Genomic DNA, 72,089 nt, shown 5'->3' on the forward strand with positions numbered 1-72,089 from the left:
GAACTTTGTGGTATGCCCCTTTTTCATTATAGTTCTTGCAATGCATTTCCCTGCACTTTCCTTTGTGATGAAAGCTACACTTGGTGCATTTTGGCAGGTTTCCAACATATGGTCTTGTTGGCACTGAGGTAGTAGGGATGGTGGTGGTATGGAATGTCACTGTTTGTTGTACAAGTTGAGGTATCGTGGATTGGTGAATAATAAAATCCAACCACTGAAAGAGACTTAGAAATGTCTCCTTATCTAACTTGCTATGGTCCAATGACTTAACTAAAGCAGGTTTCAGATAGACTCCAATGAGAGTATAATAAGAGTACTTGAATGATGGAAATGACACAAAAGTTAGCCGGCGGTCAATATCTTGGATATTTACGGCGTAAAGGTTCAGGAAAATGGCCTTGTAAAGGTCTTACATCATATACACAGGAGATAGTTCCTGACAGTATAAAGACCTAACTAAAGTACTTACGGTACAAGATAATTTCATAGAAAGTGCCACATCAGGCATAGACAGAAGAATACGATTCCTCTTTTTGTAAGGGATATAAAGCAAAGCTTCTACTACTGGTGACGGTAATTCCTCTGGTGAATTCTTAGTTCAACCAATTGACGTTCCATGTCAAGTAGGTGTCTCTATTACACCCTCTGGCGTACTTGGAGCTCTATGACTTTGGCTCGGGTTTTCAGCTAGTGTTTGCAGCAGGTTCTCATGGTTTCTTTCTGATCTCTTGTGAGCATCTTCTAGATGAGTGGTGTGGAGGGTATTCATTCTTGCATCGGTGACAACTTCGGCAATCTGATGTTGGGATGTCCTGCCTTGAATCTTATTTTGGGCCACTCTGCGGACCATGATTGGCAAGATTCTACCTGCTGAGCCCCCATTGCTCAGGTCGTAAAAGTTTCGGTCGCCAATAAATGGCATGGGCTGATCTTGTTCTTGGCTTCATGTTTCCAAGCATTCCACCGAATCAGGCGTCGGGCCATGAAGAGCTGGACGAGGGATAGGAATTGGAAAGGGAGTTGCTCGAGGTAGGTTCTCAACCTCTAGTTCGGAATTAGCATCGGCTGAAAGGTTTTCATCATGATGATCATCCAAAGGGATAGGATGATCATTCTCTGGTTCTTCTCCAAACCAACTAGCTATGACTTCATTCGGAAGATACTGGTTGTCAAGGGGATGGAGCCCAACTATGATTTCTATGCGAGAATTTAGGGTAAGTGGATAATTATTAGACGAACTATCTAGATAATTATTTAGAAAACCCTCATTAGTTACATCACTATTTGTGAAGTGCATACCAGCTATGTGTAATCTAAACAGGATAGACCTTCGAATAAGTGACCTTATTTCCAATTTCACACAGAATAGGGGTAAGGCAAAATTATCGCTGATTCTAAGTCTATAACATCCTAATTACATGTAGCCTTAGTGTATCCACTTAGCAACTATCAACTTAGTAATGAGGATCCCGTTTTAATTCTCAAGTATAAAGTACTTATAGTAACACCAAATACTCCTATAGTATTTTAATTTTTATGTTATGTTCTATTGTTCTCATTGTGGTAGGGTTGGTAAGATTTTAGCATTGCTGCGACTACACACTTAAACTTAGGCACATGCTAGTCAACCCTCGGATAATATAGGCGATCAGGCTATATCTTCCCAGTTTTGACCATATGTCTCTAAGCCCACTTGTGTTGCCCAACAATCGTAATTCTTTTGTACTGTCCTAGTGACACTGATTTTAGTATGAATGCAGCACGTATACTTACTTAAATATTTTATTATTTAAAGTATAAACTCTAAATCAGAGTATTTTTAATCCCATTGTATTTATAGTTAGTATATCTTTTATGGGTTGATATACTCAATTCACTATAAACAATGCTCTGATACCAATCTGTCACACCCCCAAACCAGAACGGCGGAAACGTTCGGGGGCGGAGGACGTCATATTCAGTATCATAACAGTTCATAGAAAGGAAAGTACACACCACCATATATTTTAAAGTTTCCAAAATGTTTACATAATCGTATTCGTTACTTGTTCAAAAGATAAATACAAAACATCCTTCAAAAGAAGTAATTAACGTCAGCACGTTAATCCCCAAAAGTTGATTTCCAAATCTGCTTAGCGGTTCCCTGAGAATACAAGTTATTTCAAAGAAAAAGTGTCAACAATTAAGTTGGTGAGTTCATAAGTAGTGTTTTGAGAAAATGTACGCCATTCGAAAGTTCGTGTATGTTTTCCAGAAAACGCACTGTTTCAAATGTAAGGAGTTATGATTTGTTGTGTTGAAAATGAATGTATTAGATCCAGAAAATCTCATATTTTCCCTAATGGTTGAGGTATGATTTGTTGTGTTTTCCAAGAAAAACCCTTATTTTCTTATAAAAGTATGAAATGCATATGAATGTTCGTGTTATAAGTTGCAACTAATTGTACCGAGAAAATCCCTTATTTTCCTATTAGTTGTTTGGTTTGTATACAGGAAAAACCCTTATTTTCCTGACATAACTGGCAGTCTCTAAGACCGAAAATCGCAAGCAACCGACGTGCTCGAAAGGTGTGGCATAGTTTTATATAATAAAGCTATACGAAGATCGCATTTGTTAGATGAAGAATAGTTTTAATAGCTACTCTTTCATAAAAGCATAATACCATAATAATTGTATATCCGATGAGTTTTATAACCATACTAAACATAATATGCCTGTAGCGACGTTCTTCAGGCGTCGTAGCGTTATGACAACTGTCACCCCAAAAGACGGACTGTAGCTAACAGTCAGGGCGCGGGATCATGACTTCCCGTATAGATCTATACACATTTGACACGTTCTCCGAACGGGAGACTCTGGTTATAGACAGGACTTGTAGCGATACCTTTTATCAAAAAGGCAGTGTTTGAAGATGTACACGTCTCATGGATTCTCAACTAAGTCTGTATTAAAGTAGTAGTTTTGTATGCAAAGTTTATCCTTTTTCACAATGTTTGACAAAGCATAAATCATAAGTTTTTAGAATGTATAAAACGGTTTAGCAACGAAGAATACTTTGGAATTTCTAAATACTTTGTATAAATCTAGTGCATGCGAAGTATGACAAGAGTTTTCACATAGTAGTAATAAATCACAAGTGATTCATTTGATAAAAACGAGTAAAGTTAAATTTTTGATGTAGAAGACAAGTTTGTAAACAAAACATATATATGTATATGGTTATATATATGTATAAGTTTTAAAGGATGATTTGGCATGTTTCGTAATTGTTGTTCATATTCTTACGTTTTTATTAGAAACTTTGCATGAAATAATCCTTAAGTTTGATACTAAAGACCTTTTTGTACTTATTACTTTTGTAAAAATGGTCATTAAACATATTTAAATGATTGTGTTTTAACTTCCTTAATGTATAAACATTACTCAAAAATGTTAGAAGGTGTTAATAAATCTATAAACCACTTTTGACAGTTTTACCCTTTACTGTCCCTGTTTTTAGAAAACTCATAGAAAAATCATCGTAAGTCAAAAACTGAATCCGTCACCTCTGAGAGTTTATAAAATAAGTCTACTTTGCTCCTAATTTTTATTATGATTTTTAGTGGTCTCAAACTAGTGTGAAAATGAACATCTTCACAGACTGGTCCGAAATCACTTCTGAAATGACAGGCAGTTTTATAAAAATCGCCATAAATTGTAGAAAAATCGTATGAACGCGTGCGAGTAGTCATTAGAAAGGTATAAACTTGAACTATTTGCATATTGTACAGTTTTGAAAGATATTAAGTTTAAGATGGTCAAAACAGTCCGTGAACAGGACTCAACTTTTCTGTAGAAAGCTGTCATTTAAATTTGAGTTATATTTAGTGTTCTAACTTGTATCCCCCCCTCCCTTAAAACTTGAATAAAACATGAAAATGTAGGGGTATGAACTCACCTTATGTGAATACTTGAAGAATGGAAAGTTGAAGATGAACTTTTGGTTGTTGGTTTGATGCTCCAAAACAGCCACTCTTTTGGCTATGTTGCTGTCACGAAAATTTCACAGCAAAAGTGCAAGAAAAAGGGTAGTTTACTCACTGTTTTGAATCAATAATTTTGAGTATCAAAGCAAGTAACTTCCAGGGGTATTTGGTGGTAAAAATATCAAGCAAAAGGAAGGTGTAGATGGGTGAAATGGTGGCTGAAACACAAAAGGGACAGCAACCCTTTAGTTCATGGTTTTGATGGCTTTGGAAGGAAGTTCTTGTGCTTGAAAATGAGATGAAGGTTGAGAGTAATTACTTGGAGTATTGGCTGGTCAAATGAGGGTAAAATGAAGAGGAAATTTCGTGGTTATGAAGGAGGAAAGGGTGGAAGAGGATAAGGGGACAAAACCTAGACTAGCTTGTGATGGGATGTGAGTTTAAGTGATGTGATCTTGTCTAGCCACTTGCTTGGGTGGTTGTTTAGAGATAGAGTTAGTTAACTAACTAACTACTAGTTATTTAGTTAGTTAGGAGTTCTAGTTAAGGAGAGGGAAGGTCTTAATCTTGAAAATTAGAAGAGGGATTAATAAGCATTCTTAGTAAAATGTCTTAAGTGATTAAGCACTTATTAGTTAAGTTGGCACTTATCTCCACCAATTCTCTTATCTTAATTGATTTAGACATCATAAAACTTACATGAAATCATTTTAATTCATGACTTATAACTAGTCATTCACTAGATAATAATACATATATACAAATACATACATGTATACTTAGTATAAAATAACAATGTAGTTTTTGTGTATTTGAACTTTAATGTTTATGTTTTATTCTTTTTATTCAAAAACACTTAAATACATTTTAATTATACCTTATAATAATTCATTTTATATTTTAATTTATTTAAATATAAAATTTATTGAGCAATGTATAATTTCGTGACATTTAACCGGTTAACCATATCGTTAAACACGTTTTGTCACTTTGGTTCGTATATTTGTCAAATTTAGATCCTTCACATCTATTAAGCAAACGATTTACATAGAACCTAACTTACTTATCAACTAGTGACATGTTGATACAAAAATTAAGTTTGTTGCATTTAAATGATGTTATATGCTAATTTCACAAACCGGTCATGGTTCGATGTCATACATCATAACGAAATTTATCAATAGTTACTTGTTTTATATTTCACAATAACTTATTTAAATAAAAGAGGTTAAATTCCTTCAACCATTCTTAATAAAATACTCATATTGCTTAATAATCAAAAGATAGCATCATACGATCGTTCCTATTTTTACCAATTGTTACATAAAACTACAAAAGATGAAGCAAAAAAGTTGTCAATGGGAGCCACAATTGTTCTAATGTGTATGGTATTCAGATTCATACCTCCATGCAATCTGCAACTCATTTGCCAGTCACGGTCAGTCTTTATATTCATTACAAATTGGCAACAAAAAAAAACAGTTACTTCATATCATTTTCAGTGGTATCACAGTTTCTTCTTGTTAGCTATGCCTAATGTAAATAGGATACATATATCATTACACCCTTCAAGGTTGTTGAAATCTTTCATCAGGTATATATTTCTTTGATTGGCATCATCTAATTAAGAAAGTAACATGCCAAGTAAAATACATAACACTAGATTCAGTAGAAGTTTATGTTGTGCTAGACCCCCATTCCATTAAAGTTCACATATGCAAGGAAGGCCAAAATGGGAAAGGGTATTTTAGGTATTTTCTATCAAAAGTTGTAATTATAGGCTTTTTAGTACCTGGAAGCGCGTGATTATTCTCAAATCTCAATTTGATTGTTCTTTATCATTTTTCTTACCCTAGCATGATTTTCAATGGAATCTTTCCCTGTTACTCCATTTGAGTGTTGTTCTTCATGGTTATAAGTGAGTTATTGGCTCATTTGTTACTTCTTTTTATTGTTATTTTCATAGCATGTTGTCACTTGAATCAAACGTTTCCATTTTCAACTAGGGAAAAAGCTAAAAAACAACCTGCTTTATGAGATCAAAAATAGTAACCCATTAATTGGAAACTTTTAGTTGGAGTTATAAGTACCATGCATTGTGATTAATAATTATAAATCTCTTGTATTTCCTAAAATTTAGTACAACCTACATATATATATGACATTTCAAATGTTTTTGTTTGACATTTATATGCCTCTGGGCGAGTTCACATGGTGCAACCTCGTACGCTGCTACTGAAGTAGATGGGATGCATTGATATTACCCTTCCAACTCCTACCATCTAGTTTAGAGAAGTAACCTCAATCGATCATGGGTTCCATTAACAATGGTGGTGGTGGTGGTGGAGCTGGGAACCACATTATTGATGCTCACGGAGCACTCTGGTAAGTATATTCAGTTTTGTATTTGCAGAGAGAGAACCCGGAGATGTCAAAACTACTTCATAAAGCAGTTCGTGAAAAGCGTGAGAGTACATATTCAGTTTACCAAACAGACCTGTTAATGTAACTATAAATATATTAAATAATAAATGATAATATATATATATATATATATATATATATATATATATATATATATATATATATATGTTTGTAACAATGTAAATATGAAGGACAACATATAGCTGATAGCTGTGATTCCAATTTGTGACCCCAGGTGATTCGGGATCTTTTCGAATTTAAAAGTGAACAATCCATGATTCTAGTTGAAAAGGTGGAATCTGTTGCTTCAATCGTTGAGCGTTTCTGTACAGGTGGCATGTCTCTTGGGGCTATATCCCGTGAAGCCCATGAAGTAATCGCCATTGCAATGAACCGAATATGAAGAATGGAGCTCAACATTTGCTAAAGCAAAGGCCATAATCGAGCCTGAAAGAGAGGATGTATATTGCTACTTCTCTTAAATTAAATTTTTTGACTAATTTACCCTTGAATTCAGGTTGTTGTTTTCACTTTGAGTTTTACTTGACACCAATGACTAATTGTCAATACAGTTCTAGCAATTCGTTAACCCACTTCATATTTCACTTTCCACCCAATATGCATAGATTAATTCTTTTTCTTTTATTTTGTTTATTGCATTTGGCTACTTCTGTAATTTTAAAATTAACCTCACGATATGAATTGTAGGTGTTTGCAACTCCTTAAGTTCAGATGGGATTCCATCCAGATGCATGGGCTTCATTTTATCTTTCTCATCTCCCTGGTTATTTAGGTTGCAATCCAACTCTTAATTCATTATTTTTTATTTTCATCATTTCCAAGAATAAAATATTCTTAACCTTTCGGAATTTTAAATCCTAATTCTGTTTTTCTTGTGTTTTTGTAGGTGAATTCTTGGCTTTGACTGGAGAAAAGCTTAATGGAGCTGAACTTGTTGCATGTGGCATTGCTACACATTATTCACTAAGTGGGGTATGCAGTTTCAACCGATGATTTTTTTACATATGTAGGGAGAACTGAAAAAGAATATATGATGATTTGAAATTTATTTATTGATACTTACTGAAACTTGCATGGATTGAAGAACGCCTTGGTCAACTCATGACAGATGACCCTTCCATCATATCAGGTTCTCTTGCTCAATATGGTGATCTTGTTTATGTAGATAAAACCAGTGTTCTTCACAACCCTTTTGTTTTTTTGTTAAATGTTAATCGTTACTGAAAGGAAAAAAAATCAAAATTTGTTTTCGTTTTGATTTATTTGATGTCTCGTGTCTTGCAGGTTCATGGTGGGAAAGGGGAAAACAAACATAGACAAATTCACTTGGGTGGTTATTCCTTTAAAAAAAATTGCAACCTTTAGTTATCAAAATAAGATTAATATTTTTATAATACAAATTTGATTAAAATCAGTTTTAATTTGATGTGAAATAGGTTGCTTTGGCAAAGCAGAGAGTTGATGAGTACATATATACTAAGATGATGCAGAAAACTTGTGTAAGTTTCTTTATTTGTAATATCTTGTATTCAAAGTAGAATGTCCTAATAAGAATTAATTTTAAAAGTAGAATGAAAATGACAAGTGATTTTGTGTTGTGTTTACAGGGTTGATGATGAAAGCGAATAGCTCTAGAGTTAGAAGAGGAAAAGAAAGCTCAAGCTGAAAGAGATAAGATGCTGCAAATGCAAGTGTTGCATTCTTCATTCTAATTGTTAGTATTAAACACGGAGTAGATTAGATGAATGCAAATTTATATATTGTAAGAAATAGAATTATATGACATTAAATTTTATGCAATAGATTGTATTTTTGTATATGGTGTTTTATTTCTATTATGAGACATTAAATACAAATTTAATTTGAAAATTAGTAAATCTATAAATAATGTTGTTTTAAACATTTAAAATTATGATACACAAAAATGTGTGTCATCTTCATTTATGACATGGCCTTTCTTGACAGGGGCTTTCTTGATACGCATTGCGTGTCATTAACACGCGCGTTGTAAGGTTACGACACGTGAATGCGTGTCGTCTTCCTTTATGACAGGGCCTTCCTTGATACGCATTGCGTGTCGTAAACACGCGTCGTAATTGCACGTCGTAAATGAGCGTCGTGAACGCGCGTCGTCTCTCTTTATGACAGGGCCTTCCTTGACGCGCATTTGCGCATCGTCTGAGCCTTTTACGACGCGCAATGAGCGTCGTAAAAGGTTGTTTTTCTAGTAGTGGAAGGGGTCCGATTTGACTTGGGAAGCGGAGTCAGAGATACGGGAGCAGTACCCCGAATTATTTGCGGAGCACGACTTTGAGGGCGAAATCTAATTCTAGTAAGGGAGAATTATAACATCTCGAACTCAGGTATATCACCTTGGCCCTTCATCTTTCCTTAAGTTGTCACTTTTATCCCTTGTGTAGTTTGTGTGATAATCGAGTACGTTGGGCGTAATAGAGAGTACGTCGCGCGTACTCGTGAGCATATTCATGACGCAGAGGTTGCCTAGTACGCGGGGCATACCATGCCCAGAATGAAACCCTAATTCTAAATGAGCCCCCTATTTAAAGAACGTTATGGCCTCATTGTTGGCCACCATTTCCAGAGACTTGTCCATCCAACACCCTAATCCTCGTTCTTGTAGCTAGAGAGTGCCTTTCAGAGCTTGTTGGTGTGTTCTTGTGCTTTAGGAGTGGAAAGGAAGCTTTGGAGAAGAAGGAGTAAGAGCCCAAGCACTTGGACCGGAGCTTAGCAGTGTGAGAAACTTCATTTGGAGGTATAAAGCTTCAAACTTTCTTCCTTTTATGTTGTGTGTTCTTATATGGGGTGTTTTAGGGTTTTTGTCCCAAAAGTTGATGGCTTTGTGAGTTGATGAGCTCTAAGAACCTAGATATGTCCCTTACTAGTGTATTTCGTGTTATAAGGTCATAAAAATCCAATCTTGGTCATTAAGAACTAGCCATGCATGGCATATGAGCTTAAGGAAGAAAAAGGATGAAGGTTTTGGGTGTTTAAACCCAAACCAGCCATGCAAAGGCAAAAAGTCTTCGACTTTATGGATTAAGAGACTGTAGGGGGTCCAGATTTGTATTTTGAGCTAAGGTCTTAAGTGATTAAAACCATAAGTGAGATAAGAGTAAAAATGGGATGTACGCCGAGCGTAAATCCCAGTACACGGGGCGTAGGGGTCAAGCAGCCCGATATCAGCATAGCGGTCGAGTATGCCCAGCGTAAGGATCTGGTACGCGCAGCGTACTCGCAAGCGTTGTCTTTTGTTGACTTTTAGGGTTTGGTCAACAAGTGGACTTTTGGACTCATGAAAGGGTAAAATCGCCTTTTACCCTTCTGTGAGAACATAGGGAGGGTTGTTTAGCTTAATGAGTGTTGTTATTAAATGAGAATTTCATTTGTGTGCGTTAGGCGGGGCTAGACCGGAGACTTGAGTCCGAGATTATTCTGAGATAGTTCGAGGTGAGTTTTCTCACTATACATTACCTAGGGTGGTATTTATGTTTGACCAGAGGGTCTTATGTGCTTGTTGAGTTATGCATGATTATGTGATATGTATTGTATGATATATTATTGTTGCTTAGACCGGACCGGAGGGTCCAACGAACTATGAGGCCAGAGGGTTCTCAATCAGACTGGATCGGAGGGTCCAACGAGCTAGACCGGACCAGAGGCTCCAACGAGCTACGGGACTAGAGGGTCCTGCTGAGACACATGGGCCGGAGGGTCCTACAGATTTATAGCCTCAAGTGGCTAATATGTGTATGTGGTATTTTGGGGAACTCACTAAGCATTCGTGCTTACCGTGTTATGTGTTATATGTTTCAGGTACCTCGGGAGATAACGGGAAGGCGTCGGTATGATTGTACACACACACAGTCGTGATGGAACATGTTAAAGGATCCTGTATTTGAATAATTGTATTGGAAACTTGTTGGTTGTTTTTTAGAATTTATGATGAGACATATGTTTTATAAGTTTTAAAATTGAAAATTTTGTTTTGAAAAATCATGTCGTTACATACACCTCGAAGCAGTCTTGCAAACAAGAGGCTGTTATCTTCTTATTGTGCTTTTTCATCAACAACCAATTATCATCCAGAAACAAGCTTTAAACATTCAGTAACATCGTACAAAGAGGATGTTGGTTTTGTTTCCAGAAGTCTGCATGCCATAAGTCTTCTCTTATAAGAGATAAAATAAATAATTGTAACTGACAAAGAGGTAGTACCTAAGGTGAGGGTTTGCCACTAGTTATTGAGAGCTTTAGCTTCCATTATTACATAAATGGATAAAATGGACACAAACTCAGACATGTTAGATACTAAGATGGACACATTCAAGTTATACATCTAGAAAGCTTGAATCTTCCAAGTACCATAACAACCATCATGGAATATGATACGAACCTATCCTATTTTGATTCTATTAGAATAACAATCCAAAAGTGTTGAAAGTATAATGTTTTTTCCAAGAATCCCATCACATAGAAAATATTGGTTGACCTCTAGTGCAAAGAGAAGTACAAATCCAAAATTATTGAAACATCTACAAATAGATATTATAAGGATGTAAACATAATACTTGGAAAGTTAAGAATAAGATATTAAGCCAACCATTTTCAAGGAAAACACATGAGCAGTGGGTTAGAAAAGTTATAAAAGAAGATGAATGTAAAGTTACATGTAGCAGCATAGTGTGTCTTCTTTCCTATTGTGAATAATTAGTTATTACTTTGAATGGAGAGATTGTTGATGTTGAGTATACTTAAAATACAGTGCAAAATAATTAATGTTTGTGAATATGGCATTTGGTTGAGTACATGGTGTGCCGCAATAAAAGTGAAAATATGAAAAATGAAAAGCTTAACGAGGATGTAATCAATTAAGAAGCAATAATTTCTACATTATGCAGTTTGATTACATATTTTTTATTCGATTTAGAATTGTCCTAAAAATGACCGTATAGATATAGAAGCGTTAGAAGAAAAAGATAATTACAGGGATGAAGAAGTGATGAAAGAAGAAGAAGAAGAAGAATATACATTTAGAGACACAGAAGTGCTCTAGAAGACGATGATTGTATAAATGGAGGAGGTAAGACATGGTTATAAAACAAGAAGGCAGAAACCGAATATTGGGAGATTTATCTCGTTCATTTTAAACAAGAAACAACCACGTTTTTTATGTTCTACACCTAACTTTGCATACACAACAGCCATATATTCCCTTTTCCATATATATATATATATATATATATATATATATATATATATATATATATATATATATCTTTATTACTTATTATGAAAATTTGGTCAAATGCTGAAAATTAAGAGGTACAAATCATTAGTGCATCATGTACAATGACTTTATGCATTAAAAGAATACTGAATCTTATCCAGTAAACATTTATGAAAAAGTCAAATAAGATGATGATAAGATTTTAAATTGGTCAAAGTTCGACCAAGTGTTCCCCATATCCAATTGAATCGGTAAATACTAAATCTTATCCGGTCAACATTTATGAAAAAGTCAAATAAGATGATGATAAGATTTTGAATGGGTCAAACATTGACCAAGTGTTCCTCATATCCAATTGAATCGGTAAATACTGAATCTTATCCGGTCAACATTAATGAAAAAGTCAAATAAGATGATGATAAAATTTTGAATGGGTCAAAGTTTAACCAAGTGTTCTTCATATCCATTTGAATCGGTCTAATACGATGTACACGTTATAAAGCATTTCATATAAACTAAAAGAGGCACATTGATCTAGCATTCGTCTATCATGAATGCCTAGCCATTGACCGCAAAACCTTGGTTCTCTCTCATGCTCGCTGTCTCCTCCTTTGATTTTTCTTTCTACTAAAATCGAATGCGCCAAAAATGTCTTACGTTTAATCCTAGCCCATGTATAAGAAATCTCTATCTGTTCGTCATTTTGTTTAACAAATTTGTTATGTCATTTTGTTGATCCGCACCCGTCGCTTTGCGCGGGTAAACGGCTAGTACCTTAATAAGCATTTAGCCTCAAATGTTGAATTTTTAAGAGGTACAAGGTCTCAATGCGATTTGTTAAAACATTTTATGCACTAAAATCTTATTTAGTCAACAAGTCACTTTTATCCCTTAAATATCTCTACCTAATCACATTCATGGAACTGAATCCGTCAAAATTGACCCAGTATTAACCAATTGAATCGGTCAACTTCCCTGCTCGACCCTTTTATCGCCCAAGTGTCACTAAAAACCCAAGATAACCTTCGTTTCCCTCATTCCTTTTGTGAAAACCCATTCTTTCTTCCACCATTCAATAAACCTATTACCTGTCACCACCATTGCCACTTATATGGTGGTGTCTAGCTCTGTTACATGGTCTACAAACTTTGTAGGTTCCAAGTACCTTTCTTTTCCCTCTATTTATTCTTCGTCGGTTTATAAAATTAATCATACAGGTGAGTATTTCATTAGGGCTTAAATTTTTACTATTTTTGATGATACACATGCATACATGTTTATAAAATCATTACTTTTACTATCAAAAGGTTAAAATTAGTGAATATGGGAAGTCGAGATAAAGCTCAATAAGAAAGATCGAGATTTGGAACATATAAAGGTATTTGTATCTCTTTATACTATCATGTTATTCAAAATATTATTGATGTTTGGAACACATCATTGGTTGCATAGCTTAGACTGTGGTTTTGATTTTTCAGATATGGGTTCTATAGCTTCGATTGTGGTGTTGATTTTTTTGTGGTGTAATATGGGCAGAACACGAAATCAGGTGCAAGTATGTTTCTTTAATTTACCATTTTCTCTATCTTCGAAATCCGGTTGCTCATATCTTGGTATCCCTGAATTAGCTAAAATTTAAAAGATTCATTCAAATCAAAAGTACCATAAATATGGAAGAAATAAAGGGGATTTGTTGGTTTACCCTTTCATATTTATAGCTCTTTTAAATTCCAATTCAATGTTGAAGATGAAGAGTGTTTTCGTTTGCTAGAAATGAATTCGATTTCATTTATATTTTCTGTTATTGATTTTGATTTCTATGTTTCTATCCATTGCAGGTTAGATCCACCTAACCCTAGAACTGCCACTTCTATGGTATGTTCTCACAAACGAGCAATAATTGAGTTTGATTTTTTGTTTTTATTTTGTTCATTTTCATTTCCTCTCTCACAGACGAGCCCTAATTCTATATGGTTATCACTCTATTCTTCTTCTACTTTAAAAAATCTCACAAATGTTTGACATGTGTTGATTTTATAGTTTGTCTTTTGATTTTAGGTTTGATTGGTCCATCAACAGTTATTGAGACATAAAGACGATGACAAATCATAAGATACTTTTCGGTTCTAAACCCCTCTTTTCATTTTTTCTCTTTAATGCTTCAATTTTCACTCATCGCTACTTATACATACTGATAGTGTTTGTTTTTATGAGAAAGATACAGTACAAGGTGGACATGAGTGTGTATTTGAGTGGTTAGTACAGTTATCGACATCATCATTCACCTTTAGGTATGGTCAGCCTGTTTTAGAAAATGTTTTGTTCAAAATATAGTTTTTAGTTTATTTCAAGGATACTCTGAGTTGTTTCAATGATGTTGTTTTGATACCCCACAAGGCCTGCTTTTGAGGGGGTTAAGCATGATGTTTGAAATTTATATTTGTAGAATGGGGTGTAGAGTATTATTGGAAATGAGTTTTTTATTTTTATTTTTATTTATTTATTTATTTTTGCCATGGGGATCTGGTAATGACGATGTTGAATTGTTATTTTTTTTTCAATTTTATGATATGAATAATATCATTATCAATTTTTTTTGGCAATTCCAATAGAATGTAATTAACTTTAAAAGTAAAATGATCTACATATGTTGTGAAAATGGATTGTTTTAGCAAATGTGCAATCTTAATATTTTATTACCCACTTATGTTCTATGTACTATGTACGTAGTGCTTATAACAATAAGTTGTTGTATGTTCTTGTATTGGTTACTGTGTCCCTTCCTTCATGCATCTATCTTTTGTTTGCAAATTAATTGATTTACTAATTGCACAGATAGCTGGAGTTTTTGATTTGCTTAAGTAGACAAAAAAGAAGTTGAAAGAAGACGATCAACCTGGTATGTTTTCATTCTAAATACGCAGATAACGGGGGTTTTCAAGTTGTTTAAACTTTAATGTTATACGAATACTTCTATGTTAAATATGTCACTATGCTTTGCAATTCTATGATATTAAAAACATTTTGGTAACTATGTAACTAATTTTATAAATGAAACACTTTGTTCGCACCCCCATCATTCTCTTGACACATCCATTTGAGATTAGTCATTAAATCTTGAAATTTTGTTGAATTAAAACTTCCAAGATGCTTGATTTTGATATAATATTGTAAAAGGTCATTATCTTAAAAATCATGAATGAAGTAAGTATTCTTAAATTATAACGATGTGTTCCGGTTGTAACTTAAACCCTGCCCTTTCAAAGTAAATTGACCAAACCATCAACCTTAATTATAGTAGCTAAAAATGAAGTCTTTGGCAGATTTTGCAAAAGGAGATTTTGAAAAGGAGCTACACGCCAACAGCTCTAAGAGTATGTTTTTTCTAGAAGAGCCAAAACCATTTTAATTCCTTAATTTTTTAAAATCAATCACTTCCATTTCCAACACTTTGGACTCTATATAATGACCATGTTATTATCTGAACCTTTTGTATTTGTTATAGGTTAATGAGTATACTTCTCATAAACAACTTCATTGGAAGAGATAGAATCAGCTTAACATGCACTACTTCAGTCCTGATAATAAAGTAAGTTAAAATATGTGTAAATAAACAACTAACATTATCAAATCTTTAGGGGATATTAAATTTTAAAAGATAAAAAGTTCATTTCCTTCTATAATACTGAGTTAGTTTGATCCAATTTTGGAATATGTGAGCAATGAATATTTTTTTACGATATTGCCTTTTTGTCAGTTGATTGTCAATTAATTCCATTTTTTTATTTTCAGGTTAATCTAAAGTTGTCTTAGCTTCCATCCATAGACACTTTAATTAATTTCATTTTAATGTTAGTTTTAGGTATTTTCAAGTTTCATAAGTACGATCTTCATGTCATATACTCATAATAGTAAAATATATTTATTTTTCTTTTTCAATAATAGCATTGTCATCGGTAAGGTACTTCATCCCATCATGCTTTATTTTTGGGTTATATGTTCATTTCACTTAAGGAGTCAAGTGTTGGCATGATGATTGAAGACTGTGGTTTTATGTTGAAAAAAATATCAATGTACTTTGATGAAACATGTAAATGTCCATATTAAATACTTTTGGTTGTGGCTAATAGCAGCATTACAACGAGGTTAAAACATCAAACCAGTTGATTAGATTTGAACCTTATTTGCTGATGATATTTATAGTTAAATAATTAGTAACTTACATGTATGTTGAATAGAGTGGACAGAGAATTAAACAATTTATGGATGTAAAACTCTTATTTTGTTATTCCTAACTATATAAAATTGTGTATTTTTTGGTAGCAATTTTCCAATTCTCCTTTCATTTTATTGATTTAGAAGAAATGTTGGCTTCAGAATTAAATATCTTTGATATGTTTTTTAGAAAAAAATGAAAAACTTGTGCAATGTGCTTGATAAATAATTTAATATATCTTTGGTTCATAAAAAGGATGACCATTTTGATCGTTTAGAAATCTTTTTGTCAAAGAAAACAAGACTAAAATTTAAATATTCTATAATTTAGATAATAAACATAAACCGTCTCTATTAAAAAGTCATAAACTTTTATTTTTGTTTGTTTGAACCAACACTTTTGTGTTGTGTAACATATATCTTAGGTTTTGTAAATTACTTGTTTGAGCGAGAAATGTCAATAAAATATAACATAATATTATGGTGAATTTGTTTGACATGATCTAATTTCATAGCTCACACTTTAATCGTTGAAGATTCGACGGAATAAAAACTAGATTCGTCCAAAAATTATTTGCCAAAAACAAAATGCAATATTTTATCATTGAAACTTAATCGATTATTAGGTTATATTATTTCGCGGGTAACATTATCCATAAGAAATGAGAATGTCGATGAGATTAATGATTATTTGATCAACCGATTCCATTAATAATAGAGAATTCATTATAGTTTTGATGAATCCATAGATGACGATATAAATAAATTTTATCTTGTGGAATTCTTCAGCACACTCACCATTAGTAGTTTACCCCCTCATTCCCTACGACTAAATGTTGGGTATCAATAATATTTTTAGAGAATCTTGATCCATCAATTGGATTGTATACCGACACCCGATTGATATGTAAAAGCTTTCAACACAATGTCATTGATGTCGAAATAGTTGTTGGTTAACATGCTTGAAAGAGGGTATTTTTGCGAAGGATGTCTGAAGATGACATGTTTTCCTTCATGATAATGAGAACAATTTCCAATTCGATTATGTTTCGCGATGACAATCAATAAAGCTCAAGGACATACAATTCCATATGTAGGTATATATCTTTGAGAATCGGTTTCTCGCATGGCCAACTTTATGTGACATTGTTCAAATGGATATAATGTATCAATACAAAAGTATTTGTGAAACCTAATGAAGAATTCAAAGGCAGTGAGAAGACTCACCTCATAGAAAATGCTCACCTGCTACTTCTCTCATTGATAGAACATCGTTGCTACGCACCACCTAATCAGCCAAACCAGATAAACCATTAGCTCTTCCTCCAAACTAGGTGCTTGACCAAATGTCAACTCAAGTCAAAAGTCAATGGTCCAAGTTGACTTTAGTCAACCGCCACATCATGGCCATCTATGGCCACGCCATGGCCGTCCACTAACAGTCCTTCGTGATTTTCCCCACTGTTACGTCGTGGCGACCTATTGTCACGTCATGGGCATTGGGTTTTCAGCAGCTTAATGGGTTAAGTTGCTTTCTTCGCTCCTAAGACCCCCAAAGCTCAGATCTAGTTCGAAACCATATCTATAAGGATAAAGTTTCCAAATTTATCCATTAAGACCACCCAAAAGGTTAATATCTCAAACTCTAGGTTTCAAAGAGGCGAAATAAGACATGAATTTGCCCATTAAGTACTTATTCCGAAACTTTTGTAGCTCATTAACTCTAGATCAGATTATATTATCAAAATCACCACAAAAGTTGGTGTTTTATATACATGCATGTCCAATGCATGTCTTGAAACCATAATGAGTCAAAATAAGGGTTTTCCGTTAAAATCTCATGCATGGATTAAAATCCAACTATAAACCAGATCCACACCAATGATCATGTCAAATATTCCATAGATTCATAAAGTTGCAAACTTTATGAGATCTCATCACTCCAACCTAAAAGGACATGAAAATTTAGTGACAAAACATAAGATGTAGCAACCTATCATGATACAAATCGAGTCTTGCATACTTAAAAAGGTCCAAAAAAGTGCCAATACAAAGGATGAGGACTAGCGTGTGGAATCTTAGCTCACTTCTTCTTCTTTCTTCCTTCTAAAGCTTCAAAGAACACAAAAGGGATCAAAATAAGAGAGGGGGAATTTAGGTTTTCTCGGATCTCAAAGAGGCTAGTGGAGACTGAGGGTGAGCAAACTCTAGCCTCCTCATTCCTTTAAATAGGGATCAAAACCTGGAAAATATGGTTTGTCATTTGCCAACTGCCATGCGGTGGCGGCTTAAATGAAATACACAGACTGTACTACACTCACCACGCCGTGGCACCTCTACACCATGTCGTGGCGAACCTTAAAATGCCAAAATTGAAAATAATATAAAGTACCTTGGGATCCGGGTGTTACATGTCATTACCTTACAAAGAACACACTGACATACTTTCCCAATCAAAATACATTATGCATGTTAATACTACCTCTGTCTCATATTTATTGTCCACTTTTGACTTTTGAATTTTGTATTCTTAAACTTTGATCTTAAATATTTTTATTTTAGATATATAATACATGTTTCAAAATATATGAATGGATTGTGTTTTAAAAGTCGTTTTATTATTATAAGTTTCATCATGTATTACATAACACAAATAAAAATATTTAAGGTCAAAGTTGAAGAATAAAGACTTCAAAAGTCAAAACTGGACAATAATTATGGGACGGATGGAGTAGTATTCAAAGGTCACATGGATGATGGGGGGATGTTTTGTTGGATTAGTGTCTAAGTCCATAACTATTTTGGTATGTACTTGACCCGATGGTGCATGGTCCTTTTGGGTTGCCTTCACCAAAGCAACTTGATTGGAGAAATAAATAGAGAGAGAGGTTATTATGATTTATTAATATGTTATAAGAATAATATATTAAAAGAGAAATCATATTTGTTTAATTAATATTGGTCAATAATTAATTAAGAATTAATTTTGTGATCAAGTGTAATTAATTAAACTAGAGGGGCTGAATTGTAATTATGTGATAGTTACAAAAATAAGGTAAGAATTATCTTATAAGTGTGGTGGACGAATTTAAGGTTGGAAAAGCCTTAGAATTCGAGTATGACAAGGATACAAGGATTATCTTATTGGTTGCTTAATGGATAATCAACTAGATAAGGATAATGACTGAAACCATATCTCTACACCTATATAAACACCCCTAGGGTCATGAATTCGTGTATCCCTTCCCAAGAAGTCCTAGGGACGAATTCTAACCTCCCTCCTCTCTCTTTATACCTTCTCCACTTGCTTATGGTGTTTGTGAGCCATTAGAGGAGTGACACTTGTGACTCTAAGCCTTCCAAAGTCAATTCAAGGAGGAATTGGATTGTTATTGCTATATAACAATCAAGGTATGTTCTTAAACCTAATTATATGTTAATATTGATTTCCATATGCTAGAATTAGGGTTTATAGTCTTGGATTCAAAGTATGTACAATAGAGAAACCTAGATCCAAGCATTAGGGTTTGTATGAGCACATAGGATGTCTTATGACCAAAACCCATCAGTGGTATCAGAGCCATGATTGGTTTCTATTGTATTGATGCTTGATGTTACTGAAAATCGTGTTTTGGCCTCACAGTTCGACCTGACTCGGCGAGTCACTCTTGGACTCGGCGAGTCAGCCCTACTCGGCGAGTTCCAGAGGGTGACTCGGCGAGTCGGTGCGCCAGACAGTGCTTATCTCGGGATTTCTTGCTGTTTTTGCATTGGGATAATTACCTTATCATGTTAGATTAATATTAATCCGATTATATGATATATTTGACTATAATTTTAATCTAATTGAAGATATTTATCAATTAATAGGATAATTGTTTCCTTATAAGATAATTGATTAATTATTTTAAGTAAATTGATAAATTATTTTGCAAGAAATCATCAAATATGGATAATTATGTGATTAAATGTTAATTTGAATTATTTGTTATTTGATCCTTGTTGTTGTGAAAAGTTTCATATTTGGCCCTTTAGGTTTTATAGTTTAAAATTTGAACCCCAAAAGTTTTTTGTTTTGAAATTTAAATAGTTGAAACCCTAATGTTTTGAAAAATGTTTCAAAACTTGCCCTCAAGTTTTGGAATTTAAATTTTGATTAAATGGTTTAATATGTATATTTAAATTCTAAACCCTTATGGTTTGAAATGTTTCAAAAGTTGCCCTCAAGTTTTGGAATTTAAAAGTTGATTAAAAGTTTAATTAGGAATGTTAAATTCTAAAACTCAAGTATAGTTTTGAAAAAGTTCAAATCACACCCTTATGGTTTTATTAACTAATTAAGGTGTTTAATTAAAGAAGTTTAATAAATCCATAAAAGTTTAGGTTTACAATTTAAGTGAATTAAAAGTATAATTGTTAAATTGAACCACCTAATATTTTAAAAGTGTAAAATACACCCTATACTATATATAACATTAAAAGTCTAACATTATATATATATGTATGAGTAAAAGTCAGTCTTACCGTTAGTAGGCCTCATTCACGAAGCTAGTCTATAAGGGGTGTTTAAGGAAATTGCCTATAAAATGGCGATTGAATGGGTATCCACTCTTACCCACCGCACTCTTGACTAGTGGAGGGTCGTTAGCCGAACGGGTAGGATAGGACGAAACCTTCCTTATAAGTATAATGAAGTATAAAAGTAACTAAATGTTTTCATATAATTCCCAATCTTAGTTACTTAGGCAAAAGTGAATTGATGCAATTCCATGAAATTACACTTTGTGCCCTTGCGAAGACGTTAGTGGAGCGTGTGTGGTTAACCGGCACACTAAATGGGTCTAAGCAAAGGTAGCAAAGGGTGACTCAATGTTTTTCATAGTTCGGTGGAGCGTGTGTGGTTTACCGGCACATCGAATAGGCGACTGTAACATGTGAGGGCACCATGTAAGTTTGCATGGTTATTCACGCCCGCTTTGTGATCCTCTGCATCCCAGTCACAAACAAGAGGGGCATATCGAGATTTAAACATGCCATTGAAAGTTCAATGAATCTCAAAGGATCTAGGAGTTTTCATAGATTTAAAACTTAAAAATAATTTTCGTTTTCCATGGTGGAAATTAGTGAATCGTCATTCACTTACCTTCAAATATTCTGCAATTAGGGTTACGGCATCCCTCTCCCGAGTTGTAGAATATTGTGTTGGGTCCTAGCCTTAGTATCTCATTTGGGTGATTTACTAAGGACTCAATCTATCAACTAACTTGAATTCGTTTTCTCCCATATTGTAGATGTCAAAGTTCGACAACTATGGTTTTCCCAAATCCCGTGGAACAAGCTTTCCACATGAAGACGGTATTCCACGATTCAATCGAGGAACAAGAAATCATGCTTCACTTCCTCCTCCTCCTCCAATTATCCTCCCTAACCCACAAGATTGTAAAAATGAAAGGTTCAATATCACTCAAGCCCTTTTGGCAAGTAAACATAAAGAAGGAAAGTCGGTGTGTGCACACGTCCTAGGGATGAAGTCGCGCATTGATAGACTAAGAATGATGGGATCCGTTGTTAGTGAAGAGATGGCTGTTGATTGGGTTCTTTAGTCACTTCCCAACTCATATAGTGAGTTCGTAAGAGAGTACTATATGACGAACCACAACGTGACCCTATAGATCTCACCTATATGCTTATTGCTGCCGAATCAGCAATGGTTTGGTGCAATAGAAAAACAAAGTTGATTGGTGAATCTGCCTTCAAGACCTCTATGGATATAGACAATGGCAATGAAAGACATGCAATGATCGAAAAGTTTGATCATAAAGGCGATGTCTGAAGTAGTTCCATGTGTTGTTCCAAAAGAGTCAACTTGTTTTTATTGCCAAGAGAAGGGGGCATTGGAGACGAAGTTGCCCTAATTACCTAAGAGATCTAAGAAATGGGAGAGTCAAAGGTATGACTGCGCTTTAGGTAAAAATCCACTATCTAACTCCATTAAGTTCCTATTCATTGATTCTTAATACATGATGTAATAAGATTACATTTGAGTGTTTTGTAGGGTCGGTGAAGAGAAAGGAAGCTTGATAAGAGAGCAAGATGAATCTAATCACAAGAGATGGATCTCGATCGCATGGACTTGAAGATTAGATTTTGAGCTTAGATAGTTATGATAGAGTTGTTAGAAATTTTCTTTTGCACATAGTTTTCAATGGATTCTGCATTGTAAGGACAATTTTTTCCGCTGCTTTTATAAATAAAATAAATTTTGTTCGACTTATTTATTTGTTTATTTCCTTACAATGAAATCGTTATGAAAATTGATGTTCGAATATTTCTACAACGAATGGATATGATTCTTAGTTATGCTATTTATGGAAATGTCAAGAATTTACCAAATAGGGAGAGTTTCTCATCGCCCAAAGTTTCAATTGGACAGAAACTTGGAATCATGCAACGTGGATGCACGATGAATGAGAAATTTCGTATTTGGAAATTAGACTGATTCGTTGACAAAGTGTCAAGTGAAGGACTAAGAGATCGAGCACACAAAGTTGCGTATTGATCAAGTCCACCATAAGAGTAACAAAGATATTCGTCATGATTTACTAAAGGTTTAGTAAATATGATTATACTTACAAGATTATGTGTAATTCTGAATTGATTAAAGGGTTTAGATCAATAGCAGAACGAATAAGAAGAATCAAGTAGGCAGAAAGATAAAAGTTTCTTCATTCTAAGAAGATGGGAGAGTAGCTTTTATGCTTTATGATAGGTCTTAATGATTAAGAACCATATCTCAATTGATCCTCTAAGTGAGTCTTAGTACAATTGTATGTCTAAGAAGAGGAATCAAGAATTGAAGAAATGGTTAAATCAATAAGTCAATCATACTTCGTTCCAATAACAAGTCTTAAAGTTAAGATTGTGACAATGAGTGAAAAGTATTAAAGGTTTATAACATTCATCAAATGTAGGAAGTTGTGATGTCTTGAATAAGACAAAGGCCAACTAGTACCAATTTATGAAGTGTTTTGATAAAAGCTACACTAACTCTTGAATATTTGTTTGTCAAGAAATGGTTTTTGACAAGAGAATCTTATATGTCAAGGAGTCAGTGGGAGTCTTAATGGTCTTGAAAGGTTTCAAGAACAAATCAAATAAACCTTATCGATCATCACTAGCACACGAGTTGAGGTTTACAACCTATCGTGTTGACATTATTTTGATTCTGTGCCAATCCAATCGAGTTAATTATGCATATGAGTTCTATGAGTTCTCATTTTGAATGCATAAAAGGCAAAGCACCTTAATTAATGAAAGGTACATTGATAGGAAAGGGTGAGCTGCTTAACTACTTGGAAGACATGGTGGGCAGCTGTGCTACCATAAGGCAAGAAATCAAGATTAAGAAAGGTTCGGTCCATATGAGTTTGAATTTGTCGTAAACTTTGGTTTTAACAAATTCACATGGATAGGAACACATACACCGCTCAAATCTAAGTGTCATAAGATTTCTTCCTTCATGAAAATGATTGTGAGGAAATGCTTTCACTAAGACAGATTTTAAGAAGATAGTGATTGTAAAATTGCATTCTCGAATTCAATTATGGTTACGGCATCCCTTTCCATAATCAGAATTGTGAGGTTTGGCAATTAGTCTTAATTGTTTAGACACACATATGTACTATCGAAGGCAAATGTGTATAAGTTCAAGAAACCTTGATAAAAGATTATCGAAGCACTAAGTATTAGAAACATGAACTTAAGAAATTCAATAAGCATTGTTTTTCTGAAAGTTAAGATGTTTATGAATACATGTCGAAGCTAGTGGGAGCATAAGTGTTATGTTTTATAATAATCATCAAGATAGTGGGAGCATAAAAGTTATGATTGTATGATTATTAAGGAAAGTATTGCAAGGTTAGCAATATTAATTATAGAAAACAAGAGTCGCAATAGTTGAAGAGTTGTTTTGCTATAATTAAGGGAGAGAATATTATGCTTCATTTCAAATCTAAAGGATTAGGTTGAGAAATGTTAATAAATTTAGTCAAGGGTACAAAGTGTGTTCTTAAAATTTCGATTATGATTACGGCATCCCTCTTCACTATTCGAATTTTGAGAACATAGCAAATAAAACATTATGCGTCGTGTCCCATACGCTTCGGGTATAGGATCGATTGCAAATGCTTTAATGTTTGACCATTCTAAAAGTTTTCCAAATGTCGAGCACATTTAGAGGGAAAAAGGACTAGAATCGGTTTTGACTAAAAGAATTAAACAACTATCAAAGGACAATCCAAGTTCGACGAGGATTGGTCGCTTGTGAGTAGTTGGAAGTATAGTATTGGAAAATATGGAAATGTTTCCATATTGGATGGACCATATCGATATCATTACAAATAGATAAGATTCTATTAAGAATGAGTTGTCATATGGAACATATGGAAGTGTGTCCATATTGGGAATTGAATATTGAGAAATCTATGACTAGATTAGAAACTTCTATGCAAAAGGATGTTCAAAGAAAGTACTTTGAGTGAGAGACATCACATCTATGGAATTTTCTTGTAACAATCTCCGATAGAAGACTTTGTAATATCATTGGCAATAGTCTTTGTGACTTTGCTGCAGTGACATTACGAAAGGATAGTTGCATAGAATGTTAGAATCTAGCATATTCTATAAGTAGCAAGAATTTGATATTCTTTAACTTATGAAAAACGGATTTGGAGTTGTGAAATGAGAAGGATTGGAAATGTGTTCAATGTGATCTATTTCACAAAGTAAGAACCATAGGTAAACATTGTGTGCATGCTAGGAGCATGAGACAAGTGTTGGAATTCAAGTAAGAAGTTGATTACCCGAAACGACAAATAATGAGTAATCAATATGGTGATAAATAAAAGGATTTTTATTTATACTCAAAGGTTTGAGGCCATATGGGATTAATATTATTCTTGTGTTTCACATTTGCATGTTTTGACTTCCAGAATAATTGAGTTTATTAAGAATAATCGAATTATTCAAACGGGCCACAGTCGTTCATATGTTGGAAGTAGATATGAATGAAGACTGTCGTGAATTGGTGTGTGGATTGTCTAAAAGAGTATTAGACATAAGCAAATGTTTGCTGCAACGTTCATGAGTGCTTATGAATGTGATTTAAGCATTGGATTAAACCCACGCTCACTTGGATCACTCCATGGATTGTATCACGAGTGATTGGTGAGACGATAACATCTTATATTCTTGAAACCGAGATGTGTGAGTTGTATCTTGCAAATCGGTTACACATTGATAATATGTAAACGCACCAGTAACTTGGTGTTATAAAACATATTGTTGTGTGTGATTCGGTGCGTGAGTACAAGCAAGCATTGTATCAAAGTTTATCCGTTCCTTTTATCCAAAGTAGGATAAAAGCGATATCTTTGGGCCCCTCGATGGTTTAGTGATGACAAACGTAAATGCTCGGTCGGGCTAGGGCTAATTTGATTTGTTCAGTTAGTCTGTCGTCATAAATCAGAAATCGAGAAGTAGTACAAAGAGAATGATTAGAAATCATATCTCATATGATATCTAGAATGGAGGAATATATGATCCCTTATCTAAGGACACGCGTATTTGATATGATCAGAGTTGACAGCGGCTTTGGAAAGCTACGATTGCAGATCGGGATCCGAAGTCATACGCAGAATAGTTTTTAGACTTATCCAAGTGGGAGACTGTTGGATTAGTGTCTAAGTCCATAACTATTTTGGTATGTACTTGACCCGATGGTGCATGGTCCTTTTGGGTTGCCTTCACCAAAGCAACTTGATTGGAGAAATAAATAGAGAGAGAGGTTATTATGATTTATTAATATGTTATAAGAATAATATATTAAAAGAGAAATCATATTTGTTTAATTAATATTGGTCAATAATTAATTAAGAATTAATTTTGTGATCAAGTGTAATTAATTAAACTAGAGGGGCTGAATTGTAATTATGTGATAGTTACAAAAATAAGGTAAGAATTATCTTATAAGTGTGGTGGACGAATTTAAGGTTGGAAAAGCCTTAGAATTCGAGTATGATAAGGATACAAGGATTATCTTATTGGTTGCTTAATGGATAATCAACTAGATAAGGATAATGACTGAAACCCTATCTCTACACCTATATAAACACCCCTAGGGTCATGAATTCGTGTATCCCTTCCCAAGAAGTCCTAGGGACGAATTCTAACCTCCCTCCTCTCTCTTTATACCTTCTCCACTTGCTTATGGTGTTTGTGAGCCATTAGAGGAGTGACACTTGTGACTCTAAGCCTTCCAAGGTCAATTCAAGGAGGAATTGGATTGTTATTGCTATATAACAATCAAGGGATGTTCTTAAACCTAATTATATGTTAATACTGATTTCCATATGCTAGAATTAGGGTTTATAGTCTTGGATTCAAAGTATGTACAATAGAGAAACCTAGATCCAAGCATTAGGGTTTGTATGAGCACATAGGATGTCTTATGACCAAAACCCATCATGTTTAAGTATACATCGTGGGAAAATATTTTCTTCCTAAGTTAAAGTTATTTGTAGGTGATTGAGCCTATAGAGGGTTGTGGCCTATGATTAAGTAGTGGTGAGAAATGGTCTTTGGATTAGATCTGAATAAAATAATAATAATAAATAAAACACACGCACACATTTATTTCTTTGGTTTGCTAAAATTGAAAGAAATATAGGAAGTTTTAAGTAAACAGTTTCAAAATGGAAATAAAGCATACCTAACTTCATTCAGTCCTTCTTCAATTCTTACCAACTATGGATAGCATAAAAACGTAAACACGTTTTGTAACATCCGGGTTCCCAGGTATTATATGTTGTTCTTTTATGTTTGAATATTATGGGGAGACTCGGCGAGTTGGCATCTAAACTCGCCGAGTATGGTCGCGGATTCGTATGCGAGTTCACAGCTGGACTCCGCGAGTTCACGAGTGGACTCGGCAAGTCCACGTTGTTTAATGAAACCCTAATTTCCAGGGTTTGAGACGTATTTAAAGGGTCCTAGGGCCCTCATTTGCGGCCACCAACCCCTAGAGAGAAACCCTAAGAGATCTAGAGCGTTTGTGAGGAATGAGAGGCCTTCTTGATCCTTTTGTGGGTGTTTTTGCAAGAAGGAAGTGACCAAGGCAAGAGAAGGCTGAAGGAGGAGCGATTTTGGTGGTTTTTGAGCTCATAGAGATTGTATTGAGGTATTATTCTCGGAACTTCTTCAGTTTTGGTGTTGATTCTTTGTGTTAGGGTTTTCTAACCCTTTTAGAGGTTGATTAAGTGGAGCATTTGGTCCTTTCTCGAGTTTGTGTTCTGGATCTGGACCCAAAGAGGTCTAGAGGCCTTAAACCTTGGAGCTTTATGAGTCTTTTTGGGAGCCATGAGCTAGGGATGTCATTTTGGGCTAAATCATCAATTTTGACCATTTAGATGTTATATGAGTGTCAAGGTCTGAACTTTACGTGATTATCATGCTTGGGGAGGCCAGATCTACGATTGTATGGAACAGATCTGACCTCAGCAGTTGTATAGAGATTGCGCATGGCATGAACTAGCCGAGTCCGAAGAACAGACTCGGCGAGTAGTATGAAGGTTGCCCGTAAATCATTCAGTGAGTGGACTTGCCGAGTTGGGGAATAACTCGGTGAGTCAGGGAGAGTCAGGGGGACTGAGTTCAAGTGGAACTCGTCGAGTTGTTCTTGAGACTCGGCGAGTTGAGTCGGGGTGGCCCCGCGATTCATGCCAGGTGGAACTCGTCGAGTCAGGGGAAGTACTCGACGTGCCAAGAGAGGGACTAAGAAAGTCAGTGGACACGTGTAGACTCGCCGAGTCGCCCTAGTGCACTCGACGAGTCGGGTCAAAGTTTGACCGTTGACCTTGTTGACTTTTAGGGTTGAGTACAGTTGTATTTATGACAGTATTTACTTTATGTGATTAGGCGGAGGCTAGATCACATTCCCACCGAGTCAGATATTTACCGAGACACCGAGGTGATTCTTCTCACTATACGTTACCTAGAGTGGTATATTGTATGGACCAGAGGGTCCTATGTGTTATGTATGAGATTATGTGCTATGTGTTATATGTATGTTATATGATGTTATAGACCGGACCGAAGAGTCCAACGACACAGACCGGGCCGGCGGGCCCAACGAGCTATGACCGGACCAGAGGATCTAACGAGCTACGGGACTGGAGGGTCCCGCTGAGACACATCGACCGGAAGGTCGTATTACAGCCTCGAGTGGCGTATATGTTGTATGTGGTATTTGGGGAACTCACTAAGCATTTATGCTTACAGTTTTTGTGTTATGTGTTTCAGGTACTAGTGATGAGCGCGGGAAGGCGCCGGCATGATTCGTACACACACGCATTGGAGTTTATGTTTGAGATTCTGGAGAGATGTTTTGTGATGATAACAATTGGTGCAATATGGTTTGACATTATTTTATGAGAAAATGTATGTTTTAAAAATGAAAAATTGTTTTGAAAATTTACGTTGTTACACCTTTCCCTTGAAAGTTATTAAGGTTTTACATCTTAGAGGGAGTTGTGACTTGGAAGGCTACTGATGCATTTTGCACCCGGTTCAGTTGCATAATACAATATTAGATGTTTTTCAAGAAGCGTATTTAATTTTTCTCGTATTTTATAAAAAGTTACTACTGGATTCTATTTCCCAAGAAATACTATTCAGAAGCAATCTTTTAGTATCTCATGATTTATCAAGTACTTATGTTTCATCTTTATCTGGCCTGATAGTAAGCAATTGGTATTTGAGTATATGATCAGCAACCTGCTTCAAGTGAAAAAGTTTTTCAATATATGCTCTGATAAACAATTTAAGCTTGTCGTTGTTCTATTTGGTGTGGACACATAGGATTTGCTCAAAACTAAAACATTTTGGTAATAATTCAACATATAACACATAACTTTCTTAATATTTTTTTTGTAGGATTACTTATCAGGCATCAAGTTGTGAGTGATTCTACACTGAGCATTGACTTACAATCCGTTTGGGATGCATTACATGAACATGCAGATTCCAAAGTTAGTATTGGTTTCTGGTAATGGTGTTGCTAGACTAAAGGCCATTGCTTATTTAACTAGACAACATAGCTTTTGTGCATATATTTATTTTTAAGATGAAGGACTTGGAAACTTTTGTGGATCGCTTGGATTGGATTTTAGGGGACACAGACAGGTCAATGAAATCGTCACATACCAGCAGTTCAAAACAGCAATGTACTTTCTTTCAGTTGTTCATTATGGCATCATACTTCTATTATTCCTATTACGCAATTATACTTTCGAAAAATCTATTAAATTTTAACAGTTTCATCCAAACAAAATTTTAAGTATAATCTCCTAATAAGAAAAGCTTCAAAAGTATGATGTTATAATTGGGTTTTCCAAAGTACAATGTCTTAATAAGAAAAAGATTGGAATTAGAATGCCATAGTTGGAAAACTTGTAAGTAAGATGTTATACCACACAAAATAAACTAAAGCAACTTGCCATTTGTTGCAAAAGCATGTGCTAATTTTTAGCCTTTTCAATTTTGCAACATAATCAGCTTCGGTCTTGGCCAACTGACGAGGTCGAGAAATCAACATTTGTTAAGAGATAGCGTCTACTTCCATTTATTCCTATCATAGCAGCATACATTCATTTTTTTTTCTTATTAGAACAATGTACTTCGAAAGATCTACTCATTTATAATATTATTGGAAATCTTTTATATCAAAGTTTTTATTGAATTGTACTTAAGATTTTTCCTGTAATTTTTTTTTTTTTTAAATTTGTTATAACTCAATGTATTTTTTTAAATGTCCTAAAGTGAAACTCGAACTTATCTCCTAGTTATAAATTAATATTTGTATATAAGACGAGAACAATTATGGTACAGTGTTAATAGTTTGATTTTGGAGCATAATTTTTTGTTTATAAAATACATTAGATAATAATGTACAAATTTTAGGGGGTGTTTGGATAAGGAGAAAATAAGTTGCATATTGCTTATTGCTTAATCTCATCGCAATAAGTAAATTTAAGTGTTTGGATATGAGTCTTTAAAAATCAGCTTATTGCGTAGGAATAAGCAAAATAAGCTGATTTTAATAAGCAAATAGAGGAATGCTTATTGCTTATTTCTTATTGGTCTTTTTACTCATATAAACTGTTTTATTTTGCCAAACACTTAATTGTTTATTACTTATTGCTTATTTCCACCGCAATAAGCTAATCCAAACACATTTTAAAAAAAAAAAAAAATATTTATTCTTACCACAATAAACAAATAAACAATAAGCTAATAAGCTAAAAACTATTTATCCAAACACCCCCTTAGAAAATAAAAAATTATTAACTTTTATATTTTTGTCTATGTTTGCCATAATAAAAAAAAATGTAAAAACTAAAAAATCAAGCATATTAAATTACGAATTCTATATATTTGTTAAATGAAATATTTCCCCTTTTAATAGTTTTACATCATTAAAATTTTATATTTATTTAAAAAAAGAATAAAGAATGTAAGAAGCGACCATTTCCAAAGTTAAACGAGAGTGAGGGCCAAGATGAAATATTTCCCCTTTTAGTAATTTTATATCATTATAATGTTATATATTTATCTATTTTTTTTTTAAACCGGCAAATACAAATATACTAATCTACTCCTAAACTAACACCTAATTCCACCTATGTCCACGACGGGACTTGAACCCTCGATCTCAAAGAAGGAGGACACCACCTAATACCGCTGGGTTAGAAACCCTTCCATTCCAATATTCATTAAAACCAATACAATGACTACTTCACAATATAATATAATTTTAAAAGCCAAAATCATGGAGCATTAAATTTTTCTAGTGTTTTCAAAAGATATGAGATTTAAACCTAGAATCTCTTATAAATTCTCAGATTCTTACTTACCACTAAATTACACTCATCTAAAAGTATGATAGAGGAAATGAGAGATGAGAAATACACATATTGTAATTTAGAACAATTAAATTACCACACATCCCAAACAAATCCAAACCTACAAGTTATTCCTTGACATGAGAGATGCAAACTAAAACAAATCAAAATCAAAACAAGACATTCTCTTTTTTTTTCTTTTTTTTTAAAAAAAAAAAAGAAGACTCAAAGCAGTAGACAAAGCAGACTCCTGAAATACAAACTGAAACATTAATTTATCCATGAAGGTCTCAAGTCTGAATGATTATTTGTTTTGTTTTTTATCAGGTTTCAAAAGCTAAAGGACAAATTGCTGCAGCTATTTTGTCTCTGAGGTTAAACTTCTTGGCAATTATAGGACGCACATCTTCAACTCCTACCAAACTTTCCAAAAACGGCAATAAAGAAACCAACTCTTGATCTGAACGATCATCAAACCAGCTCTCTATCGGTATCCCATTGTCAACTTGGAATCCAAATGCCTGATTACAACATATTCCAAATTATACCAATCTAATTTTCAACATAGAGATTATTCAAACTACAATGCCTTAAAAAACACCAATTCAGGAGTGATGAAATTGGTTTGTTAAAGTCGAATGAAAGTGAATTAGCATTTCTTGGAATTTGAATTTTGATAGAATGAGAAAAAGAAATTAAGAATAAGAATGAATTGAGTATACCTGTGGGGAGTTATCGATCATGACAACGCGTGCTAAATCACGACCAAGAACAGATAAATCTTTGAGGTAATTGCCTTCAAAGAAAACACAGGATTCGCGATACACACGATGTCTGAATACTTTTCTTTTTGGATCCAAGACATTCAGGAGCTGTTCAGCATATATGCTTTGACTTGCAGTAAAAATAATAATCTCAAAAAGTCCAGCCACCCTCTCCAAAAACTCTTTCAGGTAAGGCCGACAACGAACATACACCCTGTGATCTTCAAGATTAAAATTCACCAAAAATGTGAAATCTGCATCTTCACATGCTTCCAATGTTGAGTGCACCAATGTCTCTGTATAACAACAATACAACACCTTAAACTAATTTACTCTTTTTACCTTACATTTCTTTATCATCCATAATATGTAACCATAAAACAAAGCATATATGTTGCTATTATGGATAAAAAAACTAAATATATATCAACTATATTATCAAAAGTAAGTATGTTGATATTATTGGTAAAGAAAATAGAAATGCAAGAATGTTGCTACTTCCTGCATTTTCCCCTTTGTATATTGGCAAAATGCCATAAAACCCCTTCAGTTTGCAGCTTTTTGTCGGTTTTACCCAATTAATACCTCGAATTTGCAACTTTTTTTTTCGATTTTACCCTTTTTGCATGGTAAAACTGAAATTTTTTGCCAAACTTAAGGGCTTTTATGAACCAGAAAAAAAAAAAAGGGGGGGTTAGACCAAGCGTTTGTGCAAAATGTAAGGGCTTTAAGGGTAAAATTGAAAAAAATTGCAAACATCTGGTTTTAAAGAACCTAAAGGGTAAAACGGACAAAACTTGCAAACTGAAGGGTTTTTATGTCATTATCCCTTTGTATATTAGAAAAAGTAGATTGGTTAAAAAAAGTAAAATACTGACCATCCAAATCTAGGACAAGGGTAGTTGGAGGGCAACTTCGTGTTTGTTTGGGAAGTAAGATAGGCCTGAAAGATGGAACCACAGAGGCTAATTCTGGCAAGTTTTTTATAAAAAAATATGGATCAAATTCATCGTATTCTTCGCATTCATCATCTTCCATTTGAACATCGGATGATGTATGATCATGTTCATGTTCATGGTCATCTTCATCAACACATTCTAGCTTTGAGTCTTTCATGCATTGGTATATGGCTGACACTTCACTTGATAGACCACATCCTAATTATGTATCACAAATAAACATATTTTATGATAATAATATTAAGTTAAATCTGTTTCATGTTCAGCAAAATAGCAGTTTAATTATTTACCTCCATCTACAATTTCTCCTTCAATATTTCTTGAAACATGGAATGCAGGAGAAAATATGGTTCCATTTGAAAAAGATTCTGTTGTCTCACATCCCTACATCATATCAAAAAGAAACAATTTCACTTTTTGAGAATCCATAATTACAAGATACACTGCCATTTATATTATGAAGATGAAAATGAAAATGAAATCCAAAAGTCAAACAACAAATGGACAGATATATGATTACCTCAGAATCCACAGACATGTTGTTGATTGCAATATAAGAATCATTGTCCAAACACATGCCTCTAGCATTTAAATTAGTTGCATCAACATTCTCCTTGCTATCCTTTGTGTAGGTGGCTGCTGCTAGTTACAAAAGATATAGATACATAAAGCATCCGAATTTATAATTATAATCCTCAGTGAACAAAAAGTAATAATAATGTCAAAAAATAAATAAAGGGTAACCAATTAACCTGGTTTTTGTTTTCTAGCAGAAGATGTAATCATCTGAGAGGCTTTGTTTTCTTGGTTGTTGACATTTTCAGGCACCTTCTTCTGAGTTTTTGAAACTTTTGGACTAGCAAGTGCTTTAGAAGAATTTCTTCCCATTGCTACTTTCTTGGTTTGCATCTCAAACTTGGGAAAGAACCAGACTCAGATGCTTAACAACTTCAATTTTTTGGTTTATAAGCTGTGATCTTCCACAGATTTTCTGACTGGCATAAAGTTGCCTAACACAACTACAGGAAAGTGATGATAATAATCAATCTAGTCATCAATATGGAAGTTTTAATTATTTAAAACTTTGAAACTTAATGTAGGAACACAAATAAGACTCTTGATGATCTTAATCAAGGGAATCTTGATACCGAAATAACAATCACAAGATTCACAACTAGAACTTTCAATATATAAAACTAAATAAACCCTTTGAACGTGGTACTTAGTAGAAACACAAGTTTCATAACATAGCTTGTAAAAAATACTCAAACAAGATATACATTCATGACTTTCTACGCAAGCAGAAACTGCACATCCTTCACAAACCACAAGTCTTTGCAAAACCATTAATGTCTATTAACCTATAGATGACACCTTTTATCCCTTTAATGAAATTCATCACAATGTACTTTAAACAAATACTGATAGTACGATATAACTAGGAAAGAAATCCATGTAGCAGATGCCATTTGCTCAATAGCATCGGTGGATCTCTGCAACCCTCAAGTTTTATGTGTTAAAGTCTCATTAGACAAGTTTGTTACTTTGACCATTTAAATAAAATGAAAAGAATTGCATGGGCAAAGAGAACTTAATTCCATACAAGACTCCTACAGCAATTTCTAAGAAGCAAGAACGCTAAATGAAAACTTTGTAAGTCACTCTACAGCTAACCCTACACAGTAAATGTCTACAGTACAAACGAAAATGAAAACGAGCAAAACGTTGAATCCAGAACATATGCAACAAAAATCAGAACTGAAAACACATAAAGCGACTACTAAACTTCAGATTTTAAACAATCAGAGCAAGCAGATAATTAAACCAACTGATTTTATCAAGCAATAAGACCTCGATTTCAAAAACCCTAAAAACCCTACTTTCAACAAAAAATCAGCTACAGTAACACAAACAACACATAAAGAAAGCTAATTTGAAGTATTTGCATTCTCAAATCACCATACCTGATTCCAGTTCGATCAGTCCCGCAGCTCAGTAACACTTCGCAACTGGTAACTGTCCGAACAAGGCGAATTGAACCAACCGTCAAAAGAAAGAAAACGATGCGATAAATCAAAATATATACAATCCAGCTGAAAACTTTTGAATATTATTACCAAGTAACGATTAAAAAGCTTCAAAAATTGGAAATTTTCCCTCCAAAGAAAGAGAGGGAAACTAAAAAGACGAACGAAAATTTGGGTCTGATAAAAAGATTTTAGGGGAAAATTTTATTTATCCTTTAATTTATAAAACACAAACGAAATGGTCCGAAATTAAGAAGCTCCAGTGCGCTCAATCCTTATTCGCATAAGAGACGCGTGCAATTCACGGGCGATTTGGTGTGATAAATAGCAAGTTTCGAGCGCGTGGATTACACAGCCTGCGATATAGGTATTAAACATAGTTGCGAGTTTTCAGGGGCATCAAATTTTGCTATTTCTTTTCCTCTTCCCTGAATTTTGGTCTGGTTTGAAAGTCGTCTTTTTTTCCATGTAATTTACAATTGAACCCCAAATTTTATCTAAACTAAACAGAATTTACCCTTAACCTCTTTTTGCTAAAATCATACAGAACAGACAGTTTATAAGGATCATAACGGTGTAGTTGTGTTGATACTTGAAACAAGTAATTTTCAGGTGCCATCAAAATAGGTCGTGTTAGTTTGACTTGCAAATATTGTTTTGTATATTCTTATGATTTCATAACAAAATTATATAAAAATGTGGTTATAAGTATTATAAAAAACACTGTATTTCTGTACTTATTTATATATTTTGAAAAAAAAAGTCCTTGCAAAATAATTCTCAACAACCAGATGTCAAAAAAGAAAATCTTAGTTTTGAAATGCTTCATAAGCTTAAAAACTTAATAAAAAAATCAAAAACTTATCTACGACCAAAACAAATGTACATAAATTAATGCGGTGGCTCCTGCATTGCACTGGGTTTATTAACTGCATTTTTTTCATATAATTTTTCTAATGTTCTCTTGCATAGGGAACATTTTTTTAAATTTGTTATTAGACAGTGACTTTTTTTCTAGTTGTATGAAGGTAGGAATATTTTTTGTGATTTTGTTTTTGTTAGAGATTATTTTGGTATTTTTGTGAAAAGTGAGAACCATTTCTATAATTTTGTGAAACACAAGTATCATTTATGTAAATCTGCTAACAAAGAGGTCCATATCTATAATTTTATGAAACATAGCCATGTAAATTTATTATTAGGAACGGAAGGGACCATTTATGTAGGTTTTTGAAATATAGGAAACATTACTGTAAAAATAATTATGTACATGAACCTATTCTATAAACTACATGTACGGTTTTGTAATTTATTTTTTATAATGGGGACTATGTTTGTAATTTTCTAATTAAACATGACTATTTTGTAAGTTACAGAGACTATTTTTGTAGAAAAAAAAATAGCGGACTGCATTGGTAAATATCCCAACAAATTTAAAAACTTATAAAATTTTATATTTTACAAAACCCCATTTTCCAAATGAAAAAAAAAAGTTACTTTGTGCAACTGCAAATCTATTATTACCACGAAGAATACATAAAATGACACAAATAGAATCTATGACAAAATATTGACTGACAAATCAAACAAAATATTATAAAAAATAATAATAACACTTGAATCCATGGGCTATATTAAATAGAATCATACGACAAAATCTCGGTTATATTTTCAAGATATGCAGATCCAAGTCCAACCATTATATCCCGAAATCCCACAACTTGCCTAAGATAATTACAAACAGAATCCCAGAGTATCATTAAAAACCACAGCTACCCTACACAAAACCATAAAATCATTTTCTAAACAAATTGTATTTACTGCGTTTCAATATTAGGTGTTATGATGACATTGAAATGCAATAAGTTAAATTAATATCAGAGTCTTATTCGAGATATAATAAGTGGAATTAGGAGTTGAGTAGATTAGAATTAAGAATTAAGTAGATTTGCCGTTATTAAAAAAAATAATAAATAAATAATTATTAATAGCTCGTTGATATAGGAAATGATAAAACTGTCGTGTCCTAACCTGTATTTGATGTGAATTGGATAAGACTCAATCCCAGTGATGTTGATACGAGAAAAACTAATTATTTATCCAATCAAAAAAAATGGAATTTTAGATTGAGTAAATTACACAAATGGTCCCTATGGTTTGAGGTAATTTGCACGTTTGGTTCATAACTTATTTTTTTAACTCGGAAAGTCCCTACAGATTGTTTTTGTTACGCATTTGGTCTCTGTCTTACCTAAAAAGTCTATTTTTTCATTGATTTATTAATTTATTTAAATAAAATGGAGTAGACAAGGTAAGATAAGATTAAGTAAAACATGGACCAAGCGCACAACGAAAACAAATAGTAGGGACCTTCCAAGTTAAAAAAATAAGTTAGGGAGCAAACGTGCAAATTACTCAAACCATAGGGACCATTGTAATTTACTCTTTTAGATTTTACAAGATAATGAATATACATTTAAGAAATATGGTATAAACGAATTAAACTTACATAATTTTCCAAGATGATTTTCAAAAGGATAAATAAAGGGAAAATGACTCTTTGAGGATTATTAACTTTTGCGTTTGTACTCATTTGGTCCCTTTCCTTTTTTTGTATTCAATATACCATCGAACTTGTTGTTTGTGTTCACCATAACCCTTTTGACCGGCTTTTGACCTGTGATAGTCAGTCAAAGGGTTATGATGAACACAAACAACAAATTCGATGATATATTGAATACAAAAAAAAAAACGAAAGGGACCAAATGAGAACAAATGCAACAGTGGTTACCCTCCTGGTTCATTTTCCTTTTACTTATTTACAACAAATCTCACGTCATCTCCTACTGATATTAATGACTTTATGAGATTCATTTTTGCTTCTCTTCAAAACATAACCCATGAAAAAACATTATTTATACATGTACAACTTTGTAATGCACTAGAATATTTATTAGGAGAATCTTGACTAAGCAGACGCATTTCATGACTACATTTGCATTTCCAATCAAATGATTTATCGTATCATGAATTCTAGACAAGTCTACAAACGAGTGGAATCATAAATACTGTGATTTTTGAGTTTACTTAGCTTTAAGATCGAATTCATGGGATAAGATACAACATCAATATGTATAATATCATGCTGCTTTTGTAGACACATCACCATAATATACCTTGAGGTAAACGTTTATGTTGATAAATATATCTCTCATACATAGTTATATCCTTTTGCAGAGAGGTGTCGACAGCTAACCACAGTAAACATAACATAGACCATGTTTTAACAAGGTTACCCCTTTGAAACTCTCTTCATATACGTATAGCCAAAGAAGGTTGTCGTCTTTGATAATTTTACAACTTTAATTTCATATAACTTTTCGGGGAAAATGACTCAGAAGGGAAACCAACTGTTGAGTTCGTTCTCATTTGGTCCATTTCCTTTTTTGTACTCAATATACCAACGAACTTGTTGTTTGTGTTCACCATAACCCTTTGATCGGCTATCACAGGTTAAAAGCCGGTCAAAAGGGTTATGGTGAACGCAAAGAACAAGTTCGATGGTATATTGAATACAAAAAAAAAAAAAAAAAAAAAAAAAGAAATGGACCAAATGAGTACAAACACAAAAATTGATTCCCTCAAAAGTCATTTTCCCATAAATAAAATAGTTTTTTTTTAACTACACAAATGTAAGTATTGCAAATGATATTACATGAGATTTCGACCCTCAAAACATTTCACAATCGCAATGTAATCAAAGAGCTGCTGATTGAAGAAAAGATCGAATTCTTTGCAATAGCTCAGCTTTTACAGAATCAGGAACAGCAGCTGCATAAAAAAATACTCAATTAGGTGTTTTTTTTTATTTTCAATGAAAATTCAACTAGTGTATTCCGAAAACTTGGATGATATTTCATACCTCAAAAGGAGACAAAGAAAAAAATATTTTACAGAATCAAATCGATATAACCAACTGATTTATAATGATAATGATAGGAAAACATATATAATCGTTGAAAGTTTTCCCAATAAGAAGATATTGTTGTTTTCATGTAATTTTTATGAGATAAAATATGAATTAGTGGAAGCAAACAGAACAAGCATAACTCACCTCTGCCTTTTGGTGTAATGAGATGAACAAGGTCATCAATAGTTACATTACTCCTTCCTTTCTTCCTTGTAAATGATCTGTCATAATTAATTAAAAGGAAATAAAAAAAACTTATACAATTTTAGGAAGCATAATCTTATAAGTCAATTCATCTATCTCAATACTAAGCATAGAAGTTCAGAAATCTGATACTTAGACAATTGTACTTGAAATTTCATTCTAAAGTATCAAGAAGCTAGTAAAGAAAATAATTTGTAATGATGGAATTATGAAGCACAATGGTTTGAAATTGAAATGCATCTACTAGTACTTCAATGAAATGTGCAGTTCTTGTTTATTGGCCCAAAAGAAAGAGCTTAGGCACATGGTTGTATTAAGGAACTGAAATTCCCAAATTCACAGCAACATGTCTTGTTGCATGATGTACAAGTTATTACCTACACCATTTCTTTGATTTTAGGAATTCAGCTCTATGATAACAAGTAACCATGGTTAATGACATTATAAGCAATCTTTTGGGAGAGCTCCCAAATACCATACTTATACGACCTACAAGGCTACTTATTCCATTCTTTAATCTAAGATTGCTTTCACCAGTCACCACTGTATGTGCAGAAGAATAACAGAGTGGTCGATACACACAGAGAGAGGGAGAGAGGGAGGGAGGGAGAACCTGCAAAGTGATTTCATTTCATCTTTCCAACCACACTCGATAAGCCTTTCCCTCAGAAGCTCCTTCAATCGTTCTTTCTCGCCACTCTCAATCAACTATAACAATCCAATGAAATCACAAGTACACATAAGAAAAAAAGTAGCCAAATTAATGAATTGCTCTCTCCAAGTCCCTATTCAGCGACTTAATTTGTTCTATTTTTCAAATTCAGCAACTTGATTTAAACAAAATTTCATGAAACTATGATTATATCGTACTTTGATGTTGATGATTTCTTGAAGAGTAGGTTCTCGATCATGTTCTTCCTCCTCTGCGTCTGGAGTGGGCGGGCGTTTGATCGAAGACCTCCTAAATTCGTACACAGAAAATTAAGTTAAGTCGAATGGAATTGATCCAAGTAACATCCATCTCGAAATTTGCATTGCGTTAATGATCAAACCTACGATTAAAACTTACATTTTTTCTATTGAAGCTCAGTATCAACCTAAGAAAACCTTCAATAGTCCGATCAGAAGAAAGTCCGACCACCAAAAGTTAGGGGTTGAAAAAATTAGGGTTGATCCATGGTGGCAACATATACTATTATCATATTATTTTTTTTCATTTTAAAAAATATATATCTAATAGACTAACACAATCGATTTTTATCATTGATGTGATTTGGTCATTAAACATTTTTTTGGGCAATAGATAACTTACAAATTGCATTTCATTAATTCACTTCTTTTAATTTTTAACGGATACCCATTTGTCGAGCCTATGTCAATTAAATCACTTCTTTATGTAGCACATGGTTTTTGGTACGTATTCTTTTATTATTTTTGCATTTTTGGTCTTGGACTCGGCGAGTTGAAGGACCAACTCGCCGAGTAGAAGCGGGATGAGATGCGGGGTATAAGCTGTGGACTCGACGAGTCGGTCCCGGACTCGGCGAGTAGGCCCTGTTTGGACAAAAACCCTAATTCGAGGGTTTGCACCCTATTTAAACACCTTAACTCGGCCTCCTTCGTCCCATTTGCTCCCAGAAGACCTCCATAGCAAACCCTAGCCGTTATTGAAGCAATGCATTTGGAGTGATTTTGGTGTTTTGTGAACCAAGGAAGGAAGGAAAAGCTTGAAGGATCAAGAGGAGGCTAGAAGGATCTGATTTTGGGCATCATTTGCAGTCTTCAGAAGGTATAAAGTCTATACCTTGTTAGTTCATTTGTTAGATCCCATTTTGTGGAGTTTTAGGGCTTTTCTAAGCCATTTAGGTCACCAACCATGATTGCAAGCATGGTTTGGAGTTGATGTTTCAGATTTAGGTCCTTAGAGGGGTTACAAGGCAGAAAGGAGTGGCTCTTGCACTCAAAGAAGGCCCCATGCTTTGAAAGAGCTTGTTTAAGGACCTTTTGGGCTCAAAGTCCCATGCAAACACGTAAAGGTTGTAACTTTATGTGCTAGATCGATTGTAGAAGCATAGATCTATCTTTTGATCAAGGTGTGACAACCAGAAACTTCTAACCCATGTAATTGATCCAGCACTAAAACTTGAGTTCATTGTCTTTTATTAAATCTTGTGGTTTCATTGAGTGCTCTAGACTTAGTATAATCTAAGATATGAGTCTTAGGAAGGGTTGGAGAGTGTTTAGTATCACAATATCGGGCCAAGCTCACTAAATAAGGTGTGTGCGGCCACACACTTGTGTGTGCGCCCACACACCTGTGTGTACGGCCACACACCCAACCGCAAACACCCTCAACCTCACACCCAATTCAATTTATGGATGGATACTCCTTCATTCATTCAATTAGATGTTCTCTTCCCTCTCTCTACTTTCTCTCTCTAAATCATCAACCAAGAACACTTGGAAGGCTTCATAATCGTGATCTACTCCATCTTCAAGCTAAGTATAGTGGTAAACACTTGGATCCCAAGCTTAAAACTCATTATGTTCATCATATTCATCATCCCATGAAGGTGTACGGCCGCACACCTTCATATGGGGGCAGCACACATTCAAAACTCCCAAGTATGAAGAGCATACACTTCGAAAATCAACATATGGACTCAAATGAGGAGTGTACGGCCGCACACTCCTGTGTACGGCCGCACACACCCTCTGTACGGCCGCACACTCTTGTGTGCTGCCTCACACACACTCCTGGCCGCACTCCCCAGCCGCACACTCATTTTCAAGACCATACACCCACTCTAATACCCATATTTGGCCCTAAACTTGCATAAATCATTAAGTTTGGATCATAGGACACTTATTCTTAGTAATTCCAAGCCCTAAGGATGTTTTCCCATCATGTTTAGTCATGAAACACCTTAGTTCTAACTCATTTATGTGCCGTCACATGAAAAATAGGGGCCATAGGAGTTCAGGGCATCCGTTGACACTCGAACTATACATTAAGCGGTGAGTTCATACCCCTACCCTTTTTCACTGTTTTCACTGTTTTCAGGGGGAATACAAGCAAAGTACAATGGAAAATTGTACTTAAAACTTGTTTTACATGTGTATGTTTCAAAACTTATATGTTTTTAACACTGATAACCACAACTGATAACTGTTTGAAACTTGCAGGGTAATCATATACATCATTTGTGAAATTAGTTGTAAACTGTTATGTTTTATTTATTTCACAAATGGTTTTCCACATTTTACCAGTTAAAAGCATGTCATTAGAACCTTTGAACATAAAACTTCGTACACTGTTTTGTCCTCGGTAACACTCCACAGAGATACGCGAGTGGAGGATTATCATATTATTACTAGTAAATTTGTTAGTCCTATATAATTGGAGACACGTCCTCGGCGAACACTCCACAGAGATACGCGAGTGGAGGACTGCACCCGTAACCAAAATCTCTTAGATAGGGAGCGTGACTTGAGTGTATAGATCTATACGGGGCTGACTACCCCACACCTGGCTGCTAGCTACAGCCGAACCGAAATGGTTCAAGGGCGACGAAAGTCATAAGGTGATGTGGACTACTTATTGCCATATCTAGTCTATTGTATGGTTATGGAACTCGCAATTAGGATAACAGGGATTTACATAATAGTAATAATAAATAAAGTAATTAATTTACTTTGTAAATATTAGTTTTATATACGTGTTAAAATTAATACATTTCACAAGATAACCAGGTTTTCAGAATACATCTTTCACATTTGGTAACCAACATTCAGGAAAATATGGGATTTTCCTGGGAACATTTGTACATAACCAGAAAAGTGTAACAAACCAGATAACTTACATTTCATAAGAGTAAACATGTTTTCAGTGTACAACTTTACATTACGTTTTGGGAATCAATAACCAACCTTTTAAGAAAATATGAGATTTTCTTGGTGTGTGTAACATTTTCAGAAAAAGGAAAGGAAACTTGTACATTTTTCACAAAACAAAATCGCTTATGAACTCACCAGCATTATGCTGATTTTCAAACTGCTTGTATTCTCAGGTCCGTATTAGACAGGTACCCGATGATTCCTTTTTGCAAAGACGGAGTGCGTTGAAGACTTGTCTCGTTTTGTTTATATATACTATGTATCACACCTGTACAACTTCACTTTCAAACAAATGTAAACTTTATTATATGTAATGTAATGATTGATTACTTTACTTACTATATGCATTGGATTTGATACTCAACATGGAGTCAACCCCGAAAATGTTTCCGCCTTCGGTTTTCGAGGTGTGACAGATTGGTATCAGAGCCCTTGTTTATAGTGAATAAAGTATACCAAACCTTACATGGTATAAAACTATAAACACTAAAGGGCCTAAGTGCTCTGAATTAAAAGTATCTTCAAACTATAAGTATTTTCAAAAGTATACAAGTATACCGAACCGTCGAGATCCGTAACTACAAGTAGAACAAAACATAAGTAAATGGGTGTTGTGTACTGCGGTTAAACCTGGGCAGTTAGGTAGTCATGTCTAGGATCAATATAGTCTGGCCAACTATATTCATTCGAGACACGGCCAACATGTGCTTGGGAGTGACTGTGGTATGCGGCATGCCTAAAACTTACCCTAACACCACAAACATTGAGCCAATGTCGTAGCGAATCATGAAATACTATGGGTGTATTTCTCGAGCCAATCCTTTGTAGAAATCCTCGTTCACGTATAGATCCTTGATTATTCTGTTAGCAATAGTTTACCTGCTTTGATAACTCTTTCCTGCTTTATCGCTTATTCGGAATATATATTTGTCATATCTCTCGATTCGATTCAGAGGACTTATCATCCTCTCTTTCTTGATCTTATTAGATCAAGATGCCTCCAAGAAAGAGACCCAGCTCAAAGACCAACAACCCTCCGCCACCACCTCCTCCTGAATTTGACCCCGTGGTATTTCAGGCAGCTGTTACCGCCGCGGTGGCAGCTGCTATGTCTCAATTGAACACCGGTGGTTCCAGTGGTTCGGGAGGCGGTACTCAAACTCAGGATCAAGAAAGCAATAAGGGACACCGAAAGGAGGGTTCCTATAAGGACTTCATGAATGCGAAACCAACATCCTTCGATGGCACTGGAGGTGTCGTTTCCTTATCCCGATGGTTCGAGAAAATCGAATCCATCTTTGAAATATGTGCCTGTGCGGAATCTGATAAGGTCAAGTTCGCAGCCTGTACCTTCATTGATAAAGCCTTGACTTGGTGGAATGGCCGAGTCAAATCTCTGACCCTACCCGTAGCCAACGCCATGGGCTGGGAAGCCATGAAAGAACTCCTGATAGCCGAATACTGTCCCTGTGGTGAAATGCAGAAACTAGAGCATGAGCTCTGGAACCTGAAGATGAAGGGTTCCGATATTGCTGCATACACTTCTCGATTCGATGACCTCGCACTTCTCTGCCCGGGATTGGTCACTCCTGAAAGTAAAAAGATAGAAAAGTTTATATGGGGGCTGACCCAGCCAACTAAGGGAAACGTCTTAGCTGCACGTCCGGATACCTATGATAGTGCCAAAAGTTTAGCCCAAACCCTAATTGATCACAGTGATGACGTCGAGGAAACCACCACCGCTCCTGAACCGACCAAGAGGAGTGGTGAGAAAAGAAAGTTCTGGAAGAAGAAAAAGGATCAATCTTCCCAAGGATCCTCCAAGAGACAGCAGATTGTAGCAGTCCATGTTGCTACTACTCCCATTGCTGCTGCTTCTGCTGTGGGATCCACAGCTCCAACTCCTACTAGCAGATATGTTGGTAATCTCCCTTTGTGTGACAAGTGCAAATATCACCACAACCCCGGCCCCTGCCGAGAACTATCTTGTACCAATTGTGGTAAGAAGGGGCACACGGTCCGATTCTGCAAAGCTCCGGCCCAATCGGCCAATCAATCATCTGGAGCAGGCGTTGGTCAAGCCTGCTATAACTGTGGAGAGGTTGGGCACTTTAAAAGGAACTGCCCCAAGAAGTCAACAATTGATAATACCGGGAGGGTTCTAGCCATAGGACGGGAGGAAGCAGTCGCCGATCCCACTTTAGTCTCGGGTACGTTCTTTCTCGACAACTCATATGCTAGTATTCTTTTCGACTCGGGTGCTGAAAGAAGCTTTGTTAGTCATTCGTTCAAACATAACCTAAAACATAATCCCCAACCTTTAACTGAAATGTTTACCGTCGAGATGGCTAACGGTGAGAAAGAAAGCGCCAGCGAGGTGTTCATAGGTTGTACTCTTACCCTAAATGACCATTCATTTCCCATTGATCTAATGCCAGTTTACATAAAGAGCTTTGATGTCATCATTGGCATGGATTGGTTGAGTCCCAATCATGCTGATATCCTCCGTTTCGAAAAGGCCATCCGTCTCAACCTTCCTTCGGATCAAACTCTCTTAATCTATGGCGATAAACTCAGTCCCACTCTTCGTATCGTTTCCTGCATCAAAGCTCAAAAGCTCATAGGAAAGGAGTGCATTGCATTCTTAGCCCATGTAATCAATGAGAAACAGGAAGTTAAAGACCTCGCGAGCATCCCCGAAGTCTGTAACTTTCCTGATGTATTTCCCGAAGAGCTTCCAGGAATTCCTCCCGAGCGTCAGGTCGAGTTCCGTATTGACCTAATTCCTGGAGCTACCCCTGTGGCAAAATCTCCGTATCGCTTAGCTCCAGCAGAAATGCAGGAGTTATCTAGCCAACTCAATGAGTTGCTCAGTAAATGATTCATTAGACCGAGTTCCTCGCCCTGGGGAGCTCCGGTATTGTTCATTAAGAAGAAAGATGGATCCTTTCGGATGTGTATCGACTACCGTGAGCTGAACAAGTTGACCATCAAAAACCGATATCCTCTTCCGCGAATAGATGACCTCTTCGATTAACTCCCGGGAGCCAGTTACTTCTCCAAGATAGACCTTTGGTCAGGGTACCATCAGCTACGAGTTCATGAGAGTGATGTGTCCAAAACGGCTTTCAGAACTCGTTATGGACACTACGAATTCGTAGTGACGCCCTTCGTTCTAACCAACGCACCGGTAGTGTTCATGGACTTGATGAACCGGGTGTGTCGTCCTTATCTGGATAAGTTCGTCATTGTGTTCATTGATGACATACTTGTCTACTCCAGAAGCAAAGAAGATCACAAACAGCACTTGAGGCTAGTGTTGGAAACCCTTAGATCCCAGAAGTTGTACGCGAAATTTTCCAAGTGTGAATTCTGTATTCGGAAGGTAACTTTCCTCGGTCACGTGGTACGCAAGGAGGGTATTCATGTAGATCCTTCCAAGATTAAAGCGATAGAGAATTGGTCGGCACCGAAGACACCCACAGAAATCCGGCAATTCTTGGGTCTCGCCGGCTATTATCGGAGATTTATCCAGAACTTTTCCAGAATCGCCAAACCCTTAACCACTCTAACACAGAAAGGTGTATCCTTTTGTTGGAGTGAAAAGCAAGAAACCGCATTCCAAATATTGAAGAAAGCTTTGTGCAGTGCACCGGTCCTATCCTTGCCCGAAGGAACAGTGGACTTCGTTGTTTTCTGCGATGCGTCTAATCAAGGCTTAGGCTGTGTGCTTATGCAAAGAGGAAAAGTAATTGATTATGCCTCTAGACAGCTGAAAGCACACGAGGTGAACTATACCACACATGACTTGGAATTAGGAGCCGTAGTCTTTGTATTGAAGATTTGGAGACATTATCTCTACGGAACCAAGTGTACGATCTTCACTGACCATAAGAGCCTGCAGCACATCTTTGATCAGAAAGACTTGAACATGAGGCAACGACGATGGGTAGAACTACTCAGTGATTATGAGTGTGAAATCCGTTACCATCCCGGCAAGGCCAATGTAGTAGCAGATGCCCTTAGCCGAAAGGAGAGTTCAAGCCAAAAGGTGAAGACCCTGACGATGACCATCCATTCCAACTTATCCATGCAAATCCAAGAAGCCCAGTTAGAAGCCCTCAAACCCGAGAACGTGTCAAACGAAGCCTTGAGAGGAATGGAAAAGAAACTTGAGATCAGAGGTGACGGAGTCTACTGCTTCATGGATCGAATCTGGATTCCAAAGTCCGGAGGATTCAGGGAGACTGTCATGGAGGAAGTGCACAAGACCATATACTCTGTTCACCCGGGTTCGAACAAAATGTACCTGGATCTCAAGAAACAATACTGGTGGCCAAACATGAAAGTTGAGATAGCTATGTTCGTGGGCAAGTGTCTAACTTGCGCCAAGGTTAAAGTTGAGCACCAGAAACCCTCGGGTCTGCTCCAGCAGCCCGAGATACCCAAATGGAAATGGGAGATGATTACCATGGATTTCATCACCAAGTTACACAAGTGTCCGAGTGGGTACGACACCATTTGGGTAATTGTCGATCGTTTGACAAAGTCCGCTCACTTCATTCCGATCAAATAATCATTCAAGATGGAAAGACTCGCGAGAATTTACATCCAAGAGGTAGTTCGACTGCACGGTGTACCTGTGTCCATTATCTCTGATCGAGATAGCAGGTTTACCTCTAGATTTTGGCAGTCACTCCAGAAGGCTCTTGGAACCAAACTAGACATCAGCACGGCATATCATCCTCAGACCGATGGACAAAGTGAGAGAACAATCCAAACCCTGGAGGACATGCTTAAGGCATGCGTCATTGATTTTGGAAAGTCGTGGGACACACATCTACCTTTGATCGAGTTCTCGTACAACAATAGTTACCACACCAGCATCAGGGTTGCCCCGTTTGAAGCCCTATACAGTCGTAAGTGCAGATCCCCTCTGTGCTGGGCCGAGTTGGGGGACACACAGCTAGCCAAGAGTCGAGTCCCGAACAGTGCTCTCACTGGTCTTGAAATCATCTGCGAAACCACTGAGAAGATCATCCAAATTCGGGAACGATTGAAAGCTTCACGAGACCGCCAAAAGAGTTACGCTGATAACCGACGGAAACCTCTGGAATTCCAGGTTGGAGACCGTGTCCTGTTGAAGGTCTCGCCCTGGAAAGGCACGGTACGCTTTGGAAAGCATGGGAAACTTAATCCGAGGTACATTAGACCCTTCGAGATCCTCGCCAGGATCGGTCCGGTAGCCTATAAACTTCGTTTACCCCATGAGCTCAGTAACATCCATCCCGTCTTCCATGTTTCAAATCTCAAGAAGTGCCTATCCTATGAACCCCTAGTGATTCCTTTAGACGAGATCAAGATCAATGAAAATCTCAACTTCGTGGAGGAACTGATTGAAATCATGGATCAAGAAGTCAAACGTACAAAGCAAAGCCGCATCCTGTTAGTGAAGGTCCGCTGGAATGCCAAGCGGGGACCGGAGTTCACTTGGGAGCATGAAGACTCGATGAAACAGAAGTATCCGCATCTCTTTCCAGATCCATGATTTGTATCTTAATTCTGAATTTCGGGACGAAATTCCCTCTAACAGGGGGATAATGTGACAACCCGAAACTTCTAACCCATGTAATTGATCCAGCACTAAAACTTGAGTTCATTGTCTTTTATTAAATCTTGTGGTTTCATTGAGTGCTCTAGACATAGTATAATCTAAGATATGAGTCTTAGGAAGGGTTGGAGAGTGTTTAGTATCACAATATCGGGCCATGCTCACTAAATAAGGTGTGTGCGGCCACACACCTGTTTGTACGTCCACACACCCAACCGCAAACACCCTCAACCTCACACCCAATTCAATTTATGGATGGATACCCCTTCATTCATTCAATTAGATGTTCTCTTCCCTCTCTCTACTTTCTCTCTCTAAATCATCAACCAAGAACACTTGGAAGGCTTCACAATCGTGATCTACTCCATCTTCAAGCTAAGTATAGTGGTAAGCACTTGGATCCCAAGCTTAAAACTCATTATATTCATCATATTCATCATCCCATGAAGGTGTAGGGCCGCACACCTTCATATGGGGGCAGCACACATTCAAAACTCCCAAGTATGAAGAGCATACACTTCGAAAATCAACATATGGACTCAAATGAGGAGTGTACGGCCGCACACACCCTCTGTACGGCCGCACACTCTTGTGTGCTGCCTCAGACACACTCCTGGCTGCACTCCCCAGCCGCACACTCATTTTCAAGACCATACACCCACTCTAATACCCATATTTGGCCCTAAACTTGCATAAATCATTAAGTTTGGATCATAGGACACTTATTCTTAGTAATTCCAAGCCCTAAGGATGTTTTCCCATCATGTTTAGTCATGAAACACCTTAGTTCTAACTCATTTATGTGTCGTCACATGAAAAATAGGGGCCATAGGAGTTCAGGGCATCCGTTGACACTCGAACTATACATTAAGCGGTGAGTTCATACCCCTACCCTTTTTCACTGTTTTCACTGTTTTCAGGGGGAATACAAGCAAAGTACAATGGAAAATTGTACTTAAAACTTGTTTTACATGTGTATGTTTCAAAACTTATATGTTTTTAACACTGATAACCACAACTGATAACTGTTTGAAACTTGCAGGGTAATCATATACATCATTTGTGAAATTAGTTGTAAACTGTTATGTTTTATTTATTTCACAAATGGTTTTCCACATTTTACCAGTTAAAAGCATGTCATTAGAACCTTTGAACATAAAACTTCGTACACTGTTTTGTCCTCGGTAACACTCCACAGAGATACGCGAGTGGAGGATTATCATATTATTACTAGTAAATTTGTTAGTCCTATATAATTGGAGACACGTCCTCGGCGAACACTCCACAGAGATACGCGAGTGGAGGACTGCACCCGTAACCAAAATCTCTTAGATAGGGAGCGTGACTTGAGTGTATAGATCTATACGGGGCTGACTACCCCACACCTGGCTGCTAGCTACAGCCGAACCGAAATGGTTCAAGGGCGACGAAAGTCATAAGGTGATGTGGACTACTTATTGCCATATCTAGTCTATTGTATGGTTATGGAACTCGCAATTAGGATAATAGAGATTTACATAATAGTAATAATAAATAAAGTAATTAATTTACTTTGTAAATATTAGTTTTATATACGTGTTAAAATTAATACATTTCACAAGATAACCAGGTTTTTAGAATACATCTTTCACATTTGGTAACCAACATTCAGGAAAATATGGGATTTTCCTGGGAACATCTGTACATAACCAGAAAAGTGCAACAAACAAGATAACTTACATTTCATAAGAGTAAACATGTTTTCAGTGTACAACTTTACATTACGTTTTGGGAATCAATAACCAACCTTTTAAGAAAATATGGGATTTTCTTGGTGTGTGTAACATTTTCAGAAAAAGGAAAGGAAACTTGTACATTTTTCACAAAACAAAATCGCTTATAAACTCACTAGCATTATGTTGATTATCAAACTGCTTGTATTCTCAGGTCCGTATTAGACAGGTACCCGATGATTCCTTTTTGCAAAGACGGAGTGTGTTGAAGAATTGTCTCGTTTTGTTTATATATACTATGTATTACACATGTACAACTTCACTTTCAAAGAAATGTAAACTTTATTATATGTAATGTAATGGTTGATTACTTTACTTACTATGTGCATTGGATTTGATACTCCAAGACGCAGGAGGAGCACAAGGAGCATCTGTGAGAGGTTCTGGAGACTTTAAGGAGGGAGAACTTGTATGCTAAGTTCTCCAAGTGTGAGTTCTGGTTGCGCGAGGTGCAGTTCCTTGGTCATCACGTCAACCAGAACGGGATCTCAGTGGACCCGACAAGGTGGAGGTCGTGATGAGATGGGAGGTTCCGAAGTCTCCATCCGAGATTCGGAGTTTCCTAGGATTAGCCGGCTACTATCGGAGATTCATCCAGGATTTCTCCAAGATAGTCGTGCCCCTGACCAGGCTAACAAGGAAGGTCGTGGTCTTTTGCCGGGGGCCTCAGTAGCAGGCCACGTTTGAGACACTGAGACAGAGATTGTGCAAGGCGTCAATCTTAGCCCTGCCAAAGGGCATGGAGGATTTTGTTGTACACTGTGATGCGTCCATCTCAGGTTTGGGCGCAGTATTGATGCAAATAGGGCATGTCATCGCCTACGCGTCGAGGCAGTTGAAGCCTCACGAGGAGAACTACCCAACGCATGATTTGGAGTTGGGAGATGTTGTATTCGCCCTCAAGATTTGGCGTCATTACCTCTATGGGGTTCGCTGTACCATCTACACGGACCATAAGAGTTTGAGGTACCTCATGGATCAGCCGAATCTAAACATGAGGCATCGTCGGTGGATGGACGTGGTAAAGGATTACGATTGCGAGATCCTTTATCAACCGGGTAAGGCTAATGTGGTGGCCGACGCACTTAGCCGCAAGGCAGTGCTGATCAGGGATATCTGCCTGAGGATGACAGTGGTGACTCTACTGTTGGAGCGGATTCGGGAGGCCCAGAAGGAGGAACATCGGAAGAGCGAGTGGATCGTGGGGCAGGTTTCCTCCTTCGACTATGGCAGCTGAGGATTACTAACACTACACCGTAGGGTGTGGGTGCCATATCACACGGGTGTGCGCCAGGTTCTGATGGAGGAGGCACACAAATCTCGGTTCTCCATTCATCTCGGGGCGACGAAGATGTATAGAGATCTTCGTTTGGACTATTGGTGGCCCTGCATGAAGCGGGATATGGCATGGTTTGTGGAGCGGTGCTTGACCTGCAGGAAGGTAAAGGATGAGCATCAAAGACCTCACAGCAAGATGCAGCCGTTGGATATTCCACTGTGGAAATGGGAAGATATCGCGATGGATTTTATCTCCAAGCTTCCCAAGACCGCGCGGGGAGTGGATTCGATCTGGGTCATCGTCGATCGATTGACCAAGAGCACATATTTTATCGCGATTCAGGAGAGCATCTCGGCCAAGAAGTTGGCCGACATCTATATCCGGGAGGTGGTGGTGCGGCATGGTGTGCCAGTTTTTGTGATTTCAGACAGGGATGTGCGGTTCATTTCCAGGTTTTGGAGGAAGTTTCATGATGAGTTGGGTACTCGTCTGCATTTTAGCACCACCTTTCACCCGCATACGGATAGTCAGAGCGAGCGGACCATCCAGACCCTGGATGATATGCTGCAAGCATGTGTATTAGACTTCGGAGGTAGTTAGGATGCCTACCTTCCATTGGCTAAGTTCTCCTATAACAATAGTTATCATGCGAGCATCGATCGTCCTCCCTTCAAGATACTATATGGGAGGAAGTGCAGGACCTCGATATGTTGGAGCGAGGTTGGCCAGAGGGTAATGGGGAGCACCAAGGTAGTGCTCAAGAAGACAGAGAAGATTCAGCACGTCCGGAGCAGGCTTCAGACTACTCAGAGTCGGCAGAAAAGCTATGCCGATAAGCACCAATCAGACCTGGAGTTCCAGGTCGGGGATCTGGTTCTTCTAAAGGTGTCGCCATGGAAAGGCGTTATCCGATTCAAGAAACGGGGCAAGTTGGGCCCCATGTACATTGGACCGTTCAGGGTTATAGCTCGGGTGGGCAAGGTGGCGTATAGGCTGGATTTACCAGTCGAACTCAGTAAGATACACATCACTTTCCATATTTCTCAGCTGCGAAAGTGTCTGGTGGACGACTCAGCAGTGGTACCCTTGGAGGACATTCAGGTTGATGACAGCCTGAATTACATTGAGCGACCAGTGGCAATCCTCGACCGGAAGTTAAAGGATTTGAGGAACAAAAGAGTGGAACTCGTGAAGGTGCAATGGCAGCACCGGAAGGGGTCGGAGTGGACTTGGGAGCTGGTGGATGAGATGATGGAGCATTACCTCGAGCTGTTTCAGGATCGAGCAGCGGACTTCAAGGACGAAGTCTAAAATAAGTGGGGGAGATTTGTAGCACCTGGTTCTTGGTACATATTCTTTTATTATTTTTTCATTTTTGGCCTTGGACTCGGCGAGTTGAAGGACCAACTCGCCGAGTAGAAGCGGGATGAGACGCGGGGTATAAGCTGTGGACTCGACGAGTCGGGTCCCGGACTCGGCGAGTAGGCCCTGTTTGGACAAAAACCCTAATCCGAGGGTTTGCACCCTATTTAAACACCTTAACTCGGCCTCCTTCATCCCATTTTCTCCCAGAAGCCCCCATAGAAAACCCTAGCCGTTATTGAAGCAATCTAAGGCATTTGGAGTGATTTTGGTGTTTTGTGAACCAAGGAAGGAAGGAAAAGTTTGAAGGATCAAGAGGAGGCTAGAAGGATCTGATTTTGGGCATCATTTGCAGTCTTCAGAAGGTATAAAGCTATACCTTGTTAGTTCATTTGTTAGATCCCATTTTGTGGAGTTTTAGGGTTTTTCTAAGCCATTTTGGTCACCAACCATGATTGCAAGCATGGTTTGGAGTTGATGTTTCGGATTTAGGTCCTTAGAGGGGTTACAAGGCAGAAAGGAGTGGCTCTTGCACTCAAAGAAGGCCCCATGCTTTGAAAGAGCTTGTTTAAGGACCAATTGAGCTCAAATTCCCATGTAAACACGTAAAGGTTGTAACTTTACGTGCTAGATCGATTGTAGAAGCATGGATCTATCTTTTGATCAAGGGTTGTACATCAGAAATCGAGGATTTAGTGAGTGGATGTGACCAACTCGACGAGTCCATTCTTGGACTCGGCGAGTCCTAGGCTTCTGTCCCATATCAGTTAAGGGTCATAAGGACCCAGTTGAGTGTGGAAAGGCTTTAGGGGGGGGGGTCCCGAGGAGTGACCCAACATTCTGGACTAAGCCATTGTTCCGGAAGTTCATGGGAATCGGCGAGTGCATGAGCAGACTCGGTGAGTTCAAGGCAATCTTCTTAAGGATGAAGATGAACTCGACGAGTTGTTCATACAACTCGGCGAGTCAAGGACAGGACCTGTGTATCAGTTGAAGATGAACTCGACGAGTTGTTCATACAACTCAGCGAGTTGGATGAGGTTTCAGTCGATGAACATTTATAAGGAAAACTCGTCGAGTCATCACCTAACTCGACGAGTAGAGACGGGTATAAGGACAAATGAAAGGATAGGGACTCGGTAAGTTGGCGATCCAACTCGGCGAGTCAGGTCAACTGGAAGTTGACTTTGACTTTGATTTGGTCAGGGGTAAAATGGTTATTTTACCTTAAGAACATTTAGCAGTGTATGACTAAGTGTTTTGTGGGAATTATAGTCGGAGGATTTTCGGAGCAGCAGTGGCAGCAGTCAGAGGATTCCCGCACAGATCAGCAGCTACTACGAGGTGAGTTACCTTCTAGTAGCGGTGGATCTACGGCCACAATGCCGGCCCACCAGTAGGAGTTGTATGTTAGATGATTGTCTTTGTGATATCATCTAGGTTTGCTACTACCTGATATGTTATATGATGGCATGATATGTTATATGTGATAGTAGTAGAGTTCGGTTGTTAGGACTGAAGGGTAGGCCAGACACCCCAGATATGTCTGACAGCACGTGATTGTATGTTTATATGCTGGCATGATATATGTGATAGTGGTAGTAGGAGGGGAATAGTCCCCAAGTTCGGTTGTTAGGACCGAAGGGTAGTTCGGACACCCCAGATATGTCTGATAGTATGTTTATGTTATGATATATGTGATAGTAGCAGTACGGGGTGGAATAGTCCCCAAGGGTCAGTTGTTAGGATCAACGGCTAGGTCAACACCCCCGAATGGCTCGACATGGACAAGACGACACCCCAGAATGGTCGTATGGGTAGGACTGCACCCCAGAATGGCCGCATGGGTAGGTCGGCACCCCAGAATGGCCGTACCGGGTAGGTCGGGCACCCCAGAATTGCCTGGCAATATGTATGCTATGTGATTGTATGTTATGTGGTACGATGGGGGAACTCACTAAGCTTCGTGCTTACAGTACAACTTTGGTTTTAGGTACCTCTTTAGTGAAGGGGAAGGAGTTGGCGCGGTAGCGGCACATCATACACACACTCTTTGTTTTCCGCACTATGAGTTATTCTGGGATTTGTACTTTGACATTATTATGTTCTACGATTCGGTTTCCAGAAACGAGACATGTTTTTATTAAATGATATGATCGGATGATATTCTGTTACAAATGTTTTGCAAATCACTTATTCTAAAACAAAGTTTTTGGACGTGAAAATTGGGTCGTTACACTCTAACTTTTAACGGATACTCAGATATCAAGCCTATGTGGAAGTATGACTTTTTTGAAAAAAAAGTTAATGACTTATTGTGTAAAAAAATATTTTGGTGACCAAATCAAGTAAATAATAATAATTGATTGTATTATAGTGACATTCTCTCTCTCTCTCTCTCTCTCTCTCTCTCTCTCTTTTATCTTTTTTTAACGGATGAAAGTATTAACAACTAACTAGAAGGTAGGAAAGAAACAAAAAAATAACAATCAGTTCATGAATGGATTTTGCATCCATCCATTACGATTTTTTTTTGCTTCGCGATTCGTATTACAAAACCAAATAAAAGAAAAAGAGAGAATTGAATCAAACAACATGTTCGCGAACACAAAAGCATTTATATACGTCCAACACACCCAAATTAAAGTCAAGCAAACAGTATCTATGATCACTCTACAGTAATTGCCAACGTCTTGTGCATCTATCCATTTGAAAAGATCATCCATATCAACAAAGTGAGGGAAAGTTTCATCCAACTCAAGCTTATGCCAAAGTTGAACCGCCAAAGAGCATTTGAGAAACAAATGAACGCCATCCTCCCGCTCCTCATTACAACACGGGCACATCACCAACTCCACATCAATCCCTCTCTTAACAAAATTGCGTCTAGTCGGTAACCTATTAAACATCATTCTCCATATAAAAACATTAATTTTATGTTTTATCTTTTTAATAACATTAATTAGAGTAGGGTCCACACACATAATCATAACCTTATTCTCCTTCTCATGAACGAGACCTTCGAAAAGAGTTGGATCAACACCACCTTCCTATTTTCTTTCGTCGATTCTTCCCTTCTAATTGATGGTACACGAACGGAGACATATTTGCCATTATCGGCAAGAGATAAATACGTCAATGTCGTTACCGACATGAGCGAAAACATCCTAACCTTCTTCTACTTCTTATGAATGAGACCTTCAACGGGATTCAGACCAACACCACTTTCTTATTTCCATTCGCCCATCGTTCCCTTCTAACTGGTGGTACACGAGCGAAGACTTCCCATCACTAGCAAGAGTGAAGTATGTTGTTGTCGTTACCGACATGAGCGAAAATTTCTTTCTCTCTTCCCCCTTCTCTAGCAGCACACCGCCATAGAGACGATTTAACTTCAACGTCGTCTACATCAAATGTGTAAGCCAGAACCTGATTTCGCTTAGTGTCAGCGTTGATGCCCTAATCCGATTATCAGACCTAGGTTCCGATTTGCATAACTCATTTTCCCAAAATTGATTTTGAACACTTTTGAAATATGGTCACGTGTGTGAGAGGTATAAAGAGATAGGTTGAATGTGTGACCTATATTTTTCTAATAATATAAATTAAAAAGAAAAGTGTATAAAATAGAAAAGTGTATAAAAAATGGTGGATGACTAATGGTATGGCCCACTTCCATATAAGCTTCCTATGTGTGTCACACTTTTCGTATAGGCTTGATACCCGAGGATCCATTATAAATTAACGAAAGTGACTTAAATGACAAGTAACTTGTAGGTTTGATGACCTATTGCACAAAAAATAGTTTAGTGACTAAATCGGGTAAATGAAAATAGCTGATTGTGTTACAATGACATTTTCCCAAAGGAAAAAAATATGACGTGGCCACAGTGGTACAAGTCGGCTAGCCACGTAGGCTATGTAACCAAGGATTCATTAAAAATTAACGAAAGTGACTTAATTGACATGTAACTTATAAGTTTAATGATCAATTGTGCAAAAAAAAAATAGTTTAGTGACCAAATCACGTAACTCACAATGTCTGATTGTGCTATAGTGACATTTCCTTTCAAAAAAGCAACATATACTATTATTATATTATTATTTATTTTTCATTTTAGATGAAACATCCCAAAATTCATAAGTAAAAATTTCATTTTTAATTCAACCAAAAACCATCAACTATTCATATCAAACCATCCAAAAGAATGTCAAAGTAATAGTAGCTATCAGTGTACAATCCCAAAATCATAAAAAAAATACGCAAACATGGGTGGATGCGCTGCGATCAAGTCGGGTCATTCCCCTTCGAACGAGAAGTACATGAAACAAAATTTAAACTGCAAGCAGAAAGCCTAGTGAGTTCTCCCTAAAATACCACATACCATACACACAATGGGCCTCGCCCGACATCCATCGGGTCTCGCCCAGCATTGGGCCCCGCCCAGTATAGATATGTCTGTAACATGCAATGGGCCCCCGCCCAACACACTCATCAGGCCTCACTTGGAATCAGACCCCACTCGATATATATATATATATATATATATATATATATATATATATATATATATATATATATATATATATATATATATATATATATATATATATATATATATAGACACACACACACACATGCAAGAGTCACACAGACATGTATCAATCTAATAACAATAATTAATGGGTCGACATTGATGCCTTCGACCCGCCAAAACACAGCGAGAAGACTCACCTCAATCGAATGATGAACATACACACACAGAAGCTGCTTACCCTTCCTATCCTAGGCCATACAAGCCATGTCCCAAGCCCAAAAGATCTAAGGCCCAAGAAATGACCCAAAAGGCTTATGGTGAGTATGCTAAGAATGCCACCTTATTACGCCCCACATAGAAACTTAACCAACAAGGGAAAATGGGGGTTGAATGCATTATGCTGAGCGTACGCCCAACGTACTTCCCTGATGGCTAAATCTCACGTTAAGCTCTTAATAGCTTAAGTCCAAACATCCAAAACACAAATATTGCTCAAGGCAAATGTCTTAAATGATAAAGTCATCAACTTTGATACCTTTGCATGTATCAACAAGGACCAACACCTATTTCTAACATTCTAACTTCACATTATGACCATCAACTATTGCATGGTTGAGCTAAATCCATCAAAATGCTATTTTTATGAACAAAGGATATCAAAAACATCAAGATCTACTATTCTAAACTTCTGGAGTAACTTATACTCACATGAATCAACTCAATGGACCAAAATATGCCAAAAAATCTAAACTAACTAGATCTAAGAGATGATTTAACAAGGTTGAGACTTTATACCTCCAAGAGGATGATCAAGGTGAATATATTTTGGATCCACGAGCTTTTAATCAACAAGGGCTTATCCAAAGGGTTCTTCTTTCTTCAAGATGCACCAAACACACACCAAAACACACACAAGGCTCATATTCTTTGCAAAGGGATTAGGGTTTCGTGCAAACTGCTTTAGGATGAAGGAGGTTAGTGATAGAAGGGGCCTTGAGGTTATAAAGTGCTTAAATAGGGTCCAAACCCTAAATTTTAGGGTTTTCCCCTGGCTCGAGTACGCATATTGTACGTTAGGTACGCCCAGCATACCAGAGGGGAAACCATGTGTTCAAGATTTTTCAAGGTACGTCCAACGTACCTTAATTATGCCCAACATAATTAGATGATATGAAAAATAAATAAAAAATTTATAATTTTAAGAATTTACCTAAAAAACAGGTGTTACAATTCTCCCTCACTTGAATCAAACTTTATCCTCGAAGTTTGCCTCCGCAAACAACCCTGGTTAGTGCACTCTCTGTTGGATTAGGTGTCTATGTTCATAACTATTTCTGGGATGTACTTGACCCAGTTGGCATGGTCCATTTGGGTTGCATGGCATCATGCATTTGGATAGACTAAAATGAGAGAAATAACACTTAAGGTTTATTAATATATTATAAGTTCTAATATATTAATAATATTATTTAATTAGTATTAATCAAGAATTAATTAAGTGATCAAAAGAATACTAATTAAATATATGGGTTGATTGTGTAAATCACACATACTTGTATAGTGGGCTAATGCTCCATGGATTATCAAGTTGGGCTAAAACCCATAGGATGCTCCATGGTGTTTTTGAACCCATGGATCATGGAAAAGTAGAGCCGTGTCAAGTTAGGGTTTACATGGTATAACCCTACTTATGACACACTATAAAAGGAATATGTAATCAACCAAAATCGGGGCTGGTGAGAACAAGAGGGAATAGCCGATTTTAGTAGTGTTCTATTTCTCTTAAGGTTATTCCAAGTGTATTTGGTGTTGTGTGAGACATTTGAGGCATCACACTTGAGGTGTTAGGCTCACAAGGTTCTCAAGGAATCCAAGCAACTAAAGGTATGTATTTCTTACTAACTTTTATGTTTAAAAGTTCCCATGTATGCTAGATAGGTTATGAACCTTGGAAAAACAAATTTGCATGTATCATAGATAAAACATAGATCCAAGGTTTCTAGGGTTGCATGACACCATAGGAGTGTTAGAATGCTCAAAACCCTTAAGTGGTATCAGAGACTAGGTTTGTTTGCATGATACTTGATGCTACATGTTTTTTTCAAAAGTTGAAATTCTGCATTTTTTGCACCTGACTGCTCACCACGACGTGGCAGTATTTACCACGACGTGGTGATGCCCCTGTATGCAAAATTTCGGGGTTTTGCTTGGTATTGGATGAGGATCATTACCCTAAACTGTTTTTTGAACCTTAAAACCTGTTTTTGATGTGGTAATGATTATGCTAATCCAATTTCAAAGGTTATTATCAGAATTTCAAGTTTTATATGGTTTATTTATGATTCTTGAAAATTGTTGATATGCATGTTCATGAACTTATGAGTTTAGAAGATCATAGGAATTATTTGTAACTTGCTTGTTAGTTTAATTCTTGATCATTATGTGTTTTAATGGAATCCATAATTTGTCCTCAAGTTATGGATTACCAAAAGTCATCCTTTTAAAGTCCATTAAAGAAACACATAGGTTACATAAAATGAAAAGTTTCTCATTTTAATAAACCATTTAACTCATAAGTTATGAAAAATGAAAAGTTTTGAAAGTTACAAAACTTGCCCTCAAGTTTTGGAACATGTAAAGTCACTTTAAAAACTTTAGTTCCAATCGCTAGAATTTTAAAAGTTAAACTTCAACCCTTATACTTTATAATATTATAAGTTTAATAATAATTATGTATGTATAAGAAAAAGTCGTTTTACCTTTAGTAGGCCTCATTCATGAAGCCGGTCTATAAGGGGGTATAAGGTTGTTGTCTATAAAATGGCAGCTTAATGGGTGTTCACTCTCACCCACTGCTTCCTTGATCGGTGGAGGGTGTTAGCCGAACGGGTAAGACACAGACTTTAAATCTTCATTAAAAATATGATGAATATAAAGTAACTAAATGTTTTTATAAATTCCCAATCTTAGTTACTTTAGGAAAATGTGAATAAGGTGCTAACCCATGAAATTACACTTGGCACTTCACAAGGTAGGCAAAGGGTAACTTAATGTTTATCATAGTATCGATGGAGCGCGTGTGGTTAACCGACACATTGATTGAGGGGTAATACATTAAGGGTACCAAGTAATTTGCATGGTTACTTCACACCTTGTTTTGTGATCATCGGCATCGCAGTCACAAACCCTAAAGGGCACACTCGAGATTGAAACATGCCATTCAAATTTCAATGAATCTCAAAAGATCTAGGAGTTTCAAATCCAATTATAACCTACTAATTTATTTCGTTTTTCATGGTGGAAATTGGTGAATCGTCATTCACCTACCTTCAAATATTTTATAGCTTGGATTACGACATCCCTCTTCCAAGTTATAAAATATGGTGTTGGGTCCTAGCCTTAATATTTCATATCGGGTGTTATATTAAGGACTTCAAATCAACTATCTTGAATATATCCCAAAAGATGTCTGGTTTAGACAACTATGATCTTCCTAAATGTCATGGAAATCATACTTCTCTACCTCCACCTCCTCCATTTATTCTCCCTAACCCACAAGTTCAAGGTCACTCAAGCCCTACTGGCAAGCAAGGTCTATGTGTGATCACATCTTGGAGATGAAGTCACATATTGACAAGACGGGAGAGTTAGGTGTCAAGGTTTTGAGAAAGTTGGTTGTTCAATCACTTTCTAAGTCACATAGTGAGTTTCTTTGTGACTACTATGTAACAAACTATGACATGACCCTTAATGATCTTATCTATTTGCTTGGTGTGGCTGAATAAGAAATGATTTGGAGCTCTGGTAAAGTAAATTTGATTAGTAGATCAACTTCCCAAACTACCATGGACATTGACAAATTGGTGACATTGGAAAGCCAGAAAGCTTTCTCTTCCCAATGGAAAGGGATCGGCCATAGTCAACTCGGTTGACGAGATGGTAAAGAGAAAGGCTAAGTTTGAGATAGTCCTGTGTACCATTCCCAAAGGGTCCATATGGTTCAATTGCCAACAAGGAAGAGGCATTGGTTGCAAAGTTTCCCTAACTACCTGAAAGATTTGAGAGAAGGTCTAGTCAGAAAGTTTGATTCTGCTTCAGGTAAGTCCACTATCCAACTCTTTTAAGTTCCTTATTGATGATTCTTAATACAAAATGTGACTCAGTTACATTTTGGTGCTTGGCAGAATCAAGCAAAGGGAAGGAAACTTAAAGAAAGAGTATATTGAATCTGATCGCGAAGATGGATTTCAATCTCATGGTTCGAAGATCGGATTCTTGAGCTACTACTTAGGAGTTATGATAGATTTCTAGGAAATATGTAACAACTTAGTTTTCATTTAAAGCTGCATTGTAAGGAAAAAGTTTTTTCTGCATTTTATAAATAAATAGAATTTTGATTTTATTTTAGTTTATATCTCCTTGCAATGGCTTTTATGGAAAATTGATGTTTATATGTTTCTAGCAATAATGTAAATGTGAATTTGATTCTTTCACTTGTGGTAGTGTCTAAATTTACCAAATAAGGGAAGATTCTCATCGCCCAAGGTTTCAATTGGACCGAAACTTGGAATCATGCAAGTTGTATAGTATGGTGAATGAGAACATTCAGCTTTGGAAAATTAAGACTAATTCCTTGTTCACATGTATATGTGAGTCAAGTGAAGGATTAAGAGATCTAGTATACATTCTTGTGCGCTGGTCAAGTCCACCACAAAAGATCGATAAGACTATTCGTCATGATTTACTAAAGTTGAGCAAATATGGTTATACTTACCAATATAAGTATAATTCTAAACATTGAAAAAAGTTTCTATGTTTTGCAGGACGGAAAAGTTTCTATGTTTTGCAGGACGAACGAGAATAATCAAATTAGGCAGAAGGAAAAAAGTTTCTCAAATCTGAAAAGATGGGAGAGTACTTTAGTGATCATCTTAATGATTAAGAAACCATATCACAATTGGTTCTCTAGGGACATCTTAGTGCATTCTTATGGCTAAGAAGAGGAATCATGAATTGTTGAAATGGTTAAATCAAGAAGGTGAGTCATAACAATTCTTAGAGTCATACTCCAAGATTGTAACTTGAGTGACATATCTTAAAGAAATGTTTATAACACTAGTCAAATGTAAGAATAAAGTGTGTCCTACTCTTGTACATTTGAAATTGGTAAGTTCTGATGTTTTGGATAAAACAGAGACCAACTTAAGGCCAATTGTGTGAAGTGCTTGTCTTGATAAAGAATCCGCACTATCTCTTGAATATTTGGCAAGTGAGTCTTATATGTCAAGAGGACAGTAGGAGTCTTAAAGATCTTGGAAAAACTTCCAGATCTAATCAAGAAGAAAAACCTATAGTTTATCACTAGCACACAACTTGAGGTTTATAACCTATCGTGTTGACATATTCCTATTCTTGTGCCCATTCTAGTTAAAGTTGAATTTGCATATGAGTTCTGAGAGTTATCAATTGGTTGCATAACAACTTGGAAGCAATGGCAGGCCCTTGTGTTGCCAGGTGGCAAGAAGTTAAGACTGCACAAGTTCAATCCATAAGAGTTTGGATTTGTCACTAACCTTGTCTTGTGATTATGGTTTTGACAAATTCACATGGATAGGAACACATACATCATAAAATTTAAGTGTCATAAGGTTTCTCTCCGATTCATGAAAATGATGGTGAGGAAACGCTTTCACTAAGTAGATTTTAAGTAGATAGCAATTGTGATATTTGCATTCTCATAGTCGTTAGTGGAGTGTGTGTGGTTAACCAGCACACTAAAACGGACTTGTGAGAAATGGCAAAGGTCTAAACAATTGAGACTATGATTACGACATCCCTTTTCATAGTTCTTTAATTTTTTAGACACACATGTGTACTATCTAAGGAAAGGTGTATGATTTTGATAAAGTTTTATCAAAGCATCTCGTATCAGAAACATGAACTTTGGTAAGAAGGTCAATAAAGTATTGATTTCTAGAAGTCCAACAGATTTCTGAGTACATGTCAAAGCTAGTGGGAGCATAAGCTTCATGCTAATAATTATCATGCAAGTGGGAGCATGATAATTATAATAAGTGTTGCAAGTTAACAATGTTAATTATAGAAAACAAAAGGTTTCAATTGGGAAAAAGTTGTTTTGCTATAATTAAGGGAGAGGAAATTATACCTCACTTCAATTCTAAAAGCTTAGATTGAGGTTTTAATCATATTTAGTCAAGGATATATATATATATATATATATATATATATATATATATATATATATATATATATATAAGAATTTTATGTTGGAATGGCTCAACATAAGGAAATTTTATATATGGGTCCATTATTTGCGTTCTAAAATTCAATTATGATTGCGACATCCCTTTTCATAATCTGAATTATGAGAACTTGGCAAATAGAAAGAGAAATATTATAGCAAAAGACCGGTCTAGTATCATGTGTTTATGAATCGTGTCCCATATGCTTCAGATATAGGATCGATTGCATGTGCTATAATATTCATTTGTTCTAAATTTTTCCAATTGCCCAGAGCATTAAGAGGGAAAAATTACTAGAACTAGATATGACTAATTTGATTAAGCAATTGTTGAGGACAATCTAAGGTTTACCAAAGATTGGTTGCTCAGGGACAATTGAAAGTATAGTGTTAATTTTGGAAGGACCATATTGACATATTCTAAAAAGAGGCAACTCTTGTTTAGGAGTAATAGTCAAAAAGGGAATAAATGTTCCCATAGGTGGAAGTTATTCATTAAAATCTGTGTAAGATTAGGAAACTTAATGCAAGAAGAATGTTCAAATGCAATGAACTTTGAATATGAGACTTCGTTTCCATGGAGTTGATCTCCATTGGAATACACTGTAATGTCTGTTGACAAGTCTTTGTGACATTGTGTATAATCATTACAAGAGGACCGATGCAAATAAGTTTAATCTAACAGATTTAGGTAAATGGAAGGAATCTGGAATTCTTGCATTTACGGTAAGGATTTGGGATTGTGAAATGAGTATCACTGGAATTATGTTCAATCGATCTATTTCACAGAGTAAAAATCATAGACAAACTTAGTGTGCATACTTGGTGTTTCGCATAACTAATGTTTGGAAAAACATAGTGTGCATACTTGGTGTTGGATTAGTGTCTAAGTCCATAACTATAATTGGTATATACTTGACCCGACCCGACATGGTCCATTTGGGTTGCATGGCATCAGAACATTTGGGTAGACCTTTTAATGAGAAGAAGATATTTGTGACATATTAATATATTATAAGTTCTAATATATTAATATGAAATCATATTATTTAATTAGTATTGATCAAGAATTAATTTGGAATTAATTTAGTGATCAAAAGAGACTAATTAAGTATATGGGGATTGATTGTGTAAATCATTGATTCTTATATATGTGGGCTTATGATCCATGATTCCGTATGTTGGGTTTAACCCATGTGGTGGCCCATGGATACTCCATGGAGGTTAAAACCCATGGAGCCTAAGGAATGGGTAAAGTCATGGGTTACATGGTATAACCCTAATGTGCACACTATATAAAGACCCATGTAACATCCCAAATTCAAGGCAAAAAATTTCATTTTTAAATACATTATTATTTAAACCATCAGTATAAAAACATTCATATTAATATCTCATGTCAAAACCAAAGTGTCAATAATCAAAACATATTATCATAAAACCATATCAGAGTGTAATCCCAAAGATCTCATGTGCGGAAAACATAGTGTGATGTGCTGCGATCAAGCCGACTCCTTTCCTTTGAAAACGAGTACCTGAAACCAAAACTGTAAACCGTAAGCACGAAGCTTAGTGAGTTCCCCCATCATACCACATACCACACAATCACATAACATACATACTGCCAGGCATTTCTGGGGTGCCCGGCCTACCCGGTACGACCTTTCTGGGGTGCTGACCTACCCATGTGAAGCCATTCTGGGGTGCTGCTACCCACGTCAAGCCATTCTGGGGTGCTGACTACCCATGTCAAGCCATTCTGGGGTGCTGACTACCCTTCGGTCCTAACGACCGAACCTCGGGGACTATTTCACCCCTACTACTACTACTATCACATATCATAACATAACAGATTATCAGACATATCTGGGGTGTCTGAACTACCCTTCGGTCCTAACAACCGAACTCGGGGACTGCTCCCCTCCTACTACCTCTAACTCATATAATAGATCATGCTAGCATATAAACATAACTGTCAGGCGTATCTGGGGTGTCTGACTACCCTCCGGTCCTAACAACCGAACTCTACTACTATCACATATAACATATCATGCTAGCATATAACATATCAGGTAGTAGCAAACCTAGATGATATCACAGAGACAATCATCTATAATATGTCTCCTACTGGTGGGCCGACATTGTGGCCTTAGACCCACCGCTACTGGAAGGTAACTCACCTCACATTGCTGAAGTCCCGAAGACACAACCCCACACTTGCTGAAGTCCCGCAGACTCGACCCCAGCTGCTGGCAGACAGATTCCCGAACTGTCAACACCAAAATAACACCCAATTAATAATTGGGTCCCAATACATAACCATAAGTATATTCTTTGGGTAATTACTACATTACCCCTAACTTGGCTTATTCAAGCCCAAGGCCCAATCCATAGGCCCAAAGTCAATTAGAAATCAAAGCCCAACACATGGCCCAATTTTCCAAATTGGGCCTAGGCCTAAACATGGTCTCATTCTAAGGCCCAACACCATATAACCATTAAGGCCCAAACTATGGCCCGTCTAAGGCCTAATTTTCCAAATTGGGCCCAAGCCCCTTACATGGGACTTACCCTAGGCCCATTAAATTATTTTACTCCATATAATTATCCTTGGATGGCCCATTAATAATCCAATCATCAAGGCCCAATAATAAACCCAAGTGAAATTAGGGTTTCCCATAAAATGATGATTAGGGTTAAGTTTCCTACTTAATCCATTAATGACTTAATCCTCTAAGGACTTAATCCATTAAGTCCAATAATGCTTAGATTAATCCTTGCCAATGATTATTATTTAACTTCTCAAGTTATTAAATAATTCCCGATTAATTTCCCAAATTAAGGTTTTACTAGCATTAGGGTTTTCCAATCCAAATATTAGCCCATTTATCAATCTGTTGGGCTTTTGGGTTAATTAGGGCTTTATTGGGCCTATTAGGCCCACAAGAATATCATTAATCCCATTAGGGTTTTATTGGGTCAATTAGGGTCCGTTAGACCCATTGGGGTTTCCTTAAGCCCATTGATCACAAGTTTGGGCTTTTATGTCCATTAAGTCTCATTGGGCCCATTAGGGTTTAGTCTCTTGTCCAAACATCCCCAAACTAACAATCCCAACACAATTAAGCACACCGCCACCCGACACGGCGGCCGGTGGCGGCAGGAGGCAGCAGCCACCACCTAATGGTGGTGGTGATGGATTTTCTTCACTATTCAGATTTGTTACAATTACAATACCCAATCGATTAACACACACACACACCCTAATCTAATTAAAAAAACATATGCACATAAAAGTACACCCACCCGCGGTGGTACACGGCGGCAGCCACCACCTCACGGTTAGGGTTTAGTGAGGGAAATGCAACAGTTAAATACTATGTCTCATCAAACTTCCCTCCATAATGGCAGGAATGGCCCCTCTCCATAACATTTCCTTTCAAAATGAATCCGATAATTACCATTTAAACCCTTAGCATTAAAATTCTTTACAACTTAGGTACAAGATTTACCAAACAGCCCCCAAAACCTTAATTATGACATATTCAACTCCTTTCACCTCATTTCCTTTAAATTAAATCCAAATAATTACCACGGAGCCCCTGCCTTCATAAATATTTATAAAATGAGTCCCTAACTCACACTTTTAACCCCGACTTCCAAAAATATGGCAATTAACTCCTCGAACCCAACACCCTGCATATATGATTATTTATTTTAGGATACCATTCGTCCATTAATTTATTTATTTAACTAATAAATAAACGGGTGTTACAACTCTCCCCCACTTAAATTAGATTTCGTCCTCGAAATCACTCCTTACTATATCTTATATGCCAAACCACTTCTAGTAACATGATCACCGACTTAGGCACACCCTAGCCTTCACAGGGTAGCTATGACCAATCTTCGCAAAGCCCTAATATCCTCATACGAACGAATTCCTCGGCGTAGGATCACATCTACTTCGTCTGAATCTACTATCTCGAGATGGTCTGATTCCCTTACCGACCACTCATACTGAATCATCATCGATGAATCCAATCTATTTATCCCTCAACTGTCTACTCAACTTATGATAGTTCGAGGTTCCCCCTATAAAACTGAAATCACCGACCCGATTATCAATGTGGGTTATTTAGCATAACCCAAGCAATCTGTTATTCCGTCTGTACTTGCGACCCAAAACACAATTACTAACACTGCTCAATCACTAAAATTTCCCTAACACTGAACTGCCCGAAGCAGTATATTGCCGCATGGTTGCTTTCTAAAATCCAATGAGACCTCCCTGGTCTCCATTCGTTCACCAATTATCTGAAATATCAGGTTCCTGCCCGGCTGCGGAGCCAATGGTCTCCCACTTAGTCGCCCCACACGACTTCTGAACGAAATCCTTCTCTGGAACTAGTTGTCACTAGTTATCATGCCACTGAGGCTCTAATAACCTTCTGATCTAACTGACCGAGTCCATGTGTCACATCCTGACATACTCAAATTCAGGACTAAAAGTGAATGCTACCTAACCAATGGTAGTCTTACATCACAAACGACCTTAAGCAGTCCATTGCTTCCCTGATATCATAACTGTAGTGGCGCTCCTACAGTCTCGTCATTGGCTCAACCAGACCTAATCCATCTGGGTAATTCCGAATCCAATCTGTGGATTCCCATATCCTCACTGCTACACCTGAACTGGTGGGTACTACTGTTCCTTCCGCATTCTAACAACACGCTCATGCCATCTATCAACCTAGTGAATGCTACGACTACACTCGCAGACTTACAACACTCTATCATTATCTAGCTGCTAGTGAATGCTACGGCTACACCCGTAGACTTACAACACTCTACCACTATCTAGCTGCTAGTGAATGTTATGGATACACCCGTAGACTTACAACACTCTAACACTATCTGACTGCCTGGTGAATGCTACGGTTACACCCGCAGACTTACAACACCCTAACACTATCTGCCAACCTGGTGAATGCTACGGCTACACCCGCAGACTTACAACACCCCTCACACTATCTGCTGCTAGTGAATGCTACGGCTACCCCCATAGTCTTACAACACTTTCCAAACCGGGTTGAACACGCACTCGACCTAACACACCACTACACTTGAGTCCTAAACAAAACTCTAACCTGATTCCCGAAACTTGCTGTCATGTGACCCCACTGTATCAGTACCGTACCCATGCCCGTGATCAAAGCATCATAGTAAACCATGAAATCATCTACGCCCTCTTGCAGGTTGAGAATCGGTGCCTGGCACAACCACCGTCTGGGGGTCTCGAAGGCTGTCTACTGCTCAGGCCCCCAACGAAAGGTCACCGACTTCTTGGTCAGTCAGGTCAAAGGAACCTCAATCTCGGAGAAGTCCCGTAATAACCTCTGGTAATAACCCGCTATACCCAGGTAATTACGAATCTCAGATGGAGACCTCGAAATTTCCCACTACATCACAGCCTCTATCTTGGTCGAAAGAACTAGAATACCCTTCTGGTTGACAAGGTGGCCAAGAGATTGCACCTTGCGCCACAAGAAATCACAGTCGGAGAACTTTATAAAAAGTCTCTCCCCCACTTAGATTCGACTAAGTCTTCACATTACAGGAGAATTGAAGGATTTCCAATCCTCCTCGCTTTCTAATATCCCACTGATGACAAAATGTGCTTACCAATGCTAGCGTTTAATCATTGATTAAACCTTAAGATCGCCCATCCTCTGAAATATTGAAGAGTACTCTTGAAATCTGTTCCATTCTGACACCTCAATTCATCTCCCAGGCTGACCACTGAAGACCTTAATCTTCACTCTGGCTGATGAATCCTCGTTCTCATTTCCAATCTTGCAGTACCACTGAACTCTGACCGAACACAGCCCATGCGAAAATACAATTCTCTTGAACATGCTATGACCCACCACTTTTGCATCTAACACCCGCGACTAACATTATCCTTTTCATGTCACCAGCTCTGTCTTAGCAACGGTAGTGCCTTGAAGTCCAAAGTTCATCCATAGACAATTACCGACCATACATGAACAATGATAGAACCTCTGAACGCTGACTTCACTGGAGAACTATAACTCTAACCCTGACCAAGGATCTTCCAAACAATACTCCTGTACAGATCTCGACAAAGATCTGAAATGATAATGGTACGCGTGGAACCCACTCCGCAGGATACGTCCCTCTGTAGGTTCATCAAGGACCTTTCGTCATGCAAAATGGCATATACGGTCCTTGATAACCAAACACTAGCAGAAAACCGACTCGAGATCCGACTTATCCAAACTCGCTCACAATTCCAAAGCGATACGTATTCCCAACATGAATCGGGTAGCAGTAAAAGATGACATACTCGCAACATGTGGAGGAACCCTAGTCACCTCCAGCTGACATGATCAACCCTACCACACCTGTAGCAACCTAAACCCTTGGAGTGACAAACTCCCTCGTGTACTCTCTCGTACGCATTTCACTGACTCTGGCCCTGCTGGCCCTCTACCCGATGATTAGAAGTCATGGGTCTCTTCCCGGGATCCTCTACTATACCCGCCTAGCACAACCCTCTCTTTCCAGGGTGCTCCCAAATCGATCCCGCATCTGCAACTCTTGGAAATCATATCCTTCAGGGTCTGACACCCTGTCACGCACACTATCTCGCTTGCCAATGGCTAAGCTGCAACAACTGGAACATCCTCTGTCCCCAAACTGGGTAACAAACTCTTCCTTGAAGCTTCTTAGATTCTCCAAGACTTTCACTGATTCGAGTATGGATCCTGTGCTTTCAGTAGTACGGGCCAAATACTACCTTCCACACCTATCTATACTTTCCTCAGCAATCCTCCCGAATCCTCCAAGTCACTTCATCAATTGGTACACCCAAGTCTAACTGAGCCTCACTACTAACTCACTGAAATATATCCTAGGTTTCCCTAGGTTCCCAAACTAACCCAGTCCTCAGTTGCTGAAAGATTCCCAGTAATTTCAACTAGCTACCTCATGAATATAGCCACATGCAACAGAGATCATATAATCCTTCAAGTAACAGACTCATCCCTATAACGGTTAGACTCAAACGAGAGCTGCATAATAGGGTCAAATCTATCACTCTGAGATTATCCAGCCTGTGCCACATGTGACTTAGCATATTCACTTAATAGCTAACTCACATTACTAAGAGTCCACAAAGCACAAAGCAAACATCATTCAGACAATAGAAAATCTAACCATCATATACCAATCAAATCATTCTATATTCTAATCAAGAATCTGTACATGAAATTCAAAGGCTCATATAATTAGGCATAACCTAAACAGGCTATCCTATCACTGACTGATCAGTACTAGCATGCAAGTCTACAAGCACATACAATAGGCATATAAGGCATCCTCCTAGATCCTCAACCCTAACCTAGCATGCAGTTCTCATAACCATATCATATCATAAAATATCATAACATGTATGGGTATCTTGGGGAAAACTTACTTGAGCTCGGCTGATTGCACGCATCACACACCTTATTCTTTTCAAAGTCATTTTCTCTTTTCAAACATCTTTTTATAAAATGATTTTACTTTTGAAAATTTTCATACCAAGTCCTTAGTTTGAGTTCAGAGACACCCGTGAGTGTGCCCGAATCCCTCAAACCAAGGCTCTAATACCAACTTGTAACATCCCAAAATTCAAGGCCAAAAATTTCATTTTTAAATACATTATTATATAAAACCATCAATATAAAAACATTCATATTAATATCTCATGTCAAAACCAAAGTGTCAATAATCAAAACATATTATCATAAAACCATATCAGAGTGTAATCCCAAAGATCTCATGTGCGGAAAACATAGTGTGATGCGCTGTGATCAAGCCGACTCCTTTCCTTTGAAAACGAGTACCTGAAACCAAAACTGTAAACCGTAAGCACGAAGCTTAGTGAGTTCCCCCATCATACCACATACCACACAATCACATAACATACATACTGCCAGACATTTCTGGGGTGCCTGACCTACCCGGTACGACCTTTCTGGGGTGCTGACCTACCCGTGTGAAGCCATTCTGGGGTGCTGACTACCCACGTCAAGCCATTCTGGGGTGCTGACTACCCATGTCAAGCCATTCTGGGGTGCTGACTACCCTTCGGTCCTAACGACCGAACCTCGGGGACTATTTCACCCCTACTACTACTACTATCACATATCATAACATAACAGATTATCAGACATATCTGGGGTGTCTGAACTACCCTTCGGTCCTAACAATCGAACTCGGGGACTGCTCCCCTCCTACTACCTCTAACTCATATAATAGATCATGCTAGCATATAAACATAACTGTCAGGCGTATCTGGGGTGTGTGACTACCCTCCGGTCCTAACAACCGAACTCTACTACTATCACATATAACATATCATGCTAGCATATAACATATCAGGTAGTAGCAAACCTAGATGATATCACAGAGACAATCATCTATAATACGTCTCCTACTGGTGGGCCGACATTGTGGCCTTAGACCCACCGCTACTGGAAGGTAACTCACCTCACATTGCTGAAGTCCCGAAGACACAACCCCACACTTGCTGAAGTCCCGCAG

At 37.0% G+C, this 72,089-nt stretch overlaps 3 protein-coding genes across 5 annotated transcripts; 1 reads left to right on the forward strand and 2 right to left on the reverse strand.

Annotated features, from left to right (window-relative positions):
- Positions 1-7,122: 7,122 nt before the first annotated feature.
- Positions 7,123-11,485, forward strand: LOC128127979 (3-hydroxyisobutyryl-CoA hydrolase-like protein 2, mitochondrial). The gene is made up of 6 exons (XM_052766733.1): positions 7,123-7,183; positions 7,298-7,390; positions 7,496-7,613; positions 7,696-7,744; positions 7,848-7,910; positions 11,360-11,485. The coding sequence occupies exons 1-6, from the start codon at positions 7,123-7,125 to the stop codon at positions 11,483-11,485; spliced, it is 510 nt and encodes a 169-aa protein (XP_052622693.1).
- Positions 11,486-30,888: 19,403 nt separating this feature from the next.
- LOC111915333 (uncharacterized) lies at positions 30,889-34,774 on the reverse strand. 3 transcript variants are annotated; one of them, XM_023910996.3, is made up of 8 exons: positions 34,672-34,773; positions 34,519-34,570; positions 33,307-33,573; positions 33,075-33,196; positions 32,845-32,938; positions 32,474-32,752; positions 31,554-31,891; positions 30,889-31,352 (listed from the first exon to the last, which is right to left on the reverse strand). In XM_023910996.3, the coding sequence occupies exons 3-8, from the start codon at positions 33,461-33,463 to the stop codon at positions 31,155-31,157; spliced, it is 1,188 nt and encodes a 395-aa protein (XP_023766764.1). In that variant the 5' UTR covers positions 33,464-33,573; positions 34,519-34,570; positions 34,672-34,773; the 3' UTR covers positions 30,889-31,154. The 3 variants fall into 3 exon arrangements, with proteins under 3 accessions (XP_023766764.1, XP_023766763.1, XP_023766765.1); XM_023910995.3 differs by having other exon boundaries at positions 34,519-34,774; XM_023910997.3 differs by having other exon boundaries at positions 33,075-33,193; positions 34,519-34,773.
- Positions 34,775-38,213: 3,439 nt separating this feature from the next.
- Positions 38,214-39,964, reverse strand: LOC111915332 (transcription and mRNA export factor ENY2). The gene is made up of 5 exons (XM_023910994.2): positions 39,825-39,964; positions 39,626-39,716; positions 39,369-39,463; positions 38,696-38,772; positions 38,214-38,412 (listed from the first exon to the last, which is right to left on the reverse strand). Coding segments are annotated over exons 1-5 (339 nt in total). The 5' UTR covers positions 39,827-39,964; the 3' UTR covers positions 38,214-38,338.
- Between the last annotated feature and the right edge of the window lie 32,125 nt (positions 39,965-72,089).

This window comes from Lactuca sativa, chromosome 8 (genome assembly GCF_002870075.4).
Source record: "Lactuca sativa cultivar Salinas chromosome 8, Lsat_Salinas_v11, whole genome shotgun sequence".
Lineage (NCBI taxonomy): Eukaryota > Viridiplantae > Streptophyta > Magnoliopsida > Asterales > Asteraceae > Lactuca > Lactuca sativa.

Bases quoted from the DNA above. Each gene is read 5' to 3' on its own strand.
- LOC128127979 (XM_052766733.1), top strand. From the start codon at position 7,123: ATGGGATTCCATCCAGATGCATGGGCTTCATTTTATCTTTCTCATCTC. The intron at 7,184-7,297 runs GTTGCAATCCAA...GTGTTTTTGTAG, and splicing joins TCATCTCCCTGGTTATTTAG to GTGAATTCTTGGCTTTGACT. The intron at 7,745-7,847 runs GTTATTCCTTTA...GATGTGAAATAG, and splicing joins TAGACAAATTCACTTGGGTG to GTTGCTTTGGCAAAGCAGAG.
- LOC111915332 (XM_023910994.2), bottom strand. The intron at 39,464-39,625 runs GTACGATATAAT...GGATTGTTATAG, and splicing joins AAGAAATCATCAACATCAAA to TTGATTGAGAGTGGCGAGAA. The intron at 38,773-39,368 runs GTTCTCCCTCCC...TAATTATGACAG, and splicing joins GAAATGAAATCACTTTGCAG to ATCATTTACAAGGAAGAAAG.
- LOC111915333 (XM_023910995.3), bottom strand. From the start codon at position 33,463: ATGCAAACCAAGAAAGTAGCAATGGGAAGAAATTCTTCTAAAGCACTT. The intron at 33,197-33,306 runs GTTAATTGGTTA...TTTTGTAACTAG, and splicing joins TGCTAGAAAACAAAAACCAG to CAGCAGCCACCTACACAAAG. The intron at 32,939-33,074 runs GTAATCATATAT...GATATGATGTAG, and splicing joins ACATGTCTGTGGATTCTGAG to GGATGTGAGACAACAGAATC.